Source organism: Teleopsis dalmanni, chromosome 2 (genome assembly GCF_002237135.1).
Source record: "Teleopsis dalmanni isolate 2A chromosome 2, ASM223713v2, whole genome shotgun sequence".
NCBI lineage: Eukaryota > Metazoa > Arthropoda > Insecta > Diptera > Diopsidae > Teleopsis > Teleopsis dalmanni.
The window spans coordinates 223,910,672-223,982,760 of record NC_051847.1 but is presented as its reverse complement, the minus strand read 5'-3'; the positions used below and the strand labels follow the sequence as shown (position 1 = coordinate 223,982,760).

Genomic DNA, 72,089 nt, shown 5'->3' with positions numbered 1-72,089 from the left:
AAGTATGGGTTTTGGATGGTATTTGTATTATTATATAGGCACATACAATAGTGCCTCTCTTTATATTTAATGGCTAGTAATGCAGTACATCCATTAAGGAGATGACTCGGGGGAAACTCTGACCCCGAGTCAGTTACTGCGATTTTCGTTTATATAGGGAAAGAAAGTATTAGAAGTATTTTGCACACGTTCTTGTATTGTTGTAAAAAAAACCTCTGTTGCATTGGTTTTGTTTATATGTGGGTCTATTTGTTTTGGGTATTTTACATATATTGTTTTTGATTTCCATGTTGTTATTGTAACTTTCAATGTGGGTTGGTTGATGGGAACGCTGTTTTTCAAATTTAGTGGTGATTCAGATTCGTCTGCTTGTGGGTATATGTGAATACATCAAATACTTGGGACTTGATATATAAGTAATTACTTAGTTTATATATTTACCGTTGGAAAAGCGCTTGTAGACTTGTTATTCTTCTGTCTCCAAATCTCCTGGCTATCTTAACATGCTTGATTGCAGCTTCAGGTGGGGATATTTGTGTTTTTTGGTTGTTGTCCTTATGTATGTATCCAATTTTTAAAGGCCAGTATCGATTCCAAGTGTAGTCTGTTTTAAATTTTTAATATGGCATATGCCACAATTTAATATGCACAATGGGAGAATCTTTTTGAACTAATGTAAGCCTGTCTTTCATCATACAGACTGGTATTGGCATCTATCTTACTAGTATTATCAGGAAAATAATTTTGAAGTATTTTTTAATATTATTAAGAAAACATAAAACAGAAAATAATGCAACATTTAAGTTTATGCAAATAACTGTTGAAGTTTTGTTGAGTTAAACCAAAAATATTCTAAATTATTAAATCCACTGGAAACCTTTTAATTTTTTCTTTTCATGCTGTAAATTCCGGTACATAGTAAGCGTCTTTAGTACATAAAAAAGGAGGTTTATGTACTTAAATTAACTTTGATTGCATTTTATAAAAAGTCATGAGCAGGAACTATTAAATTGTGGGCATGACCTTTGCCTACTTCGTCTTCGAGTACTTTAAGGAATATTCATTTGAGTAAGGTTGATTTTTATTAATGCCTTGTTCCATTTACAAGTAGTCAACGCTACTGATTTATGCTGTAGTAGCGTGAGGCACGACAATTTAATTACCCTATTTTTGCTTAACTTCAGAAATCTTTCAGAAGGTTTAAGCCCTCAAAAATTGCTGCTAGTGACCCTGAGTTCATTTAAATGACCATTAGTTTTAACCCTTAAGTTTGGCAAATACTAACAAAAGTCAGCGTAGTCAAGGTGCCATTGAACGTTGAGGTATTTTTGTACCCCAATCTTTTAACTATTAAGTTTTTCTTTTGTTGTTTGTTCTAGGCTTTAGTTATTTTTGGAATTTATATTTTGCATTTAATAGTCTCTTTACGAGAAATAAGGAAATAAAGGTAATCATTATAGTTCTCCATAAGTACGCCCTATTTAGTAGTTTATGAGTTAATACAAAATCATTGACATATAACGGATGGGTTAAGGACGGGTTCAACATGTTAAAATATAAATTAAAAATATATAAAAAGCATATATATTATGTCTCTTTCATTATATAGCATAACCTATGAAATTGTGCAAAATATTTTAGTTTATGCTGTTGTGTCCAAAATAGGAATATTTTAGAACAGAATCACCCATTTGAAACTAATGAATATGGACTCGGATTAGACTCTCGTTAGAGACCTATATTATTGCACACGATCGGTGAAATATGAGTTAAGATAAGAGAAAAAAGATGGCAGGTAGACTTAAATATATCTATATTGGCAATACCAATAGTCATCGCTTATAGAAAACTCTATTTCATCTTAAGCCTTTTTTAGACATATAAATGCGAATTTTCTTTGTATTTTATCTGCTGGAAAGCATCAAAATTTTGATAATTTTTCTATTCTTTATATAGATTAAAGAATATATATATTTGGAAGTACTGTCCCACAAATGATGAATTTCATGCCAAAAGTGAAGTCATGCCTGAAGTCTTAAATGATATTAAAAGATTCGAAAAAAATTGATCTTATCTTGATGGAGTCACATTATATGACTATCTAATGGTGGTTTGTATTCTCAAAAGACCTATATATGTTACGTAGGCTTTTTCTAAGATTTATCGCTGTAAGAATATCTGGTTAATGATTGGCGAGTTTCACACTATCTGCACGTACCGTTTTATCCATCTTGTGTCATTATATAGCAACAAACACTTTGTTGTGGCGAGGTTTTAGAATTTTACCACCTTATTTTTGAAATTGATATGATTATCATTAGATAGCAGTTTGAAGAAATATATCTTTCCTAATATATTACTTATATACAGTTATATAGAGATCTTAAAGTCTGCACAGTATAAGAAGAAAATAGAAATAAAGCACAGAGTATTGGAAAATACATATTTGAGAAGCTATCCTAACGACATAGCTTTCCAAATGCTTAATACCCAATAGGATTCAGTCGCTTATGTAGTTACACCACGCTAGATCTTTAACATTGCGTTCCAAGGACTTGAGTAGCAATTGTTTTCAAGCCGCTAGATATTCATTTTTATTTTGGTCAATTTAGTTAAATTTTAACAGTTTGGAATATTTATAAAAATTTATGAAGAAAAAAGTTATATTGTATTATAGTATGGACTGTAAAGAATATAAGCAATGTAAGGGGGTCTACACCGAAGAGAAAGCTATGAAAGCTATGTATTATTATTTTTATAAATAAATAAAATAAATTCTAAGTAAATATTGACTGCAAGAATTATTTTTGATTCTTTGCGTATGCATTATTAATATTAGTATGTACATCCTTGCAATGTACATATAATCTAAACTTATCATATGGAGATTTTATTATCTGAAAAATTTATTATTCCCTTTGGGACATGAATGATTATTTGTAATGTTGCTTTTATTACTTATTTTCGAAAGGACATTATTGATTGCGTACATTTCAGGAATGAAAACTTATAGAACACTGAATATAAAAGTTAAAACTTTCGTCGCATTATAAATGAAGCGTTCTTATCTTATTTAATTTATCGAAATTGTAGTTTTTCATGTGTTCAGACAATTTCTGTTTAGTTCGCCATTACAGGTAAATTTTTGAAAATCCAATAGAGTGGTCTATATGTATATATATAACTATATGCATTGTGTATGATGTATATATAGACTTTTTTAATATTTTCTTTGAAATGTAAATATAAAACTTAGTAAAAGTTAAGAAATACAAATAAAAGTGGCAAATAAATAAAATATTTCATGACACCGGAAACGGAAAAGTTTCCTGTTAGCCAATGAAGCCTAAGAAGAACGTATGTACTTGGCTTACGTTATCGTTCGAAGTACGATAACTACGTTGGAAGTAGGTCAATTGTATGCGGATTTTGTTAAAAACGCCAACTACAAACCATTGCCGTAACTGGCGAAAGATCTAGCACATTAAGTGCTACTGACTTCTAGCAACTAACAAAAATAAAACGTTGAGAAAAATATGCAGAGAATTTAAAGCAAAATCTGGGTCAGCATGCAAAAGGATATAACATTACATTGATTTGTTTTTTCCCGTGTACTTATTATGTTTTCCAAAGTTGTTATATGTTTTTTTTTTGCATGTTATGCTAAACAGAATAGTTGTTAAAAATCTAGTAAATTATATTATTATATATATATATAACTCAAAGGATGACGCAAACAGAAATTTTTGGAAACTCCGATTAAATGTTTTATGATTTTATTAATTATAAAAGAACTCACTTGCAATAAAAATTATATTTTTTAATATTTAAATTAACTTATGTTTGTTTTTTATTTATTTAACACTTTACTATTTTTAAATAATTTATATGTGTTAGAATATTTATTTAAGATTCACATTTTGTGTGTTTAAATACGCGCGCCAAATCGACTTCCACCTGTCCACGTTGGGGTTCAAAACTCAACTAATGTTTGGTAGGTAGCCTAAAGTTAAACGGACGAGGAAAGTCATAAAAATTACAAAAACAAAAAAAAGAAAAAGAAAATAGGAAAAACATTAAAAACACTCTGACTTTGTGTTAGCCAAATTGAAAATAATAAATCCAAAGGATATACGAAGAATGTACGTAACTGTGTGTGTGTGTGAATGCACGCAGAGGAGCATTCAATTTGTTGAACACACGTTGAAATGTTAATACGCCATTTTGCATTTGATTGAATAAAATTATATTTTCCACCGAATAACACAAGGCGGTGACGGACTTCCGAAAATTTTCCGTGACGGGTTCATTAGATATTTAATTCTCCGGTATATAAGCAGAGAAATACAAGTCACTTTTGTAAGAGCCCCCGAACGTTTCAATCGTCAATGATATCGGGGGGAGGGATTTGTGTTAGGCAAATACCCCTATGCACTGCGACCAGCTTGATCTATTGTGCACTCCTTTCTATTTATACATTCAGTATCTCGAGGAATCGAAGCAGCTCCTTCGGAGGGAGGTCGTCATCCTCTAGCCCGAATGCTTTAATGTGCATTAATCTTTTGTATCTTAAACTATAGCATGTTTTTGGTAGAGCTTACAAAGCGCTATGGCCGTGGCCGGAAGAAAATTACAACTACAAAAAAGCTGGTTTGAAAAGTTAAGGCTAAAGTAAAAATAGTCGTAAAATAGCTCCAACTACATAAGACGTGATTCGAAAAAGAGAGACTTGAATGGATAAACGCTGATGCGGATGTTTATGGTAGAAATAGGGTAAACAGAAGCTGGGACAACAAAACATTTACGTGGGTCAGAGTCATTGGTTAGTCAAAAATAGACTGACAACCTTCCACTCCACATTTTGACATACAATGTTCCAATCCACTTGACTTTACGGTGTGTGGCATTTTGCACACCGAAAATTAGTAATGTACAATAATTAAATTATAATGTAAGATTTAAGTTTTTTATAATTGTAATTTATTAAGATAATTATGGCAAACATATCAAGTTCATAGTTCAAATGGATTTACCTTTTTGTAGATATATTCATTTCAATGAAATACAATAAAAGTCAAGTACGGCTTTAAGTCAGTTGGTTAAAGTTCGCTGACTATGAGCTTCAAATTTGGCAGGACACGAGTTCGATTCCTGGTACTTGCAATCTCAAAAAAATACAAGAATTATTTCCAAGACCACTGATGATGGGTATTTGGCAATGCTCGAAACAGCTGTATGGTTAGCCAAAAATTTAATTAATTAAAATAATATTAAATACATTTTTGTTGTTGTAGTTCACTACTATTTAAACGTACGAGTATTGGAAACATTTTCAATGTCAACAATCTAATTTAATTCGCCCTAATCAATCACTCGATTTGAGTATAAAATCCGCTCCTATAGTCTTTAAATAAAGTACATACAAACATGTATGGTAGGTGAGGCTAAGCCACATTGTAACGGTAAATTAAGTGTTCAGGCGGTTCGACTGCATGCGGTCAATTATTCGCGTTTCTATTCGTTCTGAGTTCGTTAGTTCGGGGTTTCACAAACTTGTCGATATGTTTTTTAGTTTTTATGTACACGTATATATGGATATATGAACGCTCTCACTAATTCTAATTTTTGTTGTGTACTAGACGTGTTTTGTTACATTTTTTGTTTGCAAAATATGCAAATGAGTTTTTCACTTTTTCCATAGCGAACTTTACTTTCAATTTATCATGCTAGGTTATTCGGTTTTTCCTTTTTCCATCACATAAAATACGATTAATGCAAAATAATAAAAAAACTTTTAAATACTATTTTATACAAGGATTATCTTAAATATTTTTGATTGCATTTAAAAACTTGAAAAATTCTGTTGACATATAAATTGCGGCTTAAAAATGTAATCGACATTTGTGAAAACTTAATTTTCTTAATAGTTTTTACAGTTTTATCTGTTTTTCCAAAATTGATTTAATATTCTATAAACTGTAATTTTCATGTCGTTTATCAATCAATCATAATTTCCATCGCCTCGTAAATTAATTAAATTGACTTTTCCATATTTATTTGCATACACGCGTACATACACCCACACACACACATACACATGCAAACACGTTTGTTTGCAGAAGTGCGTTTGTGCAGTTACGACATTTTAGTGGCTTACTTTTTTTTTAATTGACAGGAAAATTACTTTTCAAAGTGTAAGAAATGCGCTTTTATTTTCGTTCCAAGTAGTAAAGCATACTTTCAGGAGTAAGTTTCGGGCAAAAGGAAGTTTCATGCACATAAATTAGGTCAAGTTGAATGTAAAGTGCAATGGCTTTCAAACTTTTTATAACGATGTTCAATCGGTTTTAATTAAAGACATTTTATGCTTTTTTATGCTTTTGAAAAGAATTAATAATAACTTTTTAAATTTTAACACAAAATAGTAAAAAAACAAAATTAAATTAATTAAAATTAAATTATGTTATTCTCGATTTATTTTTTAACATTGAACGTTTTGAAATTAATATTGTAAATTAACATATTTCTTTTTAATTTTTTGGTGTGTTTGCTAGCACTTTTGTTTGTTGATTTTATTAAATATGTTTGAGCAAAGTTGAACACTAAATGCTTGTAGGAGTAAGGTGTTTGGGCTGCAAGTGCCAAATAAAGATGTAGTTTATAAGCTGGAAATTAACTACGGTACTTTTGTACTGCCTTGGCTTCTAATTTGAGTTCTCAAACTGGCATTTGCAGCCCAAACAAATTATATACGGACTATAAACTATTTAAGAAATTTGAATATTTCCTAAGATTGATGATGAGTACTTGACAATACTCGAAACAGCGTTGTATGGGCAGCCGAATTTCATTAAATTAACTAAATTCTAAAGTTTGTCCTTTCTTTCATTGCTATCCGAAGCCCTCTAAATTTTAAAAAAATAGCTTCATTATTATTATAAGAAAGAGTAGTTTTTTCAACAAAACAAATCAAACTTTAGAAATAAAAACCATTTAATAAATCATAAACATGTATTTTTTAATAAAAAAAATATTCATTGCTTAGAATTGGTTCCCAGCTAGAAAAATTTGTGGAACCGATTACTTCTACGACTGACCTTTTGAAAAACAAACATTCTAAATTCTTTAAATAATTTAAAAAAATAAAATCATACAACATTGCAAATAAACTAATCAAAAACAGTCAGAGGCATCGCAACAAAATTAATACTAATGCTATAGCAAATCCAAAAATTAAGATGATAAAGCTACAATTCATCGATTATGTAATCGTTTTGAGTAGGACAAATACTAAACAAAAAGAACTTTGGAAGACCAATAGCAAATAAGTAACTCAGTCGATAGACGCATACCATTCCTCGCCATATCGAGTTGGTAGTATCAAGTTTGCCTCCAACATGCACCAAACCCAAATACCTTTTTAGCCGAAACATTTTCATCCATTCATATGACATGATAAATCCAGCCAAGTCACTAAATTTTTATATACTTAAGTTTGGACAATCGTAGCTACAGGAAGTAAAAAGAGTAAGTAATAAGAAGAAGTAAGTAAAAGTTGTGCCAACGTTTTGGTTTGCTCCACAGTAGGGAACACTAATTAATGCAAAGGCATCATAATTAGCCTAGGGTTTAAAATAATCTCTATTGTTAATAATACAGATTTATTTAAAAAAAAATTATTTCTACTTGGACAGAGTAGGAAACTTATTACGATATTCTACTGCGTAAGCCTTGAACTTAACTAGATTCGCTGAATAATACATATAGTAATAAAGTATGAAAAAAATATTTTTGTCAACCTCATGGTTCGATTCTAAAAATGTGTCTTCTTTTTCTTCTCATTGTGAATACAAGTATGATTGTACATTAGAGAAATAATTAGAGTTGAGAGTTGAAATAATTTACATATGATATATTTAGGCTACATATATTTTTCTATATTATAGTTTATATTATAGTTTTTAAAAAACCATTACTTACAGACATGAAAATCCCACAATAGCTGGGGCTTTTTCTTTGTTAAACACTTCGATCACCTGAAGATCGCATCTTTCACTGCTTTTTCATATAAAATGTATTCAAGGGCAACACAAAACGCTACTTAAATAATTTTATTTTGTTTATCATTGTTGAAATTGTTTCCTAATATTTGTTTACATAAAGTTCAAAGGTGCCACACTAATTTCCAAATTTAGCCCAAAGAGCACACGTACTCGTATATTAATTTTCGATATGATAAGATAAAACAGAAACTAGTGCCTCATGATATAAACTTATACTAAATTAGTATTCATCATTCTAGATTACGAAATTACGAAATTACGGAGTCGATTACGTTAATCACGTCAAATATTATGAAACACAATAATTATTATATACACTATATACATATATATGTTTATCATATGTTTATCATTTTAATAATAGTATAATTTACTGAATGTATATTTAAAATAATTACTATTAAAACTAAAATAAATTTAAAAATAAACAAAACATTCAATTTTTTAAGTAATCTAAAATTATGGAGAGAAGTACGGACTGTAAGGGAGTTTAGTTCCTCACTAAAATTTTGCAAAAAAAAAATAAATGAGTAAACCTTTTTTAATTGAATTAAAAAAAACTAGAAAAACATCTGTCGAGTCAAAAATAATTGTTTTAAATTGTTTGTTTAAGTAATAAAATAAATTTAGTAGGAAATTTATGTAAATTTTAACTATAATTTTTCAAAGTTTGGCATTTCTCTTTAAAGTAAATTTTGGCAATTTTATTTTTCTTTTAAAGTAATTTATATATAGAAACTTGTTTATTATAGCCAATATTTTTTAATATATATATATATGTATAGAAATATATATATAATTTTTTAGCAGAAAGTAAATTTAAAATTACAATTGAAAAAATATTTAATAAGTAAATAATTGATTTGTAATAAATTATTTGAAGTTGAGGCAAAGTTAAAGTCAATCTTTTTTATTTTTTATGCAGTATAATATTTCTCAGTTAATCTTTTAAATATTTTTTATATTCGATTCGGCAAATATTTTGTCCAGTTGAATTTTATTTCTGCTAGGGTAATTTTATCTCTACTAAGCGAATTATTTCATATAATCATATAAGAACATCTAAGTCAGCATGGCTAAGTAATACGACTTGATATTATATTGACTTAGCTCTTTTCTTGTTAAATAATTATTAAACACAACTTTTTTAGAATTTTAAATAAAAAGCAAGACATTTTATACCAGCTGGACATATTTTGTTATGATTTTAAAAAAAAAATCTATATCTAGCAGTTACTTAGTTGAATGAACACAACAATTATTAACTAGAAGTCAAATATCATATATTATGGTTTAATTCTAAAGCATTTATTAAATAAATTGTTATAATTTATAGAATTTCATTGAATTAAATTAAATTAATTGTTTAAATTAATTAATAATTATACAAACATTTACTTGTAGAATTAATTTTAAACAATTTAATAAGCTAAAAAAACTGTATAATAATTTCTATAAATTATATACACCACATTATTTGTTCGCTTGGCTGCACATATTTCACCTCAAGGGTATTTTGCCGCAATAGAAAGCCGCCACTGTACTTTATTTATGTTGGTAGCGCAAAACTTGAGCATGTGGGCAAAAAAATACATAGAAAAATGCTCAACTTGAGAGCAGAGAGCGAAAGAACGTTTGGTTTGATATTTCCATTTTCTACAAAATTCTGGTATGTTGAATTATTTTCATTCAATTGGATTTTAGGTTCGGTGGAATTATGTCAGTGTGCGTTTAGTTTTTGTGTTTTTTTTTGACAGCAGGTTGTTGATTTTTTATTTTTGTTTATATTTTATTAGACAAAATCAAATAGAATAAATAAAATAAAATTAAAATGTGTGTGTAAATATTTGTATATATTAAATACAAATATACAAATAACAAAAATTTACCAGTTAAATGTATTAAAATAGTGCGCATAAATATATTAAACAAATGTTTTCAAGTTTCTCATATGTTTAATTGAAATATTCTGCCTAAAAATGCTGTCGTTGTTGTTGCCGATTTTATTATGAAATGCAATGTGAGAAAAAAATATGACAAAAATTGAATGAAGTCACTTGTGAAAAAAGAACAAGAGCACTAACAAATCATTTAAAATTTATTAAAAAATTGACGAACACTGCGAGAAGAGTGGGTAAGCATTAAAAAACATGAACATAAAAAATGAGATTTTCAATTGTGCAAAAAAAAAAACAAATAAATAAATAAAGTACATATAAAACGTTGAGAACGTTATTTATTTGCACTGTTTTGTTTAGAATATTGTTCGTAAGCAAGGAGAGAAAAGTTGACAAGCAAAACAAATTGACGTTTCATTTTTAGATTAGATTATGCCAATATTCAGGTAATGTTCATGATATCTAATTGAATTCATAGTAAGCGTTTTTATGCAATTATTATTTTTATTTTCAAACAGAGTTTATAAATTCTAAATAAAGAGAACTAACTTAATCACCTCATGTAGCGTTTGGTTTCGAGCAGCGCTTTTGCTGTCGCAGTTGCGAAGGCGTTGATAATTGGTGCGTAGTAGGGTTGCCAAATTAAAAAAAATCTATTCACGTTAGGTATGTTCATTGCTTATATGAAATGATTACATTCAAGCTGAAGTATGTATGAATCATAATAAACACTATTTATTGTAATAAATTTTAATGATTTGTGTATATAATTATTTAGTTTGAATGTAAAATAAATTGGTTTATTTATAGAATAATATCATTTATATGTAGAATAAAATAATTTATATTATCAAGTTATAATTGAAGTTAAGGCCCTCTATTAAAGAAAAACCAATCGTTTACCATAGAAAACTAAATTTATCAGCTTGAATACTTGAACATTTTAAAACATAATTATATTTTTGTTCTCTTTAATAATATATTCAATACACAATTCATTTAAGTTTGACACAAAACTATTAGGTGTACTAAGTAACGTTAATGAATTCGTTTAAAGAAGAATTGAAGTACAACAGTTTCATTTAATTACTTTTTATAATTATATTATAATCAATACTAATACTATGTTCAGACAGCCAAATTTCGTTGATATGAAATTAAGTTAATTTCGAAAGTGTTCATACTGCCCCGAATTGAGGAAATCATGTTTTTTGTTAACAAATCGAATATTAAAAATTACATGCTCCAAACACAATTTGTATCTAGAAAATTTTCAAAGTTGATTATTATACCTATAAAAGATGGCATTATGTAGGTTTATTAGCTTTAGTGGATTTCAGGATTTCATTCATGCATACTTCAGCTTGAATGTGATCATTTCAAATAATCAATGAATTTACCTATCGTGAGTAGATTATTTTTCACTCTATTTTAAATTAATAACAGTTACAGTTTTTTCTCTAAATACAAATTTAAAAATTTGTACTACTTATAAAATATTTTCCCGATTTCACTAAAGTCACTTTTTCGTTATCTCAACTTTATCTCTCCCTTAATATTTATTTTACGCATATTTGCATTTGAAATGTACCTTAATTTCAGCCTTCGTTTTAATTTGTATTTTGTATGAATTTTGTATGGAAAAACCAACTTAATTTCACTGAACCGAATATGAAATTACGATTTTTATGAAATTAAGTTGTGTCTGAACATAGTATATTTACTTTTAAGGTAATCTAAAAATATTCATACTGGTGGAATAAAAAAGAAATTCTTTATCAATCTGGACAAATATATTATAATTACCATTCAGCTAATATAAACCAATACCTGCACGGCAAAGGATTATGACGTGACTCTTAACGTCATACTGTGTTCAAAGGAATATATATAAAACTAGAAAATGATCAAACGTAGGAAATATATCTCCAAGCATTGAAAAAAACTGGTGGTTGTTAAAGGCTGCTTTATATTTCAAGGCTTATTTGTGGCCCCTAAAATTTTCCATAATTTCTAACTTTTATATTTCAATGTTTAAGTAAAAATACTCGTATATATCTATTTAAATATTAAAAGTGTGTATATGTCGCTTAAATAATGAATAAGCTGTTGTAATATACTATTAAATACAAGATATATACATGTTTCATTCATTAAGCCATTCACGTAACAGTGGCACTCAATATCAGGTATAGCATTTATTAGAAACTGTTCTGTAGTATTGTCTGGTATTTGTTTATTTTTTTGACTATTCAACCTTGATAAACAAAAGCACGTGAAAAATATACCCTTCAAACTGAAATACCAAATGCCCTAGCAACAGAGAGGGATAAACACTTAAATGTACTTAAAATCAATATTCATTTTCATTTATAAACTGACCTAATCATTTCACTTGATTATTTTAACATGCGTCCCAAACAAACAGAAAGGACATTTCTTAAATGAAATTCATTATTTTTTAATATTTGCAGTTTATTCTTCTATCGTAGCAGTACTCTAGCGCTCTAAAATGGCTACTTTTGAGATAGAGCACTTGCCAAACGAAGTTATATTAAATATATTTTCCTATCTGTCTCGAGTGGATCTATTGTGGGCAAGGCTCGTTTGCAAACGTTGGTTGCATTTGGCGAGTTTGCCTGAGTTTTTGGTGCGAAATCGTCTGATAATCACAAAGGATAATCTATTTTCACTGTTAAGTCGGTTGGAGAAGCCCGATGCGGCCAGTACCATGATATATCAAAACGTTCATCTATATCAATTGTACAGCTGTAATTTTTTAGATAAAATACTAAACAAAATAGGTTCACACATAATTAGTTTACGTCTAAACAACGCTGCAGTATTTACCAATATTCAAGGGAAATGTCCAAAGTTAAGAGAGTTGACAGTAGGAAACATAAATTGGATGCCAGTAGGTGAGAACCGCATTGCCATGGATTTAAATAATTTCGAAAGTTTAACATCAATCGATTTACTCTGTGATAATCTAACGGATCAGTTTAAAATATTATTACTGCAAGTAAGTGAAAGATCTCTTCACGTGTTCTTTATAATAATCTCTAACATTTCTTTATCTGTATAGCAACTGACAAAAGAGAATACCCGCATCAAATTACAAAAGTTACAAGTTCGTTATGTTATTCAACCTGCGGATTTAATGACAAATTTAGTTCGTATGCATGCAGAAACTCTTAGGCTAATAAACTTTTACTTTCCAACGCAACCGGAAGGAGACTTAGAAGAATGGTGTGAGATTTTTGCAAATTTGAAAAAATTGGATTCTATCATACTTTCGGGAAATAGCTCATCCGACTGGTTGTCGTGCGCTTTTGCATTTATACCAGACGAAGCACCGCTTAAACAATTATGCATGAGTGGTCTAATGCGAATTAACCATCCGCTTATATTGCTTATTTTACGTAAATGGAAGAACACACTCGAAAATTTGGAACTCATGTTCTGCACTTGTTTGAATGATGAAAGCATGGGACTGTTATGGAATCTGAGAAACAATTTACGAGTGCTAAATGTTTCGTACTGCAGTTTCGTTTCACAAGAAGGTTTACTAAAAGGTATTGCGAAAGAGTGCAATACAAAACTACGTGGCCTGTATCTAAATGATAACAGTGACCTAACTGGTGAGACTATTAGTTTATTAGCCGAACGTTTGCCGTATCTGGAGGTATTAAGCCTAGAGAATTGTCGAAACATTTCCAGAAATAAGTCTATTTCTTCGCTTTTTCAACATTTGACACGTTTAAGAAAACTAGTACTCAACGAATGCGCCATCACAGACAGGCAGTTGTTGGGAAGAGCCATAAAACCACAGTTTTCAATATTACGTCTACGTGGACTAGAAACATTGAGCCTACGTGGATGTCAAATAACAAATTATGCACTAACGCATGCTTTTAAATTCAAAGAACTGCGCGTGTTGAAATTGGGTTACTGCCATAGGATATCATCGCCTGGTATTGCGCATCTAGTCACTAATTGCCCCATGCTCGAATCATTGGATTTAAATAGTTGTGTAAGCATCGACGATGAGGCCATTATGCATGTTGCCAAAGGTCTAAAGCGATTACGTAAACTAAACATAAATAATTGCAACAAAGTGACGAGCCGTGCCATTGATTACATCATAGAGCACTGCAAGAATATTAACGAACTGTGCATATCCGGTATTAATTCCCTAGATGTAAAAGAGGAGACCCGTCGTCTGTTACGCGTTAGACCACAGCTGAAACTTTAGTACAAATAAATTTCTTATAAGAAAACTAAGACTTAACATTGCTTAATGCAGCAATAGTTTATATATAATAAATTAGTTAAAATCAAATTAAATTTTAGATTAAAAACTTGTACCAAAATTTGAAGATGTGACGTTCGTAAAGCTTTTAATATTTTTGTGCAATTTATAATTAATTAAATATTTAATAAGTAATTTATTCCTAATGTACCAGTGTCGCAAAATTGATTATAAAAATCGAAAACAATACATTTTTTATATACCACAACTGTATATATTTTTAAAGAAATTTTTACGCTAAGAATTGCATTGTTAAATAAATTCAATTGTTAAGTGATATATTTGACATTTTAAAATTAAGTAAAATTAAATGTTTTAAATAAATAAAATTAGCATTAGCAAATATTAAAGATGTAAATAACTTGAATTTATATATATATATTTTAGTAGTAGTTTCATATAACAAAAAAATATTTAAGAAAAATATTATCCAATTAGAAAACACAATTTCTACAAAAAACAATTAAAGTATTTAATCCAGTCTTCCTGTGAACAATCATAAAATCAACACCAGCAAGTTTAATTCATAAAATAAAATTTCTAAATTATAAAATCGTTATCGAAAAAATTTTAAAACTGTATAATTAATATATCATAAAATTAATAAATTCTTTAAGTTTATTTGCCCACACATAAATCATGTTAAATATAGTCATATATAGTCATATAGTTTTTAATGAACTCCCCGAAACCAACTCCCGGTTCTGACGAGTTCGTCAAACAGAAGTTCAACTGCAAGTATATGATATGATATGTTGATTTTGAAGAATTAAAATGATCTAATGCATATATATAATTGATAATTATTGAGTTACGTTAATTTGTTTTAAGTGAGAAAGTAAATATATTTTAAGCTGATTATATCAGGACACAAGATTTAAAAATGTTTTTTAGGAGCTTTTGTTCTAGTTTAATAAGTCAAGGACATTATTTTTAAATACAGTAGCCGTCCGATTTAATAAATGATTTCTATAACAACCCATTCGGTTAATCGAATAAAGAAGTTAAAGAAAGAATTATAGATTAGTTATAGATTATAGATAGATGTAGTTAATTATAGATGTAGTTAAGCTATTATTTTTTGAAAATTATTTTTTTAATTAATTAAATTTATAAATTGATATTAATATGTTTCTTCTTGTAAGTCTCCTAATTCATAATTTTAGCGTAGTTTATATTATATTCATTTTTTCATTGTGAGGCATATTTGTGTGGTGTTAAAGGTATTCAATGAAATATCAATGAAAGATTCCCTTCCCTTCCCTAAGATTCCCTTCGTAATTATTACCACGACTTGGACGTAGATATGGTAGATACTAGACGTTTACTCTAATTACATTTTATAGCGAGACCACAAGGTTTCATAACTTTTTGAGTTTTTATGCAGTCAAAAAAAGCTGGCTAGATGGGTTTTTAATCAAATATATATACATACACCTTGCGATGATAAATTTCATTGGGATGAGTCTATTATTACATAAAAAACATAAGAAGAATATCAGCAATAAAGACATCAACAACATAAAATTCAAATTTTAATAATTGGTACTTTATTAATAATATTAATAGTCTGTGGACAATTTATGTCATGGCTGTAAATTGTGAATATATATATTTGTTGAAAATTATCTATTAAGTTATACATAAAGACCGTTTCAAATGCTTTTACGAAAACAATACTCATCAATAATTGATATTTTGATTGTAGTCCGCGGACCATTTGAGCAAGACTCAAATTAGTCCCAATTAGACCCAAATTAGTGAGAGCATGGGTAATGAGAGACAATCTCATTTACTCTAAGATAGGAGAATTCAAAAGTTTGGCTAGTAGATATAGCAAAGTTATTAACCTGTACTGCTTATCTCTATATGCTTACCCGGAGTAAATTATCAAGGCCGTTGCTGGAATTTGATTTCCTTAATTATAGCTTATTATTTAGTTTATGATAAATGATAAAACATTAAGTACTTAAAGTCGGAAGAACTGCTTTACATAATGTTTAAGATCGAAGATTATGATAACATTGAATTAGAATTCAGAAATGCCGTTGTTTGATTAATTTATGTGGGTCAGAAATATGCGCGATAATAAGAATATTTTAAAAACATTTTATCTCTTATTAAACAGTCGTAATATATATCTAATGATATATGTGTATATATATAAATATTGTCCCACAATAACATTTGTAAGATGGTTTTCATAGCTTTTCAAGCTTACAGTCAGGGGACTATGTGACTGTATGCATGGATTGGATTATTCTGCTGTGTTCTATATTCTACTTAATAGAACTACATATGTTCTAATGGAACTATGAAAAGTTTGTAATATTTGCATATATAGCATAGAGTATAGTCATGAATGAGATGAATTTGATTATAACTAGGTACGTTAGATGTTATCGATAGATATAGAGTTGTTAGAATTATGTGGATGAGTAGCGTAATTAAAATAAGAAGTTGATATCTAATAATACTTACTTTGAAAAACAGAATTCCAATTTGTACGGTTACATAAATCAGAACATCTGTAGACACCAGTTGTTACAACCGTTACACTTATCGAACGTAGTGTTTTTGTTTGTTTGAGAACAGCTGATTGAACATTAATATAATGATGGGAACGGTTCTAGAGTCTAGGACTCGATGAAAAAACAGTTCTAAGGAGTAATGACCGGCAGTTGATCATTGATTTTGATTTGAATTCATTTTGTGCCTTAGCACATTCCACCAACATAACTCTACCAGTTTTAATAATGTTTGAAATATGCATAATTTTTAATTTAAAATTAGAGTAGTAAAATTAGAGGACATCTCCTCTCTCTCTCTCTCTCTCGTATTTATACATGGTGTATATACACAAATCACTAGACGGTGCCAAAAACTGTCAGGGAAGTCTATCTGGAAAACTTGGTGAACCCTGGTTGCGTAACTGCTTTGTTTTGTTTAAATCCCAGAGAATGTAGAGAAACAATCGACATGCTAAATCGGTTAGCTTCACTGGATGTATCACTGGCAGTACCGGTTTATATTACCCTAGAGACCATTAAGTGAAGTACCTTCCTCTACTTCCTGCAAGTTGTCAATTACAAATGGAAAGCACTTAAATCATGTGCAACTTCCAGGTTAACATGGCTCACCTATAATAAAAATAGCGCTTCGGATTCATCAAAAGAGAGTGTTCTTTCTGGTCTTCTTTCTTTCTGGACCCCACGCAGAGAAACTGCGCATTCCTCATAATCCTCACTGCAGAAGTTGTGGGAACTCGCAGGAAAAAGAAACCATAAAACATTTTCTTTCTGAATACCCGGCTTTGACGTCCAGAAGATATAGGTTCTTAGGTAGATATTTCTTTGATAGTTTATCAGACTGTAAATCGGTGAAGACGATAAACCTATTAAATTATCTAAATTCGGAGGGCTGGATTTAGTAACTACTCTTCTATACTAGGGTTGTTGCGAGGAATGTGGTAGCAAATCCGCGAAAAATCCCTAATTGAGGTATATGGAAGTTATATACTGGCTTGCCACTGCAACCTACCAGCACAGAGATATATGTACTTTATTATGTAGTAATGTGAAGTATATTTTTAATGAAATTTGAACTGTGTTATATGATATCAATACACGTTACATAAAAATACACATATACATCTACATAATAAGCATATATATAACATTTACTTTCAATTAAGAAAAGAAAATTATTTATGTGATACCAATTATGCGGTACGTAAAATATTTATGCCGACATGGAGAGTCTATCTGGTGCCTGTATGAGTACTGTAGGGTGACTGAGTGAAATCAAATTTCAGCCGCAATATCGGAAATTATGGCAGATAGCGATGCGCAGATAAATCTGATTAGTTTATCAGGCAAGTTCGATACGCGCGTTCAACGGATAAATTTTATATCAATAAACTTTTCCACATGCAATCAAAATTTGAATTTATGCTCTCGCATGTACGATAAATTCTGGAGTTGCAACTCGGACGTAGTACCAATCGGAAGCAAAATTGCTTAGAGGAATTTTTCGCTTTCGCGCTTATTGACTAAGGAAATATTGTACAATAAAGTGTGATAGTACTTAACACATAAGGGGTCAAGTTCATATTTAGTTAAAAATATATTAAAAGAAAGATAAAACTCGGATAATAAATAGAATTAAATAATGGAGAAATTAAATAAATAGTGCGATTAGCCATAAAATTAATCAATTTTGACGCGGTTTGCATTATACCGCACAACGTCTGCGTTGTGATTGCGAATTTAGTGTGAGTTGAAAATATCTGAACTGGTCTAATCACCCAATGGATGATTTGCAATAAATGAGGAATTGCTAACATAAACAATTGTTCTTATTGTTTATTTAACAAATGATTACAGTTTTCAACAGGCTATCGTCAAAGTCATGTATTAACGATATGTGATTGATTAATGGAATCATCAAAATAAATTTGCTGTTGAAGCGGCAACAAATCATTTAAGTTCATAAATAAATTGGGATTAACTTTTCATAACTTTTCGTTAATAATGACGAAAATAAATTTAACGAATGTTAATTTATCTCCATCAGTAATTATAGAAAACACCGACACCATTACAACGCCATTTACGACAAATTTTGATAATATGGGTTTTTTCAAATTAAGTGACAATGTTTTTGGCAGTCGTGAAAATGGATCCAATAGTGGTGAAAATAAGATTCATGCCTATAACGAGTCTATAACGTTAGTAACAAGAACTAACATTCCACAACCGAATTCAACCTCTCTCGCTTGGCTACTAGACAACTACAATGATACATTATCATATAACACCTCGCCGTATTATGATTTTGGACCACAACGCGATTCACTAAAAATTGTCATACCGGTAACAATCATTTATACTTTGATTTTTATTACTGGTGTTATTGGAAATATTGGAACTTGCATTGTCATTAAGAAAAATCGTTCTATGCATACAGCGACAAACTATTATCTCTTCAGTTTGGCTATATCGGATTTCTTATTACTGATCTCTGGTGTACCACAAGAGATGTATTTTATTTGGTCAAAGTATCCATATATTTTCGGTGAGTTTTTCTGTATTGGGCGTGGTGTAGTAGCGGAAACATCTGCTAATGCTACTGTGCTAACTATAACCGCATTTACTGTTGAGCGTTATGTAGGTATATGTCACCCATTTTTGGGTCAGGCTATGTCAAAGCTTAGTCGTGCCATACGTATCATAGTATTAATATGGATTTTATCCATTCTTACTGCCATTCCACAGGCCGCACAGTTTGGTATTATAATTTTTAGTGGCGTTGAAAAGTGTTCGGTGGTACGAAATATCATAGAACATTCCTTTCAATTATCGACTTTCATATTTTTCCTTGCTCCAATGTCGATAATTGTGGTTCTGTATTTGTTGATTGGACTGAAATTATATCGCTCAGATTTAATTATCAATGCTGGAGATGCTAAAAGTGTTGGCGATGATAAAAAAACTGCTTGTGAACGCTTGAACAGCAATAAAGGCACTAATCGTGGTGACACCGTTTTATATCGCTATTCTGGTGGAACTCAGTTGAGTGCAGTACGAGGACGTGGACGTGGCCGTTCTAGTCATTTTGGTACAAAACGAGTGTTAAAAATGCTTGGTAGGTGAATGAAAAATTTCATAATAATTTAACTAATCAATGTTGTCTATTTACTTATTTATAAAAATGTTGCTTAAAATATAAAAAGCAAAACATTTCAAAATTGTTTCCATAATCAGTACAAATTTTAATATTTTCTAAATGATAAATTTCTACTTTCCTGAATGTCTATTAAAAATCCATAGAGTGAGCATTAAAGACTTTACTACGCAAGTTCCATGTCCCAGAATGAGGTTCCCTACATTCAAAATTCCTGCAGTCAGCTAGCCAGCATTATATTAAAGATAATACCGCAACGGTTTTCCGTTCAATAATTAGAGTAATTCCAATTAAAATTATTTTAATAAACGTGCTTTTGATAGAGAGGTTTCGAAAAGTAATGAACTACAACAACCAAAATTTTTTTGTATTATTTTAATTAATTGAGGTTTGGCAGACCATAGTTACTACCATCATAATTGCCATCAAATTACAATTTAAAATAAACGTGTTTTAAAATTTTTTTATGGTATCTCTTCTTATGTTCTAAAGCAGAGCTGTCCAGATTAAATGCGATCGCTAGCCCATATAAGTCATTGTGCAGAGTGAGAGGCCGCAGCCCTGTTCTAAAGGAGCGAATCTTCCATGAGAAGAGTTCCCACTTATCTCTATCTGTTTGTAGACAGGCTAAATGTAAATTTTTATTATCTTATAAATACAAATAGTATATTCTGATATATATGTACATATGTTTTCTGTAAACTATTTTATTTCAATGGATGCTTATTTCCGCCGTACTGTACACATATCATGTGTGGTAAATATGACACAATCTATTTAGAGAGTGTTTGTGGCGAAGTAGTAATTTAGTTTAGCATCCATGTTATGTACTTGTTATGTACTGTATTTACTTATCCATTGTTAGTTTATTTTTACCATTTTTTGTGTTTGCACAATTGCCAAAAATAAAGAACCAAATTGTTTATTAAGCAGTTCGGAATAATTTGCAGTTGGACACCAGCTGTGAATTTATCGCTAACCAATTTATGGTTTCCCCATGTACATAACATAAGAGATTATTGAAAGCAGCAATCGAATATTTGGAACATACATGGTACCTTGTCTGCGGCTACATATAGTCTCTGAGTCGTTTAGTCGTTGTGTGACCCTTTATATCATAGAGATAAGTAAGTCGGTATTTAGCATTGCAATTCATTGATATGGCGAAGTATCTAAAAGTGATTATATTGTGTATCTATACGTATAAACAATTGACATATTAATATAATATTAATAATCATAAATTGTACTTTGTAATTATTTTGGTTGTTGCTGTCGCTAATTGCAGTTGCTGTTGTCATTTGCTTCTTTTTGTGTTGGGCTCCGTTCCATGCGCAACGTTTAATCGCGATTTATGGCACCGATGTCATTGTCGGTGGTGGCACCGACGACAGTACTGGGAGTGAAGAACTTGATACTAACAATCATGAGGAAATTATTTACACTGTTATGACTTACGTGTCCGGAGTACTTTACTATCTTTCGACATGCATTAATCCGCTCTTGTATAATATAATGAGCAACAAGTTTCGTGAGGCTTTTAAGGTAAACTAAATCACTATATGCCACGTAAATGGAAATGTTAAATCTCTTTTTTTAAACTAACTTTTCATATCTCAGGCAATTCTATTCCGAAAGAAAGCAAAAGGCTCTATAAATTCGAGACGCACACAGGAGTCACGCCGTTTGCGGCGCAATGCCACATTAACATCTACTACGCAGCGGGAGTCCAGCGAAACAGAATTGGTTAGTAAACATTCTGTGCTTCAGGTGAGTTCACCGCATCGCAAATATTTTCTATTTTTTCTATTTTCTAAGAAATAATAGAAATAATTTTTGCTCTAACTTTTTCAGGCGGTGGTGCAGGAAAAAAACGAGACGATTTAATCGTCATCAAAATTTTTACCAGAAAGAAAATTTTGTAATGCTTTTCACAGCTTAAAAAACAAAACAAAATATATTCTTCTGTACAATATTGGTCATATGCTACACATCTATACATTATTATTCAAAATTTTGTTTATTTATATGAATATTAATTTTAGATATATAACTACGCTATTTTGTGATTTTTAACATTTTTTATGTAAAAATATACTAACATATATTCAAACTCTGATAGAAAATTCTTATTACTTTTAGCGATGATTCTATCTTTAGAATATGAGTATATAGCGGACTTTCGTGATTACAACAGTATTTATATAGGATATAGGTATTAATGTTCTATTTATGTATTTCTAAAATTTAAGAAAGTTTGTGTCCGAACCAGGCACCAGAAATATATGTTTATAATTGTGATAGAGATCTTATAATCTCTTTGTTCTTGAACATACCACATATATCAATAAGAAGAGTACATCATATTTTTTATATATGGATAAATTAATTTAGGTTAAAATTGACAGCAGTTATTAGTTAAATATAGAACCGGATTAACATACTTTGAGGTACTAGATTGGTAAATTCTTCTTATCGGGTCTTCCCTAAATTATTTATTTTATTTTTTTTTCTATTATTTTAAAAGAAATCATAATTGATTCATTGAGTCATTTAGTTTTGAAATTAATTGATAGGATTATAGTTTGTTTTGTTGTTTTTGTAGCCCTACCAGTTACTTCGTTTGTGTAGAAGCCAATTTAATTTTTCTTTCTTAAGTACAGAGAAACCACGACAGTTGTAATTAGTATTTAACTTTTAAGTGCGAATAGATCCGAAATTTGTACAGATTCTTAAGAATAATTACTTAATTAATTAATTAATAATTAATTATTTAGATTCTCTGTTAGGAAAGGATTGTCTATTGGCTTAAGTACGTATATTAGGTCGCTGAATCTATTAAAAATTTAAAGGAAGAACTACTATTAGCTTCTTTAATAAACATTTATGTATGTACATATATATTTTGTAACCATTTAGTGAATTTTTTGATTTTAATAACGAAAACAACTTACAGCAAATTAAGTATCTCTAATGTACTATATTTTATATATTTTATCATCATTTTTTATTTATTCAGTTTAGGATACTTATCTTTCGTTATCGCACTACTGAACGGCAAGGACAAATGATCTGTTAATACTGTGAAACTCAACATAACGACTGTAGTCTTGTCCACTGTGGGTACTCGCGAAGAATGTGATCTTAAAACTGATCTGCTGACCAGCCATATCAATCAAGCAACCATTCTTTGTCAGTAGGTTGGTGGTTAGGAACATGCCATTAATGTTTAATCAACGATGAAATTGTTACTGACTATAATTGATAATAATAATCCTGTTTATATAAATATCACATTCTACAACATGAATTTTATACTATTCAATATTATTATCCTCTATAAAAATAAAATCTTTTGAGTACAAGAATATCCTTTTGGTCTGTGATTCTTCACATTTTCTTTTAAGTTGTTAAGCTTAAGATTTACATTAATATGAATATTCTTTGATATATTGCTTTAAATAATTTAACGTTGTTAATATAATTTTTCAAAATCTCCGCATATTATCATTGCTATATTGACCTTAAAAGCGTTTCGGTTTTTTTTTTCATCAGGAACACTTTAAAGGTTTCCCATCAACCTCTTCCCGATATACTCTTCTGTTTTTTTATTTGTCTAACCATGAATGCATTTCGTAATTTGGAAAGAAGTTTATTTTTGGAAAACGTGACGCATTTTCGGAAATTTATTGGGTCTGCTTCAATGTCACTCATATTGATTTGCAAAGATAATTGACAACAATTGTTGCCAACGCGTTTTATCCTTAAATCGTTTTACAGTTCCTCGAGCTGCGAGTGTTTGGTTCACAAAAATTACATGAAATTGCCATAAAATAAATTGCATTTTTGCAAAATATGAACAAAATTGCATTTGCATTTAAAAATTTCAATTGAGCTAAACTTTAAATATTAAAAAAAATCGTACAAATATTTGCATAGACGACGTTCACACTAGTCGTCCTTATTTTTATCCTTAGCACATCCATCGTCGACGTTTTCGTTTTGTATTACTTAAAGCAAATAATATATTGCGGTTGATTTGATATACAAAGGACATTTAGAATAGACATGGGAGTGGGAGTGAGAGTGAAAGTGGGGGTAATATATTACCGAAGTCAATTTGCATATTTTCACGCAATGAAAGAGGTAAAAGTATATATTTTCTTCATAACTGCATTTTCCACGTCACTCGTTGCTTTTTTCCGCTTTTCCTACTTCGCAATCCTCATCGTGGGCATATCGATGCTCCTGCCTTCCTGCCATACTTTTATTGGATTCGTCTTTTTTTGCGTTAATTAAGGTTATTTGCAGCGATTAGCTTATACATAATTCCTGCTGGAATATTTAATGATTTTTAATTGACAGATACAAATTATGGGTTCTTTTTGTTCGTTAAAACCACATAACTCATACGAAAGGATTACGTGATAAACTTGTTTCGTGAGTTTTAAATGGCAAAAATTAAGTGAACCATGGTAGGAACTATTTTTATTACTAATGCTTAAAGATATGAAAGAATATGGGGAAGAGAATATGGAGTACGGAAATTTAAATATTGTAAAATTATTTTTAAACGATTAATTTGAATTTTAGAGCAGAAAAGATTTTTATGTTTATTTGTTTAGAATTATTATTCCCACATTTTACGAGTTAGAGAGATTGATAAGTCGAGTGACGTTGTAGACTTTAAATTTGTATTTGGAATAATTATAAACTATGTTTATAACAATGGAGTACCTATTTAAATCGCAAGTCTCTCATACACATAGAACTGTCAGGTTAGTTTTTCTTTACCTAATGGGGAAGTCCTTACCTTTTTGGATTTGGCTGTATACTGATTTAAATCTATGTACGTACCAATGTTATTCCTGTGGTATCACGATGACCCGTCATTTGAGCTCAAGTGGGCTTTTTGGAAATAACGCCGCCACTACAACCTATCTACCTACTCACATACAAGTAAGTTTCGCAACCAACTTCAAACTATCAGTTAAGAAAAGTAAAGCTTGAATTCAAAGAATGATTAGATCGGTTTAAAGTACCTATACTATGGACGTATGCAAGGCACTTGTAAAAACAGTTTAATGAAACAATATAACAATATTCTAGTGAGCTCGAACACCTAAAAATCCTTTTTATGTAAACCGGTGAATTACACCACTATGTGGAACTCGATTAAATTAATAATCTCATTATTATTTTCTTAATATCGAACTTCAATGTGTGCAATTTGTTTTAAGATACACAATATATATAAAATATAAGTAGATTTCATAAAAAATAATGTTAGACTAAGAAAATTATAAGTTTCATAAACGGTCAAAAATCGGTTATTATTGTCAAATTCATTTTCCAAAATTTTTGATGTCAATAAAGGACTTTTCCCTTTTTTTGTAAAAACAAAAGTTATAAAGGCTCTGACTTCACTGGGTTAGTTTCAATTATTTTTAGTTCTAATTTTTTTACGAGTTGTGGAACCAGTATGGACGGTATTTAATAATATATTAATCTATTAATAAAATCTGTCTCGTCTGAGCAATTTTATGAATTTTAAGAGAATAGAAATACATTAATACGAAGTTTATTGAGTATCGTGTTGACTGCTTTTTATATATATTATATTAATATATTAAAAGGTTTTCTATTATGTATCGTGTAGATTGCTGTATATATTACCAAAGTAAATGATGACCCACCTTCTGGTCTTTACCACTTTACCATTAGTCCTGCTTAATTGATATCAACATGAAACTCTTAAGATTTTCCACTTTACGTTGATTAAACGCAGTTAGTTGCTTCCAACATGCCCCTCAGCAACTGCGGTCTAGAATATTACTAATTAAGGTCCTATGATTTTTAGTTTTATCACATTCTTCTTCATCAGTATGCTATTTTACCTTCACTACCAACCACATCTCCTAACACTCTGGGGTAGATTAATTTAGATTTTTGAATTTATTATTAAGACTTATCTTTGACTCCTGTTCTTAGTTATTGGAGTGATGTTATATTAATACTTATATTTATACCATATAATGGCTGGATTGTTTCATTATTCATTCATAATATATAATTTTAATCTCATATAGTGATATTTGTAGCTTATTTTGCTCTCTTCACTTGGGATGAAACTTAAGTGAACGAAAATATGAAAGTATATAGTAAAACTATTTTAAGATTTTTGAATAGAAACATCTCTATGATATACGTAGAATAATAACGGAAGCAATAAAGAAATGTATCATCATTTCCCATTTTTCTAATCTAATATTAATTTCTGTAAATTTGACGCAAATATTTCGCGACGGATTGCGTCATTTCCATTGAACAGATAGATATCTTTAAAATGTATGCTTTTTTCGACTCAATGTTGAACACAAAAAACCTGTGGAAATTTCGCAGAAATAGTTCAACACGATGGTAATGACGGACTTTGATAGCAAAATGTCGTATAGTTTTTTTCGTGATTTACAGCTCCGCTGAGATTAGTGTTAAGAATAGTAAAAATGGTAGCCATGGAACCACCGAATAGATAGAAAAAGGATTACGATTGTAATATGAAGAATCGTTATCAACAGGTAGTCACAGTAAGAACCTAAAAGCTTGACAACTCTGATACAAGCACACACTTGCAATGAGAACACACACCAACGCTGTATATGGCACATCGACGGCTTACAAATACATACAAAAGACAGATTTTGTTAAGCTTTCACCTGTTGCTGGAAAGTTGAAGTTTTTAATATCAAAATGTTTTTTTTGAAAATTTTTTAATATTTATTAGCGAGTAAAAATGATATTTATGTATATATTTTTAATTTAGCTAATGTCACTTTTTTAGTACAATTTTAATACTACAACAATTTTGCCAAACAAATCTTCTTCTTATCTGTGGCTTTTAAGGATATACAAGTGCATCGTAATCAAAATGTTATATCCGTCATTATTTTGATAGTAGTACACCTACTTTCTTTGTCCCTTAACATATAAGACGGACTGCAAGTAGTGTAAACTTTAAGGTGACCAGCAGACAAAATTTTGAAGAAAGAAAAAATTTTATATATAAATATTTATTTTTTTATTTTAAATAAAGGGGATATATCAAACAGCACTTTGTGCGGTTTCGCTAAAACAATCTCTTAGGAATGAATTGCGAAACTCAGTCAGTCAATAATTTGATGAAAAGCTAACAAATGAAGTTCTATTCCAAAAATTAATACCCAGATAGAAGAGCTGAATAGGCATAATATTTACCAATGTTAATTCAACCAAATCAGAGAGTTGAAGACTATACGTTTCTTACCTCTGTTATATAGTGGAGTTGTTGTGTTAAAAAGTTTGATCTCATTGACATAGAGGGCGAGGAAATTTGTACCTCATGCATAAGTACATGCATAGTGTAGGTTTAGTGAGTCAATCTGAAGCGTATATGTGTGGAAGTGGGTTTTGAAATCAGGTGAAACATCTCCTACCCAGGAAGAGTATTGAGTCAAATTTAAGGATAATGATTCAATCTAAAGGGCGAATGTACGAAAGGTGTTCATGACATGAAATGAAATATCTTCTACTAATGGTCAGAGCAAATTACTTTGGAAGAGCTTAATTGACTAGTTTATTAATATAAAAGCATTTTAGAAATTTTGACATTCTTAATTGTTGTAATTAAGGAGACTTGTACCCAATTGATATGCTTTAGTTAATAATATGTGCTAGTATGTCAATGCGAGTTACTTTGAAAGACTCTTTATGCCTAGTTTGAGAATGCATTTTGACAATGTTGAAAAGATTTTATTTTCTTATCAGCAAATCATCTAACGACTATTCTTACAAATAATATTCCATAACCTAAAAAGTTGTTGAAACTTTTAGCCATACACATGGCCACTTTATACAATAATATACTAAGGAAATAAATACGAACTGTAAATGAAGTTCGTGGTAATTACATAAAGTTCAACCGGAAATTGACACTGTGTTATTCACACACGAAAGTGTACGTACGTGTGCAAGGGATACTACGAAAGTTGAATTGTACTTGGTTAATTTTATCACAATATCTTTTAGATAAAATGGTATGCAGTTTTTGAATACACGTTTTTGTAAGTAAGCCTAATAAATTCTTATACACTATATATGAAATCAAATATTGTGTTCATTTATTTTTAATATTAAGGGTCTAATAGTTGTTTCCTCTTTGTAACGAATTCGTAACAGACAAAATCTGGTAAAGTTTGGTGTTTCTTAAAATTACACATATAATTTATAATTTATAAATATTTATAAAATTATATTTATTATTATAATAAGATTATGTATTAGAAAGTAATAGGATAATAAACTTATAAACCGTAAAGACCTAATACTTTGTTAGTTAAAATCTGTCAACATGAGATACTTAAATTTTCAAATTATATTTAAATGTCACTCATGTAAAGTGATTTAATAATCAACCCATATAAGTTGCTTTACTTAACTGAATTCATATAGATTGAGAAATAAACCATTTCACTACACTCAAAAAGTTTGAAATTTATAAAAGTTAAAGTGCCAGTTACTGCACCAATAAGATAAGAATTAAAAAAAAATTCGAGAGTGTCAATTAATATAACTAAACGATAAGACGATAAACGATAAAAATAAACAATGTTAGAAAAAACTTTGTTAGAAACGTCTGTATTAATATTTATGTTATATGATGTTATATGATGTCTTTATATACTAGAATATAGATATGATATTTTACTCATCGTGGCCATTAGTGCTATTTTTTAACTTTCTTTAACAATTTCAAATTGTTCCTACTTTTATATATTTATATAGTATTATGACAATGCTACATAGGTTATGTAGTTACCCCCGTAAATCTGCATTGTGCAGTGCGTATGAGTTTTATAAATTTCAATGTAATTGTGTGGGTAAAAGTGTGATAACGTGCACAGCTGCGTTCTGTAAATGTTTCTGTAGGTTGTTTCTATTAAATTTGCTTGATAAAAAATCAAAATGAATTCCATAAAGCACAGCAAAGCACATAAACGTACACACACACACACACACACACAGTGTCAGCATCACATCGTATCACATTTGTGTGCATAGAACGAAAAAGCTTTCTTAACACCGATACAAGCGTGTATGAACATATATCATTCGCTGTTGAAATATTTAATGTGCGAGCTGCTTTACACTATATGTTGACAGGTTTGTATCTTTGTATGTATGTATGCATATGTACATATGTGCACTCACACATACGTATATTTATGTGCAGTTGGTTGTGCGGTTGTGTGCTTTAGTTAAGAGCCAACGTGTGATAACAACGCCAACGAATCTTTTGCAAGACTTTCCTTTGCGTTAATGTGTCTTGCATGTTGGTTTGGTTTGGCTTGTTGCGTTTATGTTGTTGTTATTGTTCTCGTCTTTTTTTTTGTTGGTTGTTGATTGCTGGTAGCCAGTTGCATCCTGTATTACTACTAGGTTCCAGTTCCGTTTGAATTTGTTGACTGCTGCTCCTGCGCTTGTTTGGTCTTATTTGTTCGGTTATTCGCTCACGCTTATTAAGCTAACTTTTTTCTCTGTCCGTCGTTAAATTCTTACAGCAGAAAAAAAGTTGTGTTGAAATTTTGTATCTTTTAGCCTGTAACGGTAAATTCTTATCTGTTCAACTGCCGCTTGATGTTGTACTATAAAAACCGCCAGTAGAACGCACTTTCATAGCCAGTTTTAAACGTGCGTTCAACTGCAACGAAACAGAAAGGAGAAACCAAGCAATTTTCCAAAGATCTGTGTTGAAATACAATAATATTTTATAAAATAATTTTAAAACCTCTTTTTGTGATTTTTTTCTGACCGACGTACACAAAAAATGTTTAACTAAACTAAACTATTATTAAAAAAATAAATATAAAAATATTATTTCCTTATATTTAAATAGTTTAAAAATTTTTAATTTTGCAAAATGTGGTACAAAAAGTTTTATTCGTTATTTATAATATTTGTGGTGATTTTAACCATTGTTAAAGGTAAATATAATCCAGTTTTTGTTAAAATTATTTAGTAATTATTTCTAATTTTAAAAAACAATTAAAAATAAATTTAAATTTTTAATATTAATTATGTTAAATAGAATTACTGTTGTAGGTTTTAAGAAAAATTATTTATTAAACTTAAATTTTTCCAATTCTTCATTAGAATTTTTAATAATAATACATAATTTTTAATACGATAATATTAATACTATAATAATAACAAAATGCAAATAAAAGAAGTTAAAAAAAAATTATATTTATTTATCATAAAAAAAGTTTAAAAATAAAAACATTAAAAATAAAAGTAATGTGCATAAAATAAAAAAAAATTAATAAAACAATATATTTGAAAAGATTATTAAATTAATAAATTTCTATAAATTTTAAATAAATAATAAATGTAAGTATATACGCGGCAATTCGAAATGAAAATATTTAAAATAATTAAAAAATGCTATATTTTTCAAGAATTTAAATGAAAATTTTGATTAAATAAAAGTTGTGAAGAAGACATTTGTTATTATAATTAAAATGAAAATAAATATTATATACATATAATAGAAATACACTTAAAATAATAAATATTTTAGAAATATAGAAATAAAATAAAAATAAAATTAATAAAATATGACAAAGAACAAAAATTTGAAATTAATATTTAATAAAATTTAAAAATAAAAATCTTTGAAATTTAAATTATAAATATAAAAATATGACACAAATTTACCAAAAAATTATTTTATAACTACTTAAATAGTGTAATTATTACAATGTTTGGAATATATCTTTTTTAATTGAGTATTACATTTTTATTATATTTATATAAATTATAGCCTCTTTGAATACCTAAATTGTTTAAGTGAAATTATATTAGACATATTTTAATTGATTGATTAAATCATTAATTTACCTGAAGTACTATGGTACATTAAGGAATTTCAGACATCTACGTCCCAATAGCTTTGATATAACTATCTTATTAAAATAGGTTTTTTTTACTATATGTCTCGCATTGTATTAAAGATATAGATGCTTTTGTGCCATCCTCAAATGTTTGTAATTATATTACTATAATTATTCAAAAAATGGCTAGTATATATATGGTAGAAGGTCTTATATAAAGTTTGCACTATGTTATTTAGTATTTATTGGCTTAAATATGGTTTTTATAAACCCTTTAATTATAGACTTATGAGTGATGTTTTCAGAGAGTTGTCGTACAAAAAATAAACTGATTGATTTCGTTGATTTATTTGGGTCTATTTAATGTCTATATTATTTAGTTTTTACTCCTAATACTTGTGGGACGATATGATACTATGTATATTTTGAATATTGTGTGCAAGGGCCACTTTAAAGTATATAGGATTTTTGATTTATTTTCCAACAAAAAATTTTTCGGAAAAATTTATTTACTTACCATTTACACATTTAGACACTCCTGTTAGAAATTATTAATATTTTGACTACTTTCTAATAGATCTAAAATTTAACCAAAAATAGAGACGTCATCTATAATTTATATTATTATGCTTTTTATAGTTTTGTTAAATAAAAATTGATTAAAACTTTTTCTAAATCTAAAGAGATTCTTAGATTATTTAATATTATATTCAATAAAATCACTTTGTTTTTACAACAATTAAGTCATATCTCTAAAATGGAATTCTCCACCTTCATTTGTTCAATTGTGGCACTACACATTCAAATCAAAGTTCAATTGATATGTGGTTCCGTTCTAGCAAGCTGAGAACCATAATATGGGTTAGATTAAACCTATCTTATCAAATCATTCTTATTTTCTCTATTTCATTTAGTCTAACCCCAAATCTAATGTTTGTTGAGTTCTTCGAAACTTGTAGAGATATTGTAGAGATATTACAATATTGTTTTGATTTATATGATACAAAAAATTTTAAGCATTTTTGTTATAAATTATTAGTAATCCTTAAAGAATTTCAGACTTTTGTGAAATAAATATGGCATATGATTGTTAGAGTTTCACAAAAAGTAATCAATCAGATCAATGTCTTCATGAATCAGTTAACTTTTGAAAAAATACTAATATAAATTTCTTTAATTGTAACAATTTATGTTTAATAATATTTTTGAAAGGATCGTACTACAGTACGATCTACATTATGTTAATAAATCGTTAAATATTTATCATCTCTCCTAAGCATGATTAGTTAGTATATTGTTATAGTTACAACCAATGTTGTTGCATTGTCTTTGCAAAAGTTCAAATTTCTATGGATGTAGTAAGCCGTTATTCGTCGTCCTTAATAATGACTTCAGTCGCCACTGGAACGGCTTGTATATTAGTTTTTGATATCGTCATTCAATGTATTGTTTTAGCTAAATCAAAAAAGCATCAGGAATCAATATGCATAGTAGAGATATAGTTAACACTTTGAAGAAGTCAGTACAGTACAACATAGTTATCAATCAAATATTTATCAGCACTTTTTGTTTACAATTAATTTGTAATCATTAAACTACCGACACTGGTAAATAGCGAGCTCTCTAGCCGCAACACAGACGAAATTAGTATTGGTTCTAATATTTCTAATATTTCCGTAGTAGTTCATGTCAGTTAGCAGAGGAATTTATACTTTATCCATGTTAAACCACTTGGTTTTCCAAATGAAGTTGAGGAGATCCGATAAGTTTGCCTTCGTTATCTCTTCCAAACCAGTGAAAAAGTGATCCCCAAGACATTGATGTCGCCTTGTCTACAGTTCTGGACAGAGACACAGGAAGAGTTTGATAGATTCTATCTCCTCTTTATCTTGACAACTCCTGCTTAATCCATTTGTTGGAAGTCGCCTCTGTTGAAGCATAGGCGCAATGGCACAGTGCCCCGTTAATACTCCAGTAAGTACACGAACTGCAGGTTTGCTGAAGCCTAAAAGGCTTTCCGTTTTATTTTTGTCCAAACTTCGCAGTTCGCCCATAACAGATGTAACTATATTGATAAACGTGTAATACAATACAATAACAAAATGCTACTCGTTACAGAGATCGTGCATACTTCTACTATTTTTTTATAGCAACCTTGGTTTCATACTCATAATTGGGTATATATTCCATCCATAAAAATACAATATAAAAGCCATTACAATAAAAATAGTATCACCAATGAAAGAAGGATTAAAAGTGATGAATCTAAAAGCATAATAGGTTCCATAGAAAAAATATAGAAGAATTTGAAACAGTTTTTGCAGTGTTTGTTAATTCAATGTATGAATAACGTTCACTTACCGTAATATTGTAATAGAAGGATCTTACCATACAAAGACTGTACCAAATTCACTTATAACAGTGGTAGAATGCTACTAGGGAAAACGGCTCTAAGTGAAATAAAGCACTGCGACCATAACATATCTTTTGTAAATTAACTAATCTAAACCGTTGAAAAGGCATTTAGATTTTCAAATGAAGGTCTAGTTTTTCCTCATGAGTTCTGAAATATTAATAAATATAAAATAAATATTATATTAGCGACAGCTCAGGAAGCATGTGTATATAAAGATTCTTTTGAAACTTCAATACTTACTTTAGTACCAAGTAAGACAATAAGCCTACTAGTGTTCTTCAAAAAAGCTGAATCTACTCAGTACTTCGGAACCGGTTCTGGCAGGTCACTGCGTATTAGGAACACATGCGATGAGACTTGTATTACCCCGTATTACAACTTTTGCAGTAGATGTGGCTGCGTTTCTGTAAAGAAGAAGAGATAAATGTTTCATCTTATGTGTCAGTGTCCATCTTTGGCCAGTAGAAGCTTTAATATCTTTATGTGTCTTTATATCTATAATTTCAATGCGTCATCAATGTTGTCTGTGCATCAACTACTTTGGTTTCCATACGTGTTTTAGTGGTTTTCTTGGTGTGGCATACAAGCAATGTTTTTATCCATGGTACCACAAAGGGCTACCATTTGTGCTCAAGTGGTCTTTGGTGTGTAAGGCCGCCACTATAACCTAACCCAACCTAATGTATTTTAACAGTATTAATATAGCAACTTAATTTAAATGTCTGCTTCTGATATCATACTAAACATATCCATAATTAGACTGCTCATTTTTAAGAGCGCAATTGAAAGCGCAAATTGTGACAAGGCGTAATCTCTAATCTAAAAATATAACGTTCATAATCTGAAAAATTAATCGCTATTTCTGAATGTAGTATCTTAAAATTTTTATTGCAACGAATGGGCATTAGACGTGATCCGATGATTGACATGTATAAACAACAAAATTAGTTACGTAACTACGTAATAGTCTTCCTTTGATCCCAAACGGTAAATACTATAGTTTTATTGTTTATGTGGGAGTATATACACCTACAAACGCGCAAATAGTGCGATACTCCAAAAGAGTTCCGACGTATCTACTACAATGTCGAATGCCCGGTTTTGCTTCCGACAAGCGAAACAATTGAGTTACAGTCATGCTTGTTGTGCTGCAATTGGCAGTGAAAAGTGGAAAGTGGAAAATGTGTGGAGAGGAGGGGGTTAAACGAATATACTTCAACACCTTGCAAAGTTCTCATACAATTCGTTGTTTTCCAGCAGGAATTAATTTACGACAGCAATTAAAAATGTTTTCCCCGCTTTTTGCTTGAATTTTGTTTTCATTTTTTCTTCTCTACTAGACTTCTTCACTGGTTCCACTTTTAATCATTGAAAATGCCAACTAATAACGAATATTTAATAAAAAACGAATGCAACACTGGGGCACAAAGCGACGCGCTTAATTTTCTTTGGTGATTTCAGTCCACACAAGTTTCGGCCTTTGCTTCATTCTCGTTTTTCGTATTTACCCAGTTTATCTCCGATTTGGGAATTACGCATGCCGCACAGTAAAATTTTGATCCTGGTTATAAAGCGCATGAGATAAACGTTGGAGTTGTGAAATAAGTTTATGGAATACATTGTAGAGATTAGATAAAATGACCTTTTGGTTTGTTGAGGTGTTGGGGAAATATTCTGTTATTCTGCAGATAGTTTTGTTAGCCGTACGGCAATTAGTAGCTAAATTACTTAAAACACAAGCAATAAAGGAAAAATGAAATATATAGGTATATATAACAAAAAAAATATCTATAATTTTCACTTCTCTAATTTAATTAATCTTGTTCGTACCTATATACCTTTATATGTCTATACCTATAAGATTGGAATGTTTAAGAAGACCTGAAGTATTGAAAGAATTGCAATACAATTACATCAATTCAGATTAATCTATTTAATTATATTATTATTGATCTATTTCCAATGTTGTTTTAACATTGAAAATATTATTACAAACAAAAATATTTCTACAGACATTTTTTGTAAAATTATTCTATCGTTTTTTAATTTGCGTTTTTGGTGCTGTTAATTGGCGGTTTAATAAAAAATGTGACAATTTACTGACTCAAAGGCCGGCACTCTGTATGCAAGTTGACGCGTTCTTTTAAGAAAAAATTCAGTACAGCCATTCAAATAACATATGCCCATAAAGACAGCAGTCTTGTAGTTGGTTTGTTGACGTGCCACAGTCGATTAAGGAGCCACGCTAGAATTTTGAATCTCCTTTCCGATCACTCCTGTCTCAGTTGTAGAGTGGATTAAGAAAATGCCTGAAATCTACTTTGTTACTGCCCAGTGTATGCGCTACGCAGATTTGCTATTTTAAGGGCATTCTTTTGCTAACTTCAGGACGTCTCTCTAAAAAGCAGCTTTACTAAAGGTTCAATGTGGGTTTTAAACCAGTTTCTTATGAGTTTGTTATGCGATAACATAATCCACCAATAGGCTTAAGTGGGTCATTAGGATCACCGGTATAACCTAATCCGGCACTTTTTATTTTTCACATCCTAAATTAATAATCGAAATTTCAATATTTTTTTTTTTTGTTAATTGCTAATGAAATCAATCATGTGCTTTTTATGACTTAAAAGTGGCACTGTTTTTTCCAGTGGTCCTCGTTTACATACCTATGTGACATAACATATTGTAATAAAGCCACTGCCGGTTTTTTAATTAAACTGTATAAGAAACTGTGGAAATCACCGCAATCCGATAATTGCTCTATGGGTCCTGCGTTTATAATATATTTAATTATATATTCGCCATATATTTAGAGAGTGAGATGCACTAGTTCTTTAGCCCCGGCGGTAAAACTGAGTTTTGCGCCAATACCAATAATTTTCGATTACAGATGTCTTGGGGAATAACTTTCAATACAATAAGGCTTCGATTCTCATAATGGAATAAAGCAACGCCTGTAACTAGGCATTTAGCAAATAACATAACGATAAGATTTTATTAGCCTCTTTTGTACTTATTGTATTGCATTTAATTGTCAAACTACATATTTACATAAAAAATAAATTAACAACTGAGTATTTATGTATATCCATATTTGCAGTAACAGAACATCAGTTGTTATTATCCAACTCGTGCAAATTAGAGCTCTACTAATTTAATACTTTACTTAAGAGTCATTAAATTATTATTTTTTAATTGCTTGATAGTTCAATGAATACTAAGTACAGTAGAATCCCATATAAAGTGTGGATACTTTTTGCGCAGTATAGGAAAACCAAAATCAGAAGTATTACAGCACTTATTTTAAAGTTTTTATATTTGCTGCCTTCTGTTCCTAATATCTGAGACGTGGGTTCTTATATTGTCATATATTAGTCTAACAATACTAATATATGAATAAGAGTTTTTGTAACATAATATTTGTATGTCAAATCAATATTAATCTATTAATCTAAACTTCTATACCTCGGAGTGTTCTTTGAAAAAAAATATGGGTACGTTTTAATAAAGATGATTATAAATGGTGATCTAATTTTTTTGAAATGCGTTTATTTCAAAAAATATTTCTTTCTTAATTAATCAAGCCATAGTTTTAATTATTCACCTAAATTGGTTCATTTTTCTTTAGAGCAGTCAGTAATCCTGACAGGAAATACACTTATGCCAATATTTCCTTTTTCTAATATATATGCGTTTCTTAAACCCCGATTGTTGTAAAGTTCAGTCATCTCTTTAAATACAGTTTTATCACATTAAAAATTTTTGAATTCATCGTCAAAGCTGCATTTGAGTTCAGAAAAGAGAAATTTGGAGAACTCAATTCTATATAATAGTTCCTGAAACCAAAGGATCACTTCTTGCTTAGCTTCAACAAACAGCTTGAAAGGTAAATCAAGATAAAAATTATCACATGAGTTACTTACCATTCAAATATACCGAATAAAAGTAATATATTAATATTTTAAACATTGAAATTTATTGTTCCCTGTCATATATCTATGTTCATATCAATGCTGTGAATCGTAGAAGTTTCTAAAGCGGTTCAGTTTCTAAAGTGGTATTGGTTTGATACTTTGAACTCTAAATTCAATTCAAAGTTCAGTGTTTTGAAAGTCTATGTTTCAATATGTTGTTTCACTCAATTACGTTAAATTCGATTCAGATTCAGATTTGATGCCCAGCACTGGCATATATTTGAAAAGATTTGAAAATATATAAGGGACTTCATTTCATCATTTGAATATAAGAAAATTTAAGATTGGGGATATGAATACATTTGCATAAAATATATAATATAATTATGTTGAGGTCAGTTGAGTCAGTGCACTTGAGCACTTTTATTCTCTACTAACTGTGAGGTTTCTTTATAACTCCGCCTTGACTCGATTATTGTTTATCACTTCATTAGACTAAGCAATAACTAACCTTTAACCTGCATACTACCCCGAGGAGCCTGTAACTAATCTGAGATTCGATAACTCGATGTTGGTAACTCTATCAGCTTTCGTAAATAGTTTCAGGGCTCTATGCTTTGAGTATTTTTCGTCATAATGTACCATGGCACCTTAAAAAGTCTTCAGAGAGCCTGGCTGTGAAACCTGGTAGTGTTTGAGGCCTTGCTGAACGCTACACACCGATATAGAAGTAACGGTCGAATTATTTGGTGATATATCAGCTTCCTGTTCTTAGAATTGAGACGTTCATTTTTGAATAGCCGTTGGAGATAATGTGAATTTTTTGGCACAGCTAATTCTTTTCTGTTGAAAATGTTTAAGCCGTACGAATTGTTTGTCCACCGTGATGCCTACATAATTAGAGCTACCCTCCGAATTTATTATCATATCTTCCACTCTCATTTTCGTGGGATTCTGTCTCCTCTTACGTATAATGAACAGAGACTTAGTTTTTTCGTTATTGAATTTTATGTATATATTTTAAAAAATTAAAAAATTATAATTTATTAAATGAATAATGTGCGCAATCATTACTAGAGATAAGATATTCTTTACAACGTGGATGAAAAATTGTTATATACTTTTTACATGCTCCTGCTATATATTATTCACTTATTTTGAGTTCCGATTGTAATTTTTAGAGTTAATGACTATTTAATGATATAGTCAAGCTATTAGTCAATTTCACGATCAAAGATCGAGTAGACAACGTCGCAGTCGCAGCAGCCCCTAAGACAGTTCACGTAAGTCGTTGAAAGTGTTGTAGTTTCACTTTTAGGAAAATCATACTAAATACTAATAACTTTAATAACGTTAAATAGAATAGTATCTATATATACATATATATAACTGTAATCTTAACTGAGATTTAAAAAATTTTACTTCAGTTTGGAACAAAAAAGTCTAAAGTCGAAAGCAGAAACTTTTATTGCGTTTTTTGTAATTTATTAAATGCACATTCCATACAGTCAGCTTTGTAAATTTTATAACAAACATGACTAATTACTATGTACTTACTATTCTTTTTAATTAAGTATCTAATTGCAATAAAATATTCAGAATGACAACAAACAAAGGTAATAAATTAGCATTTTGAGTGCCTCATAAAAGTGTCCAATAAAAATTCCACTTGATTGGGAAAATGCAGTAAAAACATTATAGGATATATTAAAGATAAAACGAGCTATTCATTGAAGCAGGAATGTATGTGTGCATTTCTAAAGGTAAGTTGTCCTTTACTACGAGGATATGTTAACTATTGTTTACTCTTTCAATGTGTCTATTATCTCATTATTGGCTCTTATTAAGTTCTGATTGCGGCATTTGGAGTTAATGATTATTTAATGGCACTGTTAAGTTGTTAGCCAATTCAGCATAGGATTATGTGATTGGACTAATAACCGTCATTATTCACACAAACTAGCCCACATTTAATACGTCACGATAAGCGTTCAGAACACCATCTCTGACATTGATATGACGTATTAACTTGTTGCGCATTGCTGCCAGTAAGCAGCACTAATGATTATTATCCCTCCGAAGCTTTCCCTCCGAAGCATTCCTAAATTTATTTGAATGAGCCTGCAGCGATTTTGCCAAAAGTAGAAAATGAAATAAGAAATTATAATTTCTTTTGAACATTTAGAAATCAATCAAGTTTTTTATTTTTATTTTTTCAATATTTAACTTATGTAAATACGCAATCTGAATTTGTGTACCCGTCATCCTTGCTGGAGTGCTGGAGTGCTGAAGTATACAGTATTTAATTTCATTCCCATGTCGAATGTGCAGCCACCTGATACGTGCGATGCATACGCTTCAACGTCCCTTTAATAATCTCTCGGATTGCTTACTATTTTTAAGCCACATGTGTTATTCTTTTATTTAAACTAACAAAGGATACTTTCATCTTTTTTTTGTGATATATCTCTTTTTGTATGCATCATGAATACATACATACACACACATGTCCATGTAGCGCGATAATACTTTGAAGACACCTCAGTCATTGTTCCCGTACATTTTGTATGTAGCTATTTTTATCCTCAAAGTGATTATTCTGAGTACCGTAGTGTACCACGCATTGGTGAAGAGTGATTATTTACTTCATTGGGTGTTGGAAGTAGTTTTTCATTTTTCAAAAATACAAAAACTATTTTATATTATTTTTAAACATTTGTTATGGGTAAATAATGTTAAAAGATAATCTTCCAAATTATTTGTAGACTGAATTCTTTAAATGGGTTCTAATCTATATAGTTCGAAACTTTTTTGTGCTATGCTGAGATCAAAGTTTCATATATTAATTATCTGTTTATTAAGTTGATAGGTTTCTGCTAAGTAACATAACAACTTTTAAAAATATATCAACTTTTAAAAATAACACAGATGTTCTGCAGGTTCTGTGGAATATTAAGTGAAAATTTAGTCCATCTTGTATGATCGGTGGACCTGTGATTGTCGAGAAATGTGATCAGTTGAAACATAATTTGTAAAATTGAAACTTAGTAAAATAGATCTCACAGATCATATTATCTATTAAGGTTAATAGTTATAATAACAATAATGCAACTAGTATTAACTATTGACCAAGCAACACTTAAATGTATAAGTGAGATAACCAGTTTAATAGTCATATATATTTAAAACAGAATGGAGTAAAATCAATTAAAAACTATTCTAATACTATTTAGAGTATTACTATTAGGGAGTATATATAAATGTGATATCACGAGTGGCAGGTCCATATAAAACTTCGTCTATCGTAACCAATTAGGTTAGCTCCTTAAAAGAAGTGTCATGGAATCTATGAACAATACTAAAGTCTAAGATATTTGAATTCAAAGAGTACCAGTGGGAATTTTATAATGTGTCATATTTCGGTTCATTGTCTTAAGACGACTTTCTTTTAAATCGAAACAATATATTATCAGAAGAGAAATGAACATGTTATGGTTTTATTTTATTGAGATAACAGCGCAGATAAGTCATTAGATAAATCGCTAGTGATAACAGCTTTGTCATACTGAAGAAGGGTCTCCTTTTATAAGACAAATATTGAAATTATTAATATTCTTAACGAATGCTTGAAATCACATGCTAATAGCTATGTTTATCCTTATCTCATCATAAATTAATGAAATAACTTCATATTAGCTAACTCCACAAAGCTACGACCTGTAGAACTGCATGCCTAAATTTGTTTTTCTGAGTTTATCATCAGTTTCATTACCCAAAAAAGAATAGACTGATTTGCGTATCATGATATGGCTATTTTTTTTTCTTCATTGGCGCCACAATTAAATTATAGTCTTTGCTTTCCTGATAACACTTAAGGCTTCATGTTTTACCCTGTTTTTAGAGGGAAAAACTAATCATCCCAATTCAAACACTCAATAATGATTTTCGGTGTAATTCCTTTCTGCCAAGGCCAACACCTATTAAGTGATTTAAGGTAAAATGGCAAGCTACTATTACTACTATTATATTACTGGTTCAAAACATTTCTGACTATATTTCTTTACCTTTCTAATAATAACGTTTTGTAGAAATCGCATTTTCTACTGCATGCATATTTTCATTTGCTTAATTATGAGTCATGCTTTAATCTTACTGTATTTTTTATTACTATATAGAAATAATGTTGCATTAAGATTTAAAATTTAAATAAATGTTCTATTACTTTTTTCAGATATTGTTGTAATGTCGTTGTACAGTCTTTATTCTACTCGCAGCAGTCTCTTATTATTTTTTACTAACACTTCACTATTTTTACATTGCACTTTTGGTCCATTAGGTTAACTATACAATTTTTCATATATTTTGCTTAAAGGTCACATTAGTGGCTTTCAAGCTGTAATGGACCATTTGTCATTTTTTTGCGCTCTACCCACGAATTTCTTTTGCGACATTTCAATTCAGAGAAAGTAAAACCTGTTGCGATTGTTTGTTTTATAGCGAAAAGGATAACACAAGTCTGTACTGTAGATACCTTTGTGTGAATAAAATAGTACGTTTACATACAGTATAAACAGGAAATGGTCATATTATATATACTATATGGATTACTTTAGCGACCATAGAATATAAATGGCTAAGGGGCTTTTAAGAATGAAAATTTCAAGTCTACATTTAAAGTATTTAACTAACTTGTGGATTAGAGTAGATATTTGCTAAAGTGGTTTTTTCAAACAATAGTGAACTACAACAACAAAAATTCATTTTATATTATTTTAATTAATTGCATTTTTGGCTGACCATACTGTTTTGAGTATTGACAAATACCCATCATCAGTGGTCCTAGAATTATTTCTTATATTTAATTAGTCGTAAATAATTTTTTGAGACTGCAAGTACCAAGGGTTGAACTCGTACCCTGACAAATTTAAAGCTCAGAGTCAGCGTACGTTAGCCAACTGACCCAAGGCCGTATTTGACTTATATGTTTAAACTTGGAGTTTTGTTAATTTGCTGTGAAACTTCACTAACAAATTCACTTGCTGTGTTTATATTAAAACGAAATCATAAACCAGCCGTAGAATAATTGGATTAATTAATTACATTTTTTATTTTTAATTTTAAAATTTCAATACTATTCTGTTTATAGAGGCATTATGTGTTGCATGATTTATATATTCTTCCTTATGTAGAGAACCTTATGCATAGAGTAGATATTTGCTATATATTAACTACGAAGGTATTCATATAATAAAAAAAAAACCAATTTGAATGAATTTCACCAAAAGCAATAAATTTATATAAACTCTATATTTTAACATATTCCAACTTTTAGTCGTACTCCTACTCCACATACTCTCATTTAAAAAAATTTATAAAATTAAGTTTAAATACCTTTTAACCAGAACATCAACTTGTGGTAAAAACCATTTAAATAAGTTATGCACACAAGCATTGCCTCCTCCATGGTTGAAGGAAACGCGCTTAGTGTTGGCTCATGCAAGGCTTCGGAACGGCATTAAAAAAGTTTTTATCAAATTGTTATTTATGAGCTTGGATTTGTGGAGAGTTTACATATTGCATAAATGCAGTTGTGAGCTAAATTAATTTCGTTTATTTAAAAACAATTTAAAAATACTTTTCAAAAACTTTAAAAAATGTTTCGTTCTTTTAGGTTCCTGTTTGGAGTATGGACACTCCTGTTGGGGTGGTAAGTTAGAACTGAATAGAACTGAACCTGCCTCAATGCTAAAATGCTTTAAAATTTATTTTTTTTCAGCACATGGTAAGCGCTCTGGCAGTAAATCATTCAACACAGCGGTAAATATGGCTAACGGCGAATTTAACGGTGCGAAAACAAATGGTGAAGTTTTAGGCAAGGTGAGTAAGAAAGGGTTTACGATATAATAAAAATTATTAACGGTTTTATTTGTTTTCCTTTCAATTGTTTTAAGTTTTTTCCCAGTGTATATATATAAAAATTATTTTCCTCCTTAGGTTAGAATTTATGATTTGATATATATACGAATACCGTGAGACCTTGCCATAACATTACTGTTTTAAATTTGCAAATTGATATAGTAACATAACTAATGAAATTGGATATATCAAAGTATTACTATACTGATTTTTATTCTTAATAAATTTAACATAATATTGTGTGGGTTTTTAATATAATATAATAAAATTAATTTAATTTTGGACTTTATCACATATTTAGCGTGGGATAAATCAGCAATTTATAAAAGACAGTAACAGGTCGAGAAACAGGTTTTCGATTCAAGAATAGGTTTGACTTGACTCACATATTAAAAATTTCCTAAGTTTGCATTCCTAAGATTTGCAAACGTCCTTTATGCATTTTGTAAGCTTTTTTTAATATCAGTTATTATACGAACTTAAGTTGAAGTAATATATCAATATATTTCCTTTAATCATGGATTGCGTTACTAGCAGTTATTCTGAGTGAGCTACCTTACCAGATGCTAATTCGTAGATCCATGTTCTTATACTCCAAACTAATATTTATTATTAATGACTGCATAAGACTGTTTCTGTACGTGATAAACTTTAGGTAATCACCAGATTCTAGATCTATCAATTTAGCTTATAGGCTTTATTCAATTTCAATTAGTTGCACATGAATGAAGAAATACAAAGAATAGGTAAAATGTTTATCTAGTAGTCTAGATGGATATATAATTTTAGCACACTTCATTGTGCAGTATCTTGCAGGTAGCTCCATTGTTTATAATTCTTAAAATTTCATTCTGAAATACTAATTAAATAAATTCCGTTCTATATATAAATTGAGCATATTGATAGAATAAAGCATGTATATAATACATATAAAACATATTATAAGTTAGAATTAAGAATATCTAATGTCTAAAAATATCTTAGTTCAGTGCGTATGTTATATAAGTCGTCGCTACTTGTAAGACATTATATAAGAGAGTCTTGAAGCGTATATTTTTGAATAGTGATTCATTTCAGTAATTCGATTTTCTGAACCATTTGTTCAGTTCGTAATACTCGTATATATGTAGTATATATGTGTAAGTTTTTGAACTCAAATATGTTGAATTTGTTCATTATTTTCTGCAATAAGTGTATATTTATACTATATAGAATATAAACTTATATTTATTATATACAAATATTAATACTAACGATGTTTATATTATATAAAAACAATAAAATTTTATATATTGTATTTATTTATAGGCGATTTATGACAATCTCGAAGAATTACCACCTTCAATTGAAAACTCACCATTGTCTAGTGATGAATTAGTACCCGAAAACTTAAACGATAAAGTCAAAATAAAAAATATATTACAGCAAAATTCAAACTTCCGTCAACAAAGTCGAAATTTTAATAAGAAAACGAAACAATTTAAAAACGATGCAGCGTCCGAACACGATGAGGAAAACCAAAACCCTGAGAGATGGCATAGGATGCCCTTCTATAACTTCAAATCATTCGGAAAACTACCTATAAATGCCGAGGGCAATAATTTTCTGCAACAGTTAGAAGCCGCGCAGCGTGCCAACACACAAATCGGTGCAGAGGACAACGCATATTATGATTTCAACTAAATTATTGATTTCAAATGCAAACTCACCATACTTCAACTCAAGCGTGTTGAGTTTGTTTATTATTTTCTGTAATAAATATGCTTATCCTATATATAAAATGAAATTATAATTATTATAATTATTATATACAAGTACTAATGTTAACGATATTTATAATATATAAAAAAATATTAAAATTCTAAAAGTTTTTAATATGCCTCAATTACTATCAACTACTGAAACGAATAACATCGCATGCTGCTTAATAATAATAAAAAATTACTTAAACTTTAAATGTGTATATTATAAGTAATTATCTGTAATTAAAGTCTTTTTGAAATATTAATAGTTACTATATTTATTGTATGAGAATTATATATATAAATTTGTTTTGTTTTAATTATCATGCAAGTGCAGAAAATACAAGAGTATTATATTGATAAATATTGATGCAAGGGCTGGTTGCATCAATATGGCAACAAAAATGATATATATACATTAAAATATATATAATTTATTTGAAATAATAGATTGTTTTTCTTTTATTATTTGTTTTATTATACAAATTAAAAAAAATATTATAAAAAGTAATAACAAATTGAGTGTTTACGTCTACGGTGCCAGCACACATAGTTTTTTATATATGCATTTGTGTGCCATTTTTTGACTTCAGGTATACAAAATTTTGAAACCCCCACTATACTCTCTATTCATTTTAACTACCTTTTATAGGTTTATCAAAGCGCAGAGTTTAAACGAAAAAGAAAAATATTGTTGATCTTAAACTTAATCTACTTAGAAATTAACAATTTTAAGCTCTTATTTTAACAGGTATCTCGAAACAAGCAGCGTCTCCATTTTTGTCATTAAGTCCCCAATGTACTGTCAGACTGACGGTCGGATATACGGGCAAAATTTTGAAACTATTTTTGTAGACATATGTTTCTCCGGCTTTCAGCGGACAACCTACTTTGTTTTCTCCTTCTGCATCATAAATGAATGGACAAGCACTTGTGCCATAATAACCCGGGAAAGGTAGTGGCACATCAAGCAGTATGCCTTGAGCATCGGTATTTACATCTTCAAAGTCGCGATTCGGTGTGAATTTCATTGAAATGCTGGCATTAGTATTCCGTTTGAGTATGCATTTGGTTTTACTGCAGGCTGAGATAGTCACATCTCCGGGTTGCAATTGATTTGCTTTGGCTGTGAGTAACAAATAAAAATTGAGATTGGGTTATTAAAAAATAATACTTCACCTACAATTTCGACAATTTTTAAAATCGGGAGTAGCGTTGCACAATGAAATTGCGGCGATTAGAATACATAGATTAAGTAAGCTTTTCATTTTACGTTTTAAACTGTAAATAGAAAATTAATAGTTCTTAATAACTTGAGTTTATTTATATTTATATGTGTAATTAACAGACTTTTACTATTTTATATAAATATTTTTTATTTATAATATATATGTGTTTTTAGATCCAACTGCAAGTAATTGGATTTATAATTGTTTATTATTAGCAATTAAATCAAGTTTAAAATTGCTCATAATTAAACAATAACATATCATTAAATACTTAAAAAACAAATAAAGTATTTTTCTCGAGTAAAAATTATATAGAATATAACAAACGAGTCTATGTATATTTTATGGAAAATTTCATTTAGCTTTCTAAAATCTTATAGAAACTAAATATTATATTTGCGCACCTTTAATTTGTTCAATATCTTGAAAACATTTTTGTTAGGTGGTGACTTTAATGCTAAGCACTGGGCCCACTTCTATATTCTCCAAAAGAAGATATTATTTTTCCGATATATTGCCCAGGAGCAATATACTCGCTTAAATTTTGCACTCTATCAATTGGAGATTGTACACACTAAGTAGCCATCGAATAAAAGATAAATACTTGACTTGTTAGATTTTATAGTAAAAAAAGGAGATGCTTTAAGTTAACTATCTACAAATCAGGTTTTGATTTGTCATCATATTGTTCTATTATTGAAAAAAGATTTCTTTTCTTTTGAAATAATTATCAACAGTTATCATCGTTCCACTTTAACACTGAAATTCCATTGAATCTAAATCAGACGTAGCTTAAGCTGTTTAACATATTCAATCCAAAACTCAGTTTGGGACTCAACCCCATTCATATGTCATATATATTAACTAGATAAACAATAATATAACTTAATTGATGAAAAGCGGAAAATGAAAAAATAGCTGCAAATGAAGAGAATTCCAACTGATTAATCTCGCTTTAACAAGATTATGATTATGATTAATTAAAAACTTATGAAGATGAAACTGTGAATTCTATTTGGTGATAGCAATTTACTTATTAAAAGTTCTCTGTGAAATGAAAATGGAAGAACTGAAATCTGTAACCAAAAAGTATTGTATTATAATTCTCATATGGTTTAACTTATTGATGTTATAAATTGCAAACCGCAAGCTTAACGAACTGAAATATATTTCAATTTAATGGAAATGGAATTAAAAATAATTAATTACTATTGAATTACGATATGTTAATAAGTAATATTAGAAGAGCTCAGATATAAGTAGCATTTACTTGGGAAATAAAGAACTTTTTTAAAAGTAATTAATACTAAATATAATACTAGAAGTATCTGTATGTTATTGTCATATATGTAATAAAACTGGTTTTATTATGCCATTATATATTTTTTTAGATTTCAAACCCAGCCCGGAATAAGATAGATAACAACAACTTGTATGCTATTTATTCAATAAAATTTATTTAATAAAAATGAAATCAAATAAACTAAACATAAATACAATAAATTGTGGTTAATTACGAAGCTGTCGGATTTTTATATAAAAAAATATTCCTATTTAATGATTTATTGTATAACTTTTTCAAACGCTTCGTGTTACAATACGGGCAATAAAAAAAACTAATTTAATAGCCATCGCGCCACTAGACACTACTATATACATATATGTTTAATTTCATTAATTTTAATTATTATTTATTTAGAAAATGAATAACAGTTCCACTCAGAAAAAATAAATAAATTTTAAGTGCTCTGGGCTGGACTTTCTTAACTTTTGCTTGAATACTCGTTTTAAAATGTATTTTTTATTTAAGTTTAATTTTATAAATTTTTAACCTTGAATTTTGTTATTTATTTACTTAAAAACTAAAAAATAAACAAAAAAATACAAGATTTGCACAAGTCATTCCAGCAAAGAAAAAAGTATCGAAAAGTTTTTGCTGACCTTTGTCATCTTAAACTGGTTGAATCTCTGCTTGCAACTGAAAGAGAGGCAAAGTACTATTACCCGGTTGACACTTGGATGTGAAATACACAACAATGCTGTTATATAACTATAATTAGCATTGTATCCGTACATTTAAGTTATGGAAATTAACTAATAAGTCAATAATAAGAATTATTTTGCGTAAATATACTTATTATGTACTTTAACACACTCAACTAAATTGGACAGGCTTACCAACACTGCGTTATCGAATCCCAGAATGGTTACAGGCTCCTGGGGAAGGTATGCAGATCTGAGGTCAGATATTGCTTAGTCTGATGAAGTAAGAAACAACAATCGAGTCAAAGAGTCGAGAGGGGTTATGAAGAAACTTCACAGTTAATAGAGAATAAAGGTGCTCAATATAAGCTTCAATATAATTAGTGCAAAGTTGTTGTGAACTACAAAACCCTCTTCAGAATTCCACAAATATGTCATATCTTCAGTTACTTAAATACCTCGCTTAAATACCGACATTTGTATGTAAAAAAGTGAAGGTGTCTATTTTGGGGCTCATAGAACAGTGCTTTGGTATTGGAGAGAAGAGATACTCAATTTGTAGGCATTTCTGTGATTAGATTAATGTCTCTCAGTCCAAAACGTACTACAATTAGAAAAATATACATGGTGTTTTAAAAACATCGATGCAAATATTTTCCCGATTAGTAGTGGTAGTGGTATGCTTATCGGAGGATGAAAAACACTGCATTAAATGTTTAGGTTGTCTTATAAACCTCATTTACAGTGATCTCTGATTTTTAGCTTACAAATAGATATACCAATACAGATATACAATCATAAAGAGGATTAGCAAGTCAAATCACAATTCAAAGGAGGAAAACATAAAATTCCTTACGACTATTTCGTAAGTGCCTTACTCATTTTTTTACGGATTAATTTATTTGGTTTCTAAAGAATCTCAATCAGCTATAAAAGGTGCACTGAAACAAACTAAAAGGTCTTGAAATTATTTTAGAATCCACAATAGATAGTTAAATAATTCTAAATGGTGTCATCAAGTAAATGGATTTATATTTTGATAGATCATATATATAATTGGTCATCACTTAAAGAATTAAAAAGATTAATGTTTACATTTCATTTTATCTATAAGTTTTAATTTGAAAGAAAATAACAGTAAATTGGATTTTATAATGTTTATGTAGAATCCCATCATTCAAAAATTATAGACATAAAGTCAAGACCTAGCTATACAATAGCTATGAATGTGCATTAATCAACATAACATAATCATATGTGTGTAAGATATTTGAAGCGAATAATGGACAATGAACTTGTAATCTGAATGGCTTAGTGAAGACCTCTGGTTCTTATGAAGTTGACAAGTATGTAACGGAATTATTTAACAGATTAGTTTAACAGTAAATAATAAAACAGTAAATAAATAGTAACACTATATATCATATCACTCTATCAAATCTATTCGAGAATCACAGATTTACTTTATCGGATACATTTATTTGTTTTTGAATAGAGAGTGATAACTAGTAATGAAATATACAATCTACATCTATTAATAAAATAGTTTCAGTATCATTATTGACTTAAATAACTTTTACAAATTTTTGTTTTCGAAGGTAAAATATTATTGTTACTTAACAAATTCACTAATAGATATGAATCTATATATATATAATATTTTGAGATGTTCGATATCAGTATTAAAATACCAATTCCGTAATAACATTAAATAGCATATGAATTTATAAATCATTATAATAATAAACATAAACACATATGAAAATTTATTTTAAAAATAACAAAACTTTAAAATATCAAATTTTTGATCAATCTTCGACCAGTTTCCAGATCCGTAAATTTTAATTGGAACTCATGTGTGGCCAATTTTGGCGCACCCAAACTAAAGCAAGCGTTGAAGTTAAATTGACAATTAAATACATTTTTACACTAAATATTATTATTTATTTTATTTACATCGCTTTATTTTTTGGCAACGTATTTGCACCGTACTATTGACTTCAGTGTGTTTTATAACAAAAAGAGAATATTGATCTTTCAAGCTTGAAATTAGGCGACAATCTTATGAAAAGTCGAAACTTGTAACCACCGAAGTCCGCGATTCGACTGAGCCAAACCGCTTAACTATTTCGACATTTATAGTTTCATTAACCGGTAGCATTTTGAATGTGTACAGAAATTGTCACTGTACGCCAACCGAGGGCGCTGCAAGAGCGGTACTAACTGCATTGTGATCTGGGAAGCTCAAATCGTAGCTGCTTTTTTAGCTAAATGAAGCTGAGCAGCAATAAATAAGTAATAGCGTTGCACTCCGAATGGACAGAGTGCGTGCTCAAATTACCAAACAAATTTTTGAGGTTTTACTTAGTCTTTAAAGTTTACAGTCTTCGTTCGCACTATAAACTAACTACTGGCCAAAAACATAGATATATAACACAAAACATAGAAATGTCTATGTTTTTGCCACTGACACTTTGACGGTCATATACACTGGTCACACGAACCGAAAATTTATTTGACTTAAACTAAGTAAATTATAATATAAGATATTTTAATATTTATTTATAAATTTTTTTACATACTGTACTAACATGTTATTAATCAGCGGGAGATGTGATTTCATCTCTGTATTTATTTGCTTCATTGTTAACTTGAAAATTATTTCTCAGATATTACCTTGCTTAAATAAATCAAAAGTTACCAAAAGCTTTCAAAGTATTAAAAAATTGATCTAATACTAGCCGTAATTTTTTCTTTCAGAGTTAGAAAAAACTACATTAAGTTGGGTTTAAACGAATTGGCAACACTTTTAAAATATGTTAAATGCTTATTTTTGAGGCATGTTTTTAATTAATTTAAATAAAAAAAAACAAAATGAATATTATAAAGGCGATTGTAAGCATTTTTGTCTTATACATATAAATTTATTTATTTTTTTATGTATTTGAATTAATAGTAAATGATATACTTATATGATTTTAACAGATGAATGGAATTTTGCAACATATTTTCAGTAAACATTCACAATAGACTGATTTCGCTGCACTAAAACTTAAAACGTAAAAATTTTTCCAAGTAAAACCTAACTCTGATGATTTTGAGAGCATTGTTGTTGTTTCACATGTTTTCTTTCGTAAGTTGCGAGAACTTTTTTTACTACTCTGTAAGAAAAAATTACAGCTAATAATAGTTTTGGGGAGTGAAAATATTTGTTTCTGATAATAGAAAGCAAAGCAGGTATAACTTATAATTAGACTGAAACAGAAAAAGCATCATAGTGACAATATTAAGAAAAGTTTTGCGCGAATTCTAGAAATAATTACATTTAAATTCATCCATTAATCTGTTTACGTGGCATAAACGAATAGAAGGAAGCAGAGTACCTCTTACTTTATTACCTTGCCTTTAAGGTGAAGCATTAGCTCAAATTTTTGCGGCGTGCTAATATGATAAATAATGATAAATGCATTGCGGTGTCACCAACTATAACCAGCTGAATGAGTGGTGCAAGAATATTATAGATAAAGTTGACAGAGCAAATTTAACTTAATTTAAAATGTCTATCTGTAAAATCTTTTTATATATTCAGATTTTTTGGAATTGATTCGAAAACGTTTCGAAAACCGGGCTAAGAAACTGTTTTACAGTAACAAATAAATTGTAGGCTTGTATATAGTTCACAACAATATCAGCCTGTAGAGCTACGAAGATTTAACATTACAAATAGGTAGCTCGTTTTTTAGACCGCACATCCTACCTGTGCCTGAGGTATGGGCATTATGACAGAATGAAGAAGCAGCACTGAGAGTGTTTGAGACAAAAGTTCTTCACAAAATCTTTGGTCGCTTACAGAGGAGTCTTGTGTCAGGCGAAACCAGAGAATATAACCAATCCAGACAATAAGAAAGAAATAGTTCACTTTCTGGTACAAAACAAAAAATTATTACTACTCTGCACAATGCTAATGTGACTATTTGTTTTTTTCACTACTATACGTATTGATTTTAAAAAATAGTAATTGTGATTATGTAATTACTTCTATATGCCAGAGCCGCGTACTTTGAATTTCATTTCTACACCCTCAGTTCATGACAATTTATATATTTTTTGCCCCATTTACAGATTTTTACAACAATATATGACGTTTTCTCATCTGACACAGCGCATACACAATGAAATTCAGAGTGGAAATTAACATTGCATGTTAATTTATTTAAATTAAACATAAAAAAATTATTTAATTAAAACTAGTCACATTCAACGGATACATTAATTTAAAACTTTTCACGTTATTTCATCTGTTATTTGTTGAATTTATCATCACAGATTTTAATGAAACAACAAACAGCCAGTCAATCACCCTATTCATTCCAATAAATATTCCACATGATATACATATACATATATTTTTTTTAAAAAAAATATTAAAAAATAATGAATAATAATTAATTCAAATTAATTTAACAAGTTTTTCATTATAATCACTTTAAACTATATAATATATTTAATAAAGTATACATATGATTATATGTATATATATTATAGTTTTGTATCCATAGGGGTTTCTTCCAAAAAACGTGAAATTAAAACGAATAATCACTTGTTATGAGAAGTGAAAGGGTCTGACACTGACACCCTGCCTGTGAAATCAATCATACATATATACAGACATATATATATATATATGTAGTTACCCAATATAGTTATACATATACCATAATGCTGTTTATATAGTAATAAAAAAAAATTTACGACTGAATAAAAAATAATAGTACATAAAATACATATTAAATTATTGTTTAAAAAATATTATTTTTGAGATTACAAACCGAGAAGAAAGTAAGAGTCACATCATTTCAATTTCAATTACTTCGATGAGATCACGAAAAGGTTATTTATTACAGTCTGAGTGAACTGATAAGAAATATGATACGAAAAACAACATGTGTTATATACGCAACGTATTTAGATGTGTACAACAATCAGTAAATATCTAAAAGAAGAGCCGAGTCCATAAGTCCAGAAAACTTCGTATTTGGCTGTGTATGTAGTTAGTGAATATCAAACGAAAGACCCGAATTCATAAGATGTTCATCAAATCAATGTCCACAAATACATTAAATACGAGAAAAACCAACAAAACTTTTAAGATTGCAATAACTGTAGAGATGAAGGCTCCAAGTTATTCCTGATTGGCGAGAGAAATATAAATGAAATACGAAACACTTTTCAAATTTATAATGTATGTCAATGCAGTACACACTTCCTGCAGGTGGAAAGCGCGTTAGAAGACGTCCACCTGGTCCTTCAGTGGAAGGACCAGGTGAACAAAGATTTTAGGGCGCTCGGTACTACCAACTGGCGACAGCAAGCAACTAATCGGGTTGGTTGGCGGAGGTTATTCGATGCGGGCAAGGACGACTCACGTCTATAATAGCCAACTAAGTAAGTATTCAGTGTTGGTAACGATTATACATAGAGATGTCACGTTAAAGAAATTATTCGATTAAATGAGAAGAAGCAGAAGGTTACCGAAAAGACCAAATTAAATATCAGAATATTAAAAGTGCTAGCTTCAAGACAGGCTAATACTGTGATTTAGTCAAGCATCAGGCATCTCTATTGGTACACAATAGAGATAAAGATTTCAATGGAGAATACAATTTCTTAAGGCTTTCTGAAATAGTTTTCATTACTTTTACAGTATTTTCTATTCTAAATTCAATGTTCTTTTTATCTCAAATAGTGCGGTAAGGTTTAAAAAAGTGATAATACTCATTGATTTCGTTTAGTGCATAATAAATATAGTCTACTTTGTTGATATAGAAAAAAATATTAAAATATGCGTTTATTTATTTTCACATCAATAACAGATAATCGGTCGTATAATTATTGATTGCATTATAATCTGATTACACAAGATTATACAATATCAATAATATTGCATATATTATAAGAATTATATTATAATGTATATATACATTTTTCTATAGTAGATGTGATATAAGAATTCTTTTTATAAGCCATTTTTCATTTGATTTAAATTTTTCACATTTCGCATTCAATAAACATTAAATTAACACATTTTAAACTATAGGAAGTCAAATAGGAAATTGGTTGGATTGCCTTTTTCGGAGAACCGAATGAACGTTTTACGTGCTTTATTTATATTATTATGTATAATGCGGATATCCATAAAAAGAATGTAATGTGTGATTTGTATTTTAGGTTCTTACGTTTTTTTTTTAAACCGTATTGCTAAAATTTTGTGAATTATTAAATCGATTTTTATTTCTTTATATAAACATTTTTATATATAAAAAAAATAGGCCTAATCATTTTGTGGTTCCAAAAGTAAACACAAATAATACACTAATATTTTAATCAACATTTCAATCATAATATATATGAACAAAATACAGCATCATTCAAATGTCCTTCATGGGATATATAGTATTAGTATTATAGTATTATCACATTACTGACAATAGTTTTTCACTTTTAGAACATTGCATGTTTGAGGATTGCCGATATAAACCCGTTGCTTTGCTTACCCCTTCAAAAGCAGTCGAGTGACGAATAATCAAAATAGAAAACTGGAAAAGAAGTCTGTCTTAAAAGGATATCACAATGGCGTAGTGGGCCTGCAACAGTCGATAGCCATATAGTCTATAATATACATTCAATTCAATATAAAATTACAATATATTATTATATATATAATAATAAACTAGCATTCTTAAGATAGTTAGAAGATAGTTGACACAAAATTTGGTGGAAAATTGAAAAGTGAAAGGAGGATATTAGGTACTTATCGTCTAGGTATCTAATATCTTATATATCTTATTTCGCTTATATATATATATATAGAGTGAGAGAATAGATATTATATGGTGTTTAAGTTAAAAAAGAAATTTGTTTTATATAAATCATATGAAGGCTATTAAGCGTGAACAATTTTAATATTAAAGTCTTTTTTTCAGATCTAAAAACAAAAACTTAAGCACTGAATGTTCAATCTAGGGATACACTTAGAAGTCATCAGACATTGAGTTTATATATTAAACTGCAATGGTTTAAAATTGAAATCTGATCAAATTTATCCAATAGTTGTATTAATAAATTTAAAATTTATTTCAGCAATATATTTCTTTATTTCATATAAAAAAATTTTAAATTTTTATAAAGAAATAATTTAAAAAGAAATCACTTAGTGAACGTCTTTTGTGAAATTTAATTGATAATTGAGATAATTCAAAGCAATTTCTCTGGATGTGGTATATATTATTATTATTTTATAGTTTTAGAAAAAATATATTTTAAAAATATTTGAAAATTATATTTTTTTCCACAAAAGATTTATATAAAAAAATTTGAAATAAATAAAATTCTGGCTAATAGATTTTCGTATATAAAAATTTAAAATTATTTTTTTGTAAAATTATTTATTCACATGAACTGTATGAACTGACTGATAACATCTTCAACTATAGGTATGTATGTAGGCATATAAATAATGAAATAAAAAAATTTCATTAATTAATTTAAATTAATTTTATATATTTATATAGGTATCAAACACTTTTATATAAGTTAATGGAATTTATTTTGATGACACATATTTGGATGTTTTTAAACTATTTAAATTATTTAAATAGAGCAAGCTTACACTATATAATTTTGTCACTTTTACTAAAAAATTCTTTAAAACAAAGGCGTTTTGAATTAAACCGAAACGCACGATCTGACGACCTCACCACTTCGAGCAAACAAACTTAACTGATCAATGGTTTCGAATATCAAAGCGATCGCAAAGCGGAGGCGATCGAAGGAAACTGTGTGGAAGAGTAGCGTAGCAAAGAGGGCTCATGAATCAAAAATTTTTTAAACCGCGTTTATAGTACTTCCAAATCCGCCATATGAATTCGAAATGAAATGTCAAACTGAACATTCATTTCACGTAACTTAAACGGACCGCGCACAACGTGTCAAACATTTGAACTCTTGTACTTTCCGTATCGCGCTTCCGTCAATTTAAACGTGAAAATTAGTTTAATTTTTATTATTAATGACACTGAATTAATATAAACTTCACTAATTCCGACTCTATAAAATCGCAAAATTGAAAGTAAATTAAATAAAATTAATATATGAAGACATTGAAAAATTAAAACGACAGTTTGTGTAAAAAAATAAAACAAATTACTTTCTCAATTTAAAAACATTTTAGTGCATATATCTTAGTTTATATATATTCGCATATATAGGCCGTGTGCGAGTTCGGGTAAATTGATGGTAAATTGAGGGAAATAGTAAATTATGTCGGTATGGCAGCGAATGTTGGTATTTACCAAAACTTCGAGTACGGTAAATTAGTTAAAAATGAGGTAAATTAGGTGTTACCATTGCGAAAATTTTATAAAATGTTTAATAAATAAATATGAAAAATTTTAACAAAAAATAATAAATAAGTGTAATAAATAAATAATAAATATTTACATAAGTGTAGTGCAAAAAATCCCTAGGAAATTTCAATTTACTTGAAATCAATACCTCAATAGAAATACCTCAATTTACTCGAACTCGCACACGGCAATAATATTATTAGGTAATATATATTATTCGATATTTTATGATTTTTAAAAAAATGATAAAAAAGAAGCTATAGCTTTTCTATTAAGCTAACACTATGCGCTTAATGTTAAATTAATCTATATTAATAATAAAAATAAAATTAGAATATAAATAACTAGGGTTTCTAGCTTATTGCAGTATAGAGATATAAAAAATCAAAAAAAGAAATGATAAAATAAAAAGTAGAAAGGTGTTAAAATTGCGCTAAAAAAAATTATTATATAATTCAATATTATTTATTGTTTATTTATTAAAAATTAATTTTTATTTCACGGAATTTAAAAATTTTAAATAACAATTATTAAAGAATATTTTACAAAATATATTTGAATATATATTAAAGGTACCAATCTTGCCTACTTCATAACTCTAGTCATATAACTATAGTCATATCAGCGAATATTTTTTAACATCTATAAATTATACTATATATTAATCATAAGAAACTGTATACAATATCACGTTTTCTTTTTTACTAACAATTAAAATTAAACATGATTCATATCCGATTCTAATTTGTAGCAAATATCTACTTTTTGAATATTTAATATTCATAATTGTTCATTCTTCATAACACAATGAACACTTAAGTGTTGATTTAATATTTAAGTGTTAGTTATACTGGGTACTTAAGTACCCAATATCGAACATATAAAGTTCACTTAACTTAAGTGTGCATTCTAATATTGGTTTTTAAATTACTGCATCGGTTGGAACAAAATGTCATACTTGGTTATTACTGATTTGATTGACTTTAATTTGATGTCTTTTAAAACTCAATTGATATTTTCTAATTCGAAAAAACTACAACTGAAAAATAAATATATTCAAAATTTCTAAAGCTATCCATATAAAATTTGCGCTATGTGAATTTAGCGGGATATAATATGTAGGAACAATTAGCAGAAATTTTTTCCATATTTTAAAACAATACAATTTCTATTTTTTTGCCATTCTATATAAAATCAACAGACTAACAAACAGTCCATGGTATGAAGATTATATGCCGCAAAGATTTAGTAAAAGTAATATGTGATAAAAATATTACAATGTAATATTGTCTTAATAGCTATCTTATAAATACGTAAACATTTCTTTTTGGCTTACACATGTATATTAATTTTTTTAAATGGTTTGGAACTAACACTCCATAACTTTAGTATGGAAATAAATTTTTTAACAAATCTAAAACTGTTTTCACAGTTTTACTAACATTGAAGTGGAGCCCAATGCACGTCAAACTATGTGCAATACAATAAGTTTGAGATTTTAGACTTGTCAAAGGTTATTGTATGTATATTGTCTGATATGAAAATATGTGCGGTGTTATACACACCCACATATATTGGCAAAAGGATAAATACATATATTCAAAACATAAAACTATAAAAATAAAATAAATTCATGTACCATATCAATTTCCCTTTATAGAGGATGACCTAAAAATGGAAAAAATTAATATTATTCGAACGGATAGTTACATCTTAAACTGATCTCATGAGCTTAAAACTTAAGCCTTTGGTTAATTATTTTAATTTATTAATAAAATTTTATAAAATAAATGATTATAAATTAAAATTTAATTTTCTGATGATGAATTTAGACTAAATAGAGAATATCGATGAAATAAAAATTATTATAAAATAAATCGTGTTTTTTTTTGTTTATTTTTATTTTTAACAACAATAAAACATTTGACCAATTAACCTGTGAAAACACTATATCTTTTTGTTATCCTTAAAATTTTACACTTAAATCAGTATTTTACCAAGTAAATAAAATAAATACTTCTAGCTTAGGTTAGTTTAGGTTGTAGTAGCGGCCTTACGTCTTAAACCCATTTGAGCTCAAATAATGACCTGTTGTATCATCACTGGTTAGCGTTGTTCATAAGCAAATTGAAAATCATCCCATTCAGGAAAACTTAAACCAATCTGGCGATTTTGCAGGATAATTGCAGAGTCTGATCAGAGTCTGAAGAACTTAGATCTTCTCTTAGCCAACGATGGACACTGACACATGAGGTGGAGCACAGTTTCTTCTTCACCCGTATTAAGAAGTACTCCTCAGACGCAAATTATTTATATTCTGTCTCACTATCGTACCGATCTGGTCTATCTATCTATCTCTGCTTTCTATTAATTCGGTTTTTAATCTTTTTATTATTTTACAAATTAGATTTGATTTGATAATCATTTTTATGAATTCAATCTTTTAAAATAAAAAAATACAAAATCATCAAAATACGTTGATAATAGTAAACGTCCGAGGATTTGTTTACTTTACTTTAATGAATGAATGATTGAATTGTTTTTTCTGAATGCAAACGTTTTTGTTTATAATCAGTCATAAATACTTTAATATATATTTCTCTGTCAATGAAAGAATACCAGTAAATATAAAAGTGCAATCTTAAGCATTTTCATTATTCAATGATTTCTAATTTTTGTTATTGTCTTGAATGTGGCGAAATTATGAGATTATGAAAATATTTGTGTGATGGCATCTGTATGGTCTTTATATAAATAAATAACACATTTTTTTTTTTTTTTGAATAGTGAATACTTCTTATACTTATTAATTTTTATTGAATCACATGTTTAAACAAAGTAACTGATTTATCTCTAGGAACTTGATCCCATATTCTCACTACATATACTAACACAGTGACTGCATGATCTCTGAGAACGTTGCCCTATCTTTTCATCACTTATTCAAGCACAGTGAAGTATTGTTCTCGAAGACGGCGAATCCATCGCACATTTTTAACACAGTTACTGATTGATCCTTTGGAACGTAACTTTCATCTAACAACTTCCATAAAAATGTTTCATCTATCTGATTTTAAAGATAGATATAAATTTAATATACAATGTATAATAACTGACCAAAATATAATAGAGACAATTCTATTGTTTTTCTACTTTAAATTACTTTGAATTTTTCCTATGTAAATAAAATCACTGCGTCCAAAACTGAGCAAACCCAAAATAATGTATGGACTAGAGTCCATATATTATATAGTACATTTACATATGTGTCCACGAATTCCTACTACTTCTATTATTTGAAAATCAAGTACTATTTATTATTATAGAATATTATGTTATGGAAATAAACTCGATCAGTTCAAATTATACCATATTATGACTGCGATACAAGTAGATGTAAGTTTAGAAGTTCAAATATAATTAGTCTTCATAAAAGTCTCAATAAAGTCAAAGTTTAAGTAAGAACTCACCTACTGCACAATTTTTCAACAATATTCTCAATAAAAACTAAACGAATTTAGAGGATTTTATTAAGAATTATAATAAGTAATGCATAAAGAAAATTTATTTGAAAAGTTTTATTATTTATAATTAATTTTTTTTAAAATTTCGTCTATAAATTCATTCGATAGAAACGAGTGATTTGTTTTTCCATGATGGATTTTATATATGACACTCTTTTTTAATGGATCATACTGATATTCAGCCACAGTATAAGGACAATCAATTGAGGACAAATTCTCCTTGATATGTGTTAAAAATTCCAAAAGAAATTTGGTACCTCGGTACGGATTCCAATTTTGAAACTAATATAAATTTTTATTCATATATGAAATTAAATTGAAAAAACTATCTTACACCAATAAGATCATTTGCTCGAATCATATTGTAATGAGTTACGTAGCCATTACCATCATTGTAGCCAATACAAATATCTGTAGCACCCATTAAATTGCACTGCAACCATAATTTTAACGAATAAGAGTACGACATAAGGATCTGAGATTTGTCAGATAAGATTTTTGTGGTCACAAAACGATGTGTGTTTAGTTTTAAAATATTTCTTCTGTTCATATAAGAAATATTAAAAATGTTAAAAAATGTTTTTCAAATGAAAATTAAATAATAAATTTACTTACACATCTGAAATTTCTGTTTGAGATATAATCCCTAGAGCTTCCGCAGAGTAGATAATATCAAAGTTTTTCATGGAGGCTTGGTAGATATAGAACATTTCTGTTTCATTAACAGATGTATTAACAGCATCAGCTATTGGTGTATCTGCGAAATATATAATATATAAATGAATTAAATTATTACCAATATTGTAAGAGTGTTTATTACTACACCAGTAAAGCAATGTTGTTGAAATTTAAAATGTTGCTTGGCATAAGGAGTTGGTTGTCTTTCTTCCTTGAATACTTCTCCAGGTTCGGAGAAATTTAAGAATATGATATTTTGAAACTTAGTTGCTTTAAGTCCCCATTTGAAAACTTTATTATGTCGGTAATATGGAGTTTTCATCACACAAACCAGTGCAAAACGGCGAGTGCAAATTTTTATTTTTTCTGGATCTGTGTGTGGATTCCCTTTTAACAATAAAAATCTTTCCATTTTACTCAAATTTTTGTCGTAAGAAACTGCATTATAATGAGATTCGTCTGCTTCATCATTCAAATAAATTGGAAGTTTTGGTTCTTTAAAATATTTTATTTGATTTGAAAAATTTAAATCTTTAGTCATAATTTCAATTTTTCGTGGAATAAATTTTACATCAATCCTATCATAATAATAGTTATTTTTTACTTTAAAAAGCTCCTTATACTCTTCCATTGCTAAATGATAGCACCAGTGGCTCGTTCTTTATACAACTAAATAGTTCGAGTTTGATTTTAAATTTTATAGCGATCTAATAGTGCTACCAATTCAACAACCAATTCAAACGAACACCAATTCAAAAAAAGTATCTCATAAAAAAATCAAACCTCTCTCAATAATTTCCTTAGGACTATTGTGAATGATCATATTGATGCTTGGTGTATTTTTAATATTTTTAAATAGAAATTGAAAAAAGGCACATAAAAGGAGTATTAAATCGAAATATAATTTTCAAATAAATTTAAGAAAAAAACTTTTCAAAATTAATATCACTTTCGGTATATATAAATTAAATTCAATTAAATTTAAAAATCATTTTAAACTTTAAATCTTTCGCTTGTCATTGGCAATAGTAATTCTAAGTACCGTTGCGATAAAATTCACACATCAAATGTGTCAAAAATTAATTGTACAATACCAAAAATATGTACATATAGTCTTTTTAGTTTAAAAAAATTAGTAAGTATTTGGTTATTCTTTACACAATTCAGGATGTTATTAGTTTTTTCTAGTAATGGGTTCTTTTGCAAGCTCTTAAGTTTTACGGTTTGTGAGAGTTCAGTGCATTTATATTTATTAAACTACCCAGCAGTGATTCAGTGGTAAAATATGTAAATACATGGCTTTCAGTGACTTTATTATTTTGAAACAAAAAGTTAATTATTAAACATTTGATTGTCGGTATATATCAAAAAAGAATATAGTATTTTACGATTTACAAGATATTTGCTGTGCAAATAAAAATTGTATTATTATATACAAAACTTTTTTGTATTAATTATTTTATTGAATTATATTAATATTTATTATTTTAGAACAAAATATTTCATGATTAATTATAAATATTTGCATATAAGCAATTCCTGCGTGTCGTAATCTTCTTTTCTTGAAAGAAATTGAATTCATAAATAAGTATGTACACATTGTTTTGTTTTCAATGCAATATATTCAAATAATTAAAATAATAATTTTGTTTTTATGTTTATTCGTTTTTAATGGATTTTTTTATTCAATGTTCATACGTTATTAAAATAGAACAAATTTTGGAATTCAGTGATAAATCGATATTTATTATCGAATTTGGTAATTGGGTATTAATTAAGTAATCAAAAAACATTTACTATAAATCCAATTTTTTATTTTTCTATAAATCATTACAGTTTTAATTTGTTCGTACGTCATGTGTCATACGTTAGAAAATACACTAATTTATATTGATATTATATAAACGTATGAATAAACTTAAAACTAATGTCAATTATAAGGCAATAAATTAAGTAATAAAAAATTATTTACTTTAAATCCAATTTATTTTACTTTACATTATACATTAAAAATAAATTTGGACATTTCCTTTATCATATTTTGTTGTGTTTTTCATAAATTTCTGTAAATAAAGTTTTTAATAAAAACTTTGTATAAAAAATTTATAATAAAAGTTTAATAAATCGTTTTATAACAAAAATTTAACAAATTTTAGTTATAATTATGTACAAAACTATTATTAAACAAATTAAACAAGAATTTCGCTCACTTCGGCATTTCAAATTTTCAATAATTGTTTTGAATAGATTTTGACATTTCTTTCCTAATTCTTGTAATATCGTAAAAAAATCTACGATATACAGACATTTGCAGAGTTGCCCAGAAAAATAATTATCATTTTTAAGGATATTTAAAATTCATCTCGACCAAAACGATGTTAACTTTTGCATGGGAAATCTGTGATTAAACACCTAGATTAATACTTTAATCTCACTTATTACTTTAATCTACTATTAATCTAAGAATGTAAACGCAGTATAAGAAACATAGTCATATATTTATTATATACGTATACTAAAACTATTTATTTCAATATTTTTTTGAATTTGCAACTAATTTAATTTAAAACTAAAACTAATTTGATAAATGTGGCTATACGAGGTACATTAATTGACGTGGTATTTATATAACAAAAACTATGATACTCCAGTTTTAATTCCAGTTTTAATTCTTCAAGTAAACTTAGAATGCTGCTTATAATATATTTATTTTTAAATTGCCTGTATATAAAATATTTTTTTTCCACAATTTTGCATATTTTCAAAATATTTTATTTCCAAAAATTTTTAAATTTGTGAAATTTTTTAATTTAGTTTAATTTTCTATTTACAATCTTTTAACATAGGTTCACAATAGTTCGCTTATTGCGTTAGTAACATTATTTTCTGTAGTTGCTAAAATTTTTGGCCACTTCAAAGCACTAGTGCTTAGATATAGAAAGCAGTGTTGTTGTTTCGCGTACATTTTAGCAACTTTCAGCGAGGAACTTGTTGGTTTTTGCCACACTTAAAGCTGCCGATAGTACCTATAATTAATACAAGAAGTTTATATTGAATATATTGATTTTATTAATATTATCTACATATATAAAAATTATAATATAATAAAAATACTTTAAAATAAAGAATTCTCAAAAACACTCTGTTAAAGTATTTAATTTTTATTATTAAATTACATTTATTTGTATATATTTTATGGAACTTTTATTAAGTGATTAATATGTGGTTACTTGTTTTAAGAAATGTTGAAATAATTTTTGAAAATGCAACTCTTCGCATTAAAATCCATGAAAGAGAGACAATTGATTTTATTACGTCTCACTTGGTGCCACGGTAAAAACAGTAGTGAATAGAAGAAACAAAAATTCAGTTGTGTTTTCTGGAAATGGCGTATAGGTCTGATTACGAGGTGAGTTTTTCAAAATAAATCGGATATGAAAAAATATTGTAAAAAATTATAAAAATCATTTGTTAACATGTGCTAAAATAATTAATCGACGAACAGTTATTATAAAAATATTTGCAAAATGCATAAAATTCTTTTTTTTTTTTAATCAAATAAAAACTAAATGGTTTTGTTGTGTTTAATATGACGGCGACGCCCTTACGTATTCCAACATGCTGCTTTAGTACTTGCTGCCCCATGAACTTGGGTGTGGACACAGGCAGTGAATATTAAAATATTGCTACAATATTGTTGAATAAGTTAATATTCCTGTGGGATTTTGTATTTCGTTGTTTTTTTGTTATAGAAAACAACCTGTGTTCATATGTTTTACACATGATCGATAAAGTGGTTGGTTTGCTGAAATTCTTGTTGAGTGGTTATTGTTCTCTTGTGCTGTTGTTGTTTTGATCAAAGAGTACACAAGTGGACCTAGTTTGTTTTTCTTTTTTTTTGTATACATATATATATATATGTATATATATGTGATTTTGTGTCAACGTTTAGAAATTGTGTAATCCAAAAAGAATTCAAAATCGTGACTATAGTGTGGCACTCTTCTTGATTATGTGTTGCTTATGCACGTGAATTGTTCAGTGCACAGAAAACAATCAATTGTGGAATTTACAATTCAAAAGTAGGAATCTACACAATTGCAGCTGAGCTGTGGTGTTTTCTTCTTTATTTTGTTTTGAAGTGTTGTTTATGCTCTTTACTTTCCACTTTGAATTTGTTATTTAAATGTGCTTGCTCTATTGGAATTCGTGTGCTGCTCTTACTATGCACTTCCATACAAAACAAAAACAAAAATAATCTTTGTTTTGAGAGTTGGAGGGGTACAAATTTTCAACCCCTTGAGAACAGACTGTGTTGTGTTGCTTGTGGGTGGTTGGAAATGTAACTTTTTTGCTATGATAGTAAGAATTATATAACCGGAATTTTGTATTGGAATGTATGGTACTCCATTGGAATTCTTAACCCGCTTCCCTCATAGCAATAATAGTTTTTTTTTTCGTTTCTGTTTGTTACCAAATTGGTGTCATTGGGGCGTCGTGTACGCTAATTGCTGACCAAGTGCGCTAATGTTTTTAATTTTTTTACTTTTGCCAAAGCTAACAATTGTTACTTTGTAAATTTTACATAATTTTTTTCTGATTATTATGTGCTTTTTATATTGCTTTTGTGGGTTCGTAAACAACTGTTAATTTCTTGTTAATTCTTATATGTTCGCAATTTATTGCAAATCTACTTTAATTAATGTAAATCCTTCAATATCAAATTATATACTCATTTAAATATTGTATTCATTTAAAAAATATTCTTTTGAATATTATATAAATTTGATATTTATATTAAAAATTTTTTTGTTTTTTTATCACATTTACGGTTTTGCGAACTAACAACAACTACAATGGTTTTGTTTCAAATGGGACACCACAATTTGTTATTGGGGAGAGCTCCTAATTTAAAAGAATAGAGTTTTCACACAACTGTTAACGGTATCGCATTTTTATTTCTTTCAAGCTTTTGTCAGAAGGATATCCGTGGTCGAGAATACAACCCTGTATGTGTGTGGAGGAATGAAAATTGTACTATTCATAAATGTGTTTGATTTGAGGTAGTCCTTGATATTGTATAATAGTTTCTTTTACGCTCATACTTACTTAGATACATATTATAATAAATACTATATCGTTTTGTAGTGGCTTTGAATTTAAATTATTCCATATTTACTAACTGGCCATACTCATTTTAATTTGGTCTAAATGTAGGGCGATTCTAGATGATTTTAAGATATCGCCGTATTCTACAATGTACAGTGTATATATACCTATAATTTATTCATCTCTACGAGATAATTTCAATTTCAATAAAAAACAATTTTTAACATTTAAATTCTTTATAAAAAGGTTTTATATAGAAATTTTTTTTTAAATTATTTAACATGCATTATTTACTTTGCTATTATTTTACTTTCTTGATGCTCTTGGCTGGCAATTTAACTTTGGTTTTTTTTTAAATGTTTAAATGTTTTTAAGCTAAGTTGAACACTGCCTGCTTAAGTAGAATAAAAAAGTTTAGTTCGTAATTTATATAAAGATAAATTTTTATGTGTATAACATACGGTGTGCAACTTTCTATATATGACTTAACTACTTAAATATTAATACTTTTAAATAGATGTCAGTTAAATGTTAAAATAGGAAAAGCCGAATGATATGAAAGTTGTTGCTGTAAACTAAAACATGAACTGTACTGTCTCTTCCTAAAGTGCAATCGGCTAAACAATGCAGAATGTTGTATAATGTCCTTTTTATGATTTTCCTTGAGCTAAGTAAACCACTAAAATTTGAGTTATACAGGATAGTTATTATTAACAGTGTTAAATATACATATAACAGTTATCAGAAATGATAAATTTGCATTTTTCGGCGCTTAAACTTTAAACTTTTAAACTGTCCACAAAGATATAATCAAATTATATATAAAAGACTGTAGTTGAATTTGTTTTAAAAAGTGGTCGAGTCTATGTCTTGGAATAAAATCTAATCATAATAAAACACAGATTTGCGGGTTGCGACTGGCAGACCATCATCATGTAAAATCCAAAATAATTTTTGTGAAAATATAATCAACTATTGTGCAAGCAATATCTCTTTGTGTGCCACATCCCAATGGACATCCCAATGGCATTATGTTTAGTAGAGCCCTCTCTCTAAGATGTCTTCGTCAAACTGTATCTTCATATCATAGATATATCAACACCTTCTGCAATGGAGCTAACATTAGTAAGGTTAAATAAAAACGTGGACTTACAGCCATGCACGCAGATGCAGCGTTTTCTTCGAGTCTACGGTTGCATTACAACAAAGTTCTCAATAGGCCTCTGCCTAACATATCCTATGAAGAACGATATCTTCCTTGTGCAGCAAGACCTATTCTAGCTCAATTTAGGATATATCACGATATAGCTATGTGCTAAACAGTTACTTGTAACGTATATATGCGTCAATTCTCAATGTGCGCATAAACTACAGCTCTATCCTCTATGATGTCACCCGTCTGTTCTCCTGTCTCAACGCACATACCAACCTAAGTCTTGATCCTGAATGACTTCAATTTAAATCCCACCTATCTCCCAATCCAACCCCGCTCCCTAATAATTCCCGCCGCCCTCTCATCACCATTACCCATCTACATCCTAACGCATATATTCGTCATTGAAATTCCTTTATGTTATCTGCTTCACAGATCCCTGAGACGGAGTTCTATTGAATTTTTTACCTTTCATAAAAAAAGTGAACTTGCCGGGTCGCCATTGAACAATTGGTAATGATGATCGAGTTAAGCTCCAATTTTTTTAAGAACGTTTTCGTAAGTTGGAATACGTGAGATCAGGCTAGTAGTACAAAGTTTATTTCGGGGGTTTCACATAATCGTAGAAATTTTGAAGAAAAAATATATCTTAAAGTGCATCCACACCAAAGCGAACGATTGCCAGCGAACGAATATTCGCAGGTAATCGTACTTGCAAAAGTTCGTTCGATGTACCTTTAGACAGTCATGATGTATTAATATTGAATATACCTACATATGCATAAATATAGTACTTTGAATGATTTTTTGTGGGTTTCAATTCTTTAAAGTCTCTCTGGCTACGTGCTCACGTAAAGTGATATCATTTTGGACTTTAGTTGACACACTAAGGATGTTTACTAATTTATTGTAATATTATTTACACATGAACTTTCTCTTTTCTATATTCAAAATGTTTTAAATAGGTATTCTTATGAATTTTTTCAAGAGTCAATATATATATATTTATTATATATATAAATATATATGTAGGTATATTGAAAATCTAAATAGGTACTTTAATGAATTTAGTCAAGTGTCGACAAGTTATCTGTTAACAGTATTACTCGATTATATTGGCTTAAAATGACAGAAGCACAACAGTATTGTAGCAGATTCTGTCCTCTTCAAGATTAGTTTAAAGCTGTCACATTTATCCATTTGGCATGAGTTCCTTTAAGCTAGAGATTTGTTATGTAGAATAAGATTACATAACACATTGCCAAAATGTTGACAAATTTGTTTGGATTTTAGTATAGCTTATATAGTTTAGGTTCTTTTTTTGATTTCTTAATGATATATCAATGTATATGTAAGTAAAAAGACTAAGAGTATAGTAATGAAGTAATTCAATGATATCGTTAATGTTCACATCGTTACTGCGGTTGGTCGGTTCTTCATGACTCAACATATTCAATTAAGTTTAAATTAACCAAAATATGCGCGCGCAGATATTCACATTCGCTGGTAAGTGCAATAATTTGCTTTGATAAATTCGTGTGAGTTAAGATAAAAAAAATGCCAGCTAAAGACGTTACAAGGCAATCTAAAACAGAAAGGAGGGGAATTCGTCATTTGCTGATATCTACTTTTTATGATTGTTTTGTTTAAATCACACTTTAAGATACGGCACCAGATAAATGTATAATTGTCGAATTATATCTACTGCCGCTCACCCGCGTACACAATATGGTCTGTCCGTCTGTCCTTCTGTCCTCTTCTGAATCTTCTGAATGCATGTTTTACATTCGCTGCCGTTTGCTATTGTTGCCGTGGCAGCTTGTCTGACTTCCTATGAGCAAAGCATTTTAATATCGTTTAATATCGTTTAATTACTGTTAATTACCTTAGTTTTTTTTTACAGTGTTGACATTGTATCGTCGTTTCGTGTTATCAAAATTTATACTTTTGCCAACAACCAACAATCTGTTTTATTAATTTATTTCGTACATATGTACACATTTATCGTTACTATAATCGATGAAGAAAATAATTAAAACTGGAAAATACCAGAAATTTTCAATTTTTCTTTTCAATTTTGATTTGATTTTTTGCTTTTTTTTGCTTTTTTATTGCAGTAGCTGTGATTTTCACAATTGAGCGAAGTAGGTAGACAGTAGCGATTTGGGGGTGTTGAGAAAGAAGAGGCGATTGTGGGAATTGAGAACGGAACTAAACGATTTTTTAATGAAATTTAAATTCAATTAAAAGTAAAACGCTTTAATCTAATCAAATGTCAATGAATGAACCATTAACATAAGATACATTCGTTTGATTAGTTTGATTTGGCGCAATTTAGTTTGATGCGGTTCGTAATGATACAAATTGTTTACACTCTTCGAGAGATACAAATCAATATCGATTGATTTATACTTCTGCACTTACTTTTACGCTATAAAAGTTTACAAAGTTTACTTTTATATTGTATGATTCGAAAAGTATTTTTCCGGATTGATTTAGTTTTATTGCATGTAACATAATAAATTTTGTGCATAGGTATACATATATAGGTATGAATAAAAAAATATATAAGTGTATACAATAATATATATATTATTGTATATGAGTATGAATATATTCTCATATGTATGATTTATCATAATTTAAAAATAACATACATAAGAACTTGGGAGAACTGAATGATCAGAAGAACTACTAGTTCAAACATAGCACTTGTCTTCTTATCTTAACTTTTCTTGGCTTAAGTCACTTATTGACCCCAATCTCACCTACGAATCAATCAATGTGTAACGATAATTCTACCGGTTTGAGATGCAAATTAATGTGATATTAAAATTGATTTTAACGTACATTGATATTATAAATTATAATTTAACAGAAACATGTCAATAATAATTTTAAGTTAAAATATCATTAATTCCTAAGTGAACAGTAGACTTTTTTTCAGAACCCAACGTCTATCACAACTTCCAGATATGCGACTTAGATTCCAAGTTCGCATAATATATGCAATAAAGTAAAGTTGCTATAGTTGAAGACTCAAAATTCATATTAACACACTATCTATGTTTTTATTGAATTATTTTTATAAATTAGTTTTATTTATTTTTTGTATAAAAATATTTCATTAAAATGTATAAGACGCCTTAGTAAGTCTTCAAGAATATGTGTGACAGTCTGTTGCGGATGGGCACGGGGACACTTTGGAACGTTTTTAGGGCCTTATATTATCATAGCTGTGTTGGCTCTGGTATCCTATTTTAAATGTACTATGTTTTACTGGAAATATATATTTCTATTTTTTATCAGCACAGCATTTAAAGGGTTCAAACATAGTCCATAAATTGTTATTCTCATCATTATTCTAAAAATTTCATGGAAATCACTTATATTTGTATTGAGTTTTTTTATTGTTTAATTGATATTTTATGTACTTGACATTAATTTAAAATGATGCCAAAGAATGAGTGTAAAACTGGCAATTCAAGATAAGATCAAAAAGACCCAGAATTTTTAATTTGTATCTTTCTTACAATATTCATATATATATATAATAATATTTTATATATAAAATATTAATAAGTACAACAATGTAATATGAATACTAAGACACTAATCTTTGTGTTATACAATTTAAAATTTATTGATAAGGTAGTAAATTCGCTACACTCTCATTAAATACAGTAAACTTAGCTGTTTAATGTGAATTGTATCTGATATGATTTCATTGTCGTTAAGTGTTTCTAAAAGTTATGATTACAGCCAGACCTTTCTGATATATATACTAATATAAGAATTGTTTTGAACCTCACTCGAGTGCGTAACTATTGATTAGATTTCTAACATTTTATTTCATAACCTTCGATATTATATTAATAATTAATATTATTTTAAGTGTTCATACGTTATTAATGTTAAGATCTAATTCATATGGTGGTATTCTCTTACCTTAGTGGTAAGGTATCTTTCGATGTATAGAACTGATTATATATATTAATTTATTTCTTATCTATTTGACGATTATTATTTATTTTTAAATATATGTTTAAAATCAGAATTATTTTGACGTGATGAGCTTGTTCCACTTGAACGTATTGAAGTATTGTCTTGGTCAACTGCTTGACTTTCTGTTGGTACACTGTAGTACTTTGTAATATTACACATATCTGAATTAATAAAATTTTATAAATAATTATAAAATAAGTATTTAAATGTTAAATAATCATAAACTTTTACCAACATAAAGAACTGATTATTATTGTAACATTTTAACCTTTGTAAAAAAATTTAAGTTGTCGTATACGTTAATTGTAGTTGGATCAATGAATTTTAAATCATTATCGGTTTACAGTTCTAAAAAAAAATTTAAAAGTTTATAAAAATCAAAATCTTGAAAATGTAATTTTAATTTTGTGAAATTTTTCTCAATTCAATCGATATGTTTGTTACTTTAAGTTAGGTTAAAATGACAATCTTAAGCATTCACCAGCTTCATTGGCCAATTACGTTACCATATAAAAGTTGAAGAACTTAACACCATCTGGAACCTTTAATAATACTCTTCAAGAAGCGTTTTTTAACTCATTGAGATCCTCCAGAAAGTAATACCCTGACATATTTTATACTGATTGATCATGACAAAGCAGGTGGAACGTACTTGCTTCACCCCCCTTACAGCTACAACAAGATTCAATTTACTAGCATGGTTACGTAACTGAAAGTAACTTGTCAGTAAACCACCTATAAGCTTGATATCTTTGAGATATTCCGAATAAGTTTTTATGGCACTTCGTTTGACTAGCCGTTCTGTGTTACAATTACATTTAATATCCCTGTAATATTAAATAATCTGCCATTTATAGAGATGCATAACAGAGCAAAACTGTCCTAGTTGTTCATCATATAATACTATATATACTATACTATAAATAAATTCCTGTTCAAAATTTAACCCACTTCAGAAGACATTACAGCTCCCCTAATAGCAGAAGCACCTGCTGGAACAATGTTGCAATGGTCAGAAAATAAGATTGTTTTAAAATGATTAATTTGTCAATTTAATGGATCTAGTTTGGCAATTTACCTCTCTGGAAAGTTTTTTTCTGATTACCTCAGAAACTGTGGGTCAGTTTGT

The 72,089-nt window shown here is 28.8% G+C and overlaps 5 protein-coding genes across 7 annotated transcripts; 3 read left to right on the top strand and 2 right to left on the bottom strand.

Moving 5' to 3' along the window:
- Positions 1-10,037: 10,037 nt before the first annotated feature.
- On the top strand, positions 10,038-14,422 carry LOC119681395 (F-box/LRR-repeat protein 2). 2 transcript variants are annotated; one of them, XM_038094573.1, is made up of 5 exons: positions 10,038-10,197; positions 10,322-10,407; positions 10,480-10,627; positions 12,436-12,983; positions 13,047-14,422. In XM_038094573.1, the coding sequence occupies exons 4-5, from the start codon at positions 12,474-12,476 to the stop codon at positions 14,214-14,216; spliced, it is 1,680 nt and encodes a 559-aa protein (XP_037950501.1). In that variant the 5' UTR covers positions 10,038-10,197; positions 10,322-10,407; positions 10,480-10,627; positions 12,436-12,473; the 3' UTR covers positions 14,217-14,422. The 2 variants fall into 2 exon arrangements, with proteins under 2 accessions (XP_037950501.1, XP_037950500.1); XM_038094572.1 differs by lacking the exons at positions 10,322-10,407; positions 10,480-10,627 and having other exon boundaries at positions 13,047-14,421.
- Positions 14,423-18,805: 4,383 nt separating this feature from the next.
- Positions 18,806-21,938, top strand: LOC119676837 (pyrokinin-1 receptor). The gene is made up of 4 exons (XM_038088096.1): positions 18,806-19,919; positions 21,247-21,503; positions 21,579-21,728; positions 21,813-21,938. The coding sequence occupies exons 1-4, from the start codon at positions 18,806-18,808 to the stop codon at positions 21,843-21,845; spliced, it is 1,554 nt and encodes a 517-aa protein (XP_037944024.1). The 3' UTR covers positions 21,846-21,938.
- A 16,878-nt stretch (positions 21,939-38,816) lies between these two features.
- On the top strand, positions 38,817-44,815 carry LOC119676836. The gene is made up of 4 exons (XM_038088095.1): positions 38,817-38,832; positions 42,888-42,923; positions 42,993-43,093; positions 44,441-44,815. The coding sequence occupies exons 1-4, from the start codon at positions 38,817-38,819 to the stop codon at positions 44,813-44,815; spliced, it is 528 nt and encodes a 175-aa protein (XP_037944023.1).
- A 519-nt stretch (positions 44,816-45,334) lies between these two features.
- LOC119684245 (ecdysteroid-regulated 16 kDa protein-like) lies at positions 45,335-55,911 on the bottom strand. 2 transcript variants are annotated; one of them, XM_038098250.1, is made up of 3 exons: positions 55,756-55,911; positions 46,058-46,155; positions 45,335-46,000 (listed from the first exon to the last, which is right to left on the bottom strand). In XM_038098250.1, exons 2-3 carry the CDS (start codon positions 46,140-46,142, stop codon positions 45,606-45,608), a joined length of 480 nt encoding a protein of 159 aa, XP_037954178.1. In that variant the 5' UTR covers positions 46,143-46,155; positions 55,756-55,911; the 3' UTR covers positions 45,335-45,605. The 2 variants fall into 2 exon arrangements, with proteins under 2 accessions (XP_037954178.1, XP_037954179.1); XM_038098251.1 differs by lacking the exon at positions 55,756-55,911 and adding an exon at positions 50,043-50,203.
- Positions 55,912-60,099: 4,188 nt separating this feature from the next.
- On the bottom strand, positions 60,100-61,182 carry LOC119676835 (the record flags this gene model as incomplete). The annotated part of the gene is made up of 4 exons (XM_038088094.1): positions 60,841-61,182; positions 60,631-60,772; positions 60,350-60,557; positions 60,100-60,297 (listed from the first exon to the last, which is right to left on the bottom strand). Coding segments are annotated over exons 1-4 (813 nt in total), but the record flags the coding sequence as incomplete, so codon positions are not given.
- Positions 61,183-72,089: the final 10,907 nt, after the last annotated feature.

What these genes read in the sequence shown, in the direction of transcription:
- LOC119676836 (XM_038088095.1), top strand. An exon ending in TGGACACTCCTGTTGGGGTG is followed by an intron (nt 42,924 to 42,992) that starts GTAAGTTAGAAC and finishes ATTTTTTTTCAG; the next exon opens with CACATGGTAAGCGCTCTGGC. An exon ending in ATGGTGAAGTTTTAGGCAAG is followed by an intron (nt 43,094 to 44,440) that starts GTGAGTAAGAAA and finishes ATTTATTTATAG; the next exon opens with GCGATTTATGACAATCTCGA.
- LOC119676837 (XM_038088096.1), top strand. Translation starts at nt 18,806, where the DNA reads ATGACGAAAATAAATTTAACGAATGTTAATTTATCTCCATCAGTAATT. An exon ending in ACGAGTGTTAAAAATGCTTG is followed by an intron (nt 19,920 to 21,246) that starts GTAGGTGAATGA and finishes CGCTAATTGCAG; the next exon opens with TTGCTGTTGTCATTTGCTTC. An exon ending in AGTTTCGTGAGGCTTTTAAG is followed by an intron (nt 21,504 to 21,578) that starts GTAAACTAAATC and finishes TTCATATCTCAG; the next exon opens with GCAATTCTATTCCGAAAGAA.
- LOC119684245 (XM_038098250.1), bottom strand. Translation starts at nt 46,142, where the DNA reads ATGAAAAGCTTACTTAATCTATGTATTCTAATCGCCGCAATTTCATTG. An exon ending in TTTTAAAAATTGTCGAAATT is followed by an intron (nt 46,001 to 46,057) that starts GTAGGTGAAGTA and finishes TGTTACTCACAG; the next exon opens with CCAAAGCAAATCAATTGCAA.
- LOC119681395 (XM_038094573.1), top strand. Translation starts at nt 12,474, where the DNA reads ATGGCTACTTTTGAGATAGAGCACTTGCCAAACGAAGTTATATTAAAT. An exon ending in TTAAAATATTATTACTGCAA is followed by an intron (nt 12,984 to 13,046) that starts GTAAGTGAAAGA and finishes TTATCTGTATAG; the next exon opens with CAACTGACAAAAGAGAATAC.